The 52,036-nt window shown below is 38.9% G+C and overlaps 1 protein-coding gene, 1 non-coding gene and 1 pseudogene across 2 annotated transcripts; all 3 read right to left on the minus strand.

Annotated features, from left to right (window-relative positions):
• Positions 1–7,354: 7,354 nt before the first annotated feature.
• LOC110573421 (non-histone chromosomal protein HMG-17-like) lies at positions 7,355–7,621 on the minus strand. The gene has a single exon (XM_044911820.1). It carries the CDS (start codon positions 7,619–7,621, stop codon positions 7,355–7,357), a length of 267 nt encoding a protein of 88 aa, XP_044767755.1.
• A 22,129-nt stretch (positions 7,622–29,750) lies between these two features.
• On the minus strand, positions 29,751–30,255 carry LOC123323411 (annotated as a pseudogene).
• A 151-nt stretch (positions 30,256–30,406) lies between these two features.
• LOC123323480 lies at positions 30,407–30,515 on the minus strand. The gene has a single exon (XR_006539423.1). It is a non-coding gene; the product is annotated as a U6 spliceosomal RNA (small nuclear RNA).
• Between the last annotated feature and the right edge of the window lie 21,521 nt (positions 30,516–52,036).

Genomic DNA, 52,036 nt, shown 5'->3' on the forward strand with positions numbered 1-52,036 from the left:
AAAAAAAAAAAAAAAAAAAAAAAAAAGAAAGAAAGGAAGAAAGGAAGAACGGAAGAAAGGAAGAAAGGAAGAAAGAAAGTTACCAGATAGGCCTGAAGTCAGGAAGACCAGTTAGGAGGAAATGCCATTACCGTAGTTAGGAAGCCATGAGAGCCTGACCTGGGGTGGTGACTGGGGAGGGCTTAGAATAACAAGATGTTGAGGAGATAGAGGTTTTATTTGGTGGCTCATTGGCTACAAGGGTGAGGGAGAGAGAGAAGGAGAACCTGATTTGGGTCAGAGGTCAGAGTGCAGAGGGCAGGTCCTCTTGGTGAGTTGCTGCAAAGAGGCAGCATTTCCGCTGTCCAGGATGGCTCTTGCTCTCCACATCAAGGAAGTGTCTTTGACAAGGTTCTAGAAGCAGAACCTGAGACAGGGATTTCTTGGGCGAGGGATTTCTTGGGCGAGGGTTCTCAGGAGAATGAGAGGGAGGGAAGACGGATGGAACAGGGGAAAATGTGAAGAAAAGTGGTGGTCTCACCTGGAGACTGGCGTCAGCTGGATCCCACAAGGAGCTTTGCAGCTTGACTGCACCACACAGTCGCACCTTGAGGCAGAGGGGGCCTGCCTTTCGTGCTTCCCAGCCAGTCAGTTGTCAGCTTTGGGGTAAGGTGTCACCTTCCTTGCCAGATGGCTCCATTTGGCCAAGAGCAATTCTCTGGAGAAAAGAGAGGCTGTGAGCTTTCAGCCACCACCATTCCTAGCAGCTAGGGAACAGGGGTACTGGCCTGGGAAAGGGGATTTGGATGAGGCAGCACCAGTGTTCATTATAAGGGTCAGGGTTATGATCAGTGTGTTCAACACCTTTCACAAGTCAGGGAACCATGGCAACTGCACTTCTGCTCGGTATGCTTCTGATCATCATAGAATATTTCTTTAGGTTGCAGGCTCTGATAAAAACTGTGTTTAGAAGTTCATCTTGTCTTCTTAAAGGATCTTAGAGTATGGCATTGTGCACATGCAGACGGCTGAAATGTAGGCTGGCGGTGAGTCTGTGGAGCCTTTTGGCTTGCTGACAAGAAGAGAGAGAAAGAGAGGGAGGGAGAAAGCATCCATAGAACAGACAGCACACAAAGATATGCATTACGTCATATTTACTGAAGAACTTTCCTCCTCATAATTTATGTGCCTCTCAAAAGACCCAGCAAGGGCTATTTATTTCATCTCTAGCTCTGTGATCTGTTCCATGCACACTGGGTTTGATTGAGATTAGACAAATCACTGTTTTCTTTGAAACGGGAAACGTCTGAAGCAATCTCTGAACATGGTGCATGATAAATTTAACTTTTCGCATAGGTACTGTTTCCTTCTTTAAAGTCAATAGAAATGATTAAACAAGAATAACTCATAATTCAAAATAAATACGTACACACATACCAAATCTGTAGATGAATGGTTAGGGTGCCTGCCACCAGAAATCTCCCACTTCCCTTTTATTATTAGAAGCAAACACAAAACTGAATCAACACCATCAAGGGTTTGCCCACTTGGAAAGGATATTGCATTCCAGAGAGGTCCAAAGGTTACACTACTCATGACGATTGTATATTGTTTTCTCTCAAGTTCATGGGAAAATAGTAGTTGTTATTTTCTGCCTCCATGCCAGCTTTTCTGCACTCAGAGTCCTTCTAGAAGGGAGAAGCACCCTTGTTTTGTGCATTTTGTAAATGACGCTCTTTGGCCACTCTTCAGGAAGCCATCCTACTGGACTGAGCTTGTCTGTTTATCGTCATGGTTCTACTTTATTCTGTTATAGCCATCTAAGACATCCTCAGGTTCAGAAGGAGAGAAGATACTCATGAAAACCACTCACAGACAATCACCATTTCCATACTGGACAGATAGCCGTATAAGAATGAGCTGCCGGCAACCTCTTCGACCTCAGCCGTAGCAACTTCTTCCTAGACACATTGCCAAAGGCAAGGGAAGCAAGGGCAAAAATGAACTACTGGGACTTTATCAAGAGAAAAAGCTTCTGCACAGCGAAGGAAACAGTCCACAAAACCAAAAGACAACTGACAGAATGGGAAAAGATATTTGCAAATGATATATCAGATAAAGGGCTAGTATCCAAAATCTATAAACTACTTATCAAACTCAACACCCAAAGAACAAATAATCCAATCAAGAAATGGGTAGAAGACATGAACAGACATTTCTGCAAAGAAGACATCCAAATGGCCAACAGACACACGAAAAAGTGTTCAGCATCGCTCGGCATCAGGGAAATCCAAATCAAAACCTCAATGAGATACCACTTCACACCAGTCAGAATGGCTAAAATTAACAAGTCAGAAAACGACAGATGTTGGTGGGGATGTGGAGAAAGGGGGACCCTCTTACACTGTTGGTGGGAATGCAAGCTGGTGCAACCACTCTGGAAAACAGTATGGAGGTTCCTCAAAAAGTTGAAAAGAGAGCTACTGTACGACCCAGCAATTGCACTACTGGGTATTTACCCTAAAGATACAAATGTAGTGATCCGAAGGGGCACGTGCACCCCAATGTTTATAACAGCAATGTCCACAATAGCTAAACTATGGAAAGAGCCAAGATATCCATCAACAGATGAATGGATAAAGAAGATGTGGTATATATATACAATGGAATATTATGCAGCCATCAAAAAACCCCCGAAATCTTGCCATTTGCAATGACATGGATGGAACTAGAGGGTATTATGCTAAGTGAAATAAGTCAATCAGAGAAAGACAAGTATCATATGATCTCACTGATATGAGGAATTCTTAATCTCAGGAAACAAACTGAGGGTTGCTGGAGTGGTGGGGGTGGGAGGGATGGGGTGGCTGAGTGATAGACATTGGGGAGGGAATGTGCTATGGTGAGTGCTGTGAATTATGTAAGACTGATGAATCACAAACCTGTACCTCTGAAACAAATAATACATTATATGTAATAAAAAAAATAAAAAGAAGAAGATAATAGGAAGGGAAAAATGAAGGGGGAGAATCAGAGGGGGAGACAAAACATGCGAGACTATGGACTCTGAGAAACAAACTGAGGGTTCTAGAGGGGAGGGGGATGGGGGGATGGGTTAGCCTGGTGATGGGTATTAAAGAGGGCACGTACTGAATGGAGCACTGGGTGTTATATGCAAACAATGAATCATGGAACACTACATCAAAAACTAATGATGTAATGTATGGTGACTAACATAACATAATAAAATAAAATTAAAAAAGAAAAATGAGCTGCCGGAGGGCAGAGGTTATGTTTTGACCAGATGACAATAAATAAATGGTTTCCAAATATGTGTTAGATGTCTTTGCATTGGGAGTGAGCTAATTGAGTCCTAAAGATTAAATGCTAGTGGGGTTTCTCACTTTTGTCAAGATTAATGCTCAAGATGAACATGTTCTGTATTTATTTATTTATTTATTTATTTATTTTAAATATTTTATTTATTCATTTGAGAGACAGAGAATGAGAGAGAGAGAGAGAGTGTACAACATGGGGGGAGGGTCAGAGAGAGAAGCAGACTCCCTGCCGAGCAGGGAGCCCCATGCAGGACCCAATCCCGGGACTCCAGGATCATGACCCGAGCTGAAGGTGGCTGCCCCACCGACTGAGCCACCCAGGCGCCCTGTTCTGTATATATTTAAAATGAGAAAACCTCGGGGGTGCCCGGGTGGCTCAGTGGGTTAAGCGTCTGCCTTCAGCTCAGGTCATGATTCCAGAGTCCCAGGATTGAGTTCCATGTCGTTCTCCATGCTCAGTGGGGAGTCTGCTTCTCCCTCTGCCTCTTCCCCTCTCATTCTCTCTCTCTCTCGCTCGCTCACTGTCTCTCTCTCAAAGAAATAAAATCTTTAAAAAAATGAAAAACACTCAACTTTTCTCATCTGATGTATGATGAAAAGAGGGAGATTCAAGAAACCCTGACTTGTAGTGGCAGGAGATTTTGGGCAAGCCTTTGAGACTCAGTTTCTGGATCTCTAGAGTGATAATATTTGTTAGACCTGTCACCCAGCATTGCTCCTTACATCTAAGGAGATATAAATGGAACGGAACTTTGTAAACTCCTGAGTGATGTTCACATACTGGAAACTAGGGGACATTAAAGTATTATACACTTAAAATGTCTTCTTTTATTCCATGACATAGGAAATATATACTCATAACAAAAATATAGGAAAATTTTTAAAAGGGAAAAACAGTTATAGGATTTAATAGGTTATTAGTTATCATTGGGGGTTGAATGGGAGCCCTCCAAAAGAGACATGTGAGTTTTAGCCCCCCCACCGCCCCCAGCCCCAGTACTTGTGAACATTACCTTCTTTGGAAAGAGGGTCTTTGCAGATATGATTAAGTTACGGATCTTGAGATGAGAGCATCCTGGATTAACTGGGTAGGCCCTAAATCCAAAAAGAAGTGCCCTTATTAGAAGAGGAGAAACACAGAGGACAAATGTGGAGGAAGGCCATGTGAAAATAGAAACAGAGATTGGAGTGATGTGTCCACAGCCAAGGAATGCCAAGGAATGCTGGCGGCCAACCAGAGGCTGGAAGAGGCAAGGAAGGAGTCTTCTCCTGACACCTTCATTTCAGACTCCTGGCCTCCAGAACTGTGAAAGAACACATTTCTTTTTTCTTTTTTGGGGGGTGGGGGGCGCGGAGCAGAGGGAAAGAGAGAGAATCTTTTTTGTTTGTTTGTTTGTTTTGAGAGAGAGAATCTTAAGCAGGCTCCACACCCAGCACAAAGCTCGGGGCTCGATCCCAGGACCCAGAGATCATGACCTGAGCAAAAATGAAGAGTCGGAAGCTTAACTGACTGAGCCCCCCAGGTGCCCCAAGAGAGAATACATTTCTATTGTCATAAGCCACCTAGTTTGCGGTAATTTGTTATGGGCATCCTCCAAAACTAACAGAGATGCTCACCATAAAGAAAGCCCAATGAATTTCCTCAGGTCAGAGAATGGGCAGAGTTTTGAAAAGACAAGGGAAGCCTGGGGTTGGCAATCTTCAGTGCATGCCTTATCTTGTATTAAGGAAAGACTTTTGGCATGGAATTAAGCAGGTGAGCAATTCCTCTTAAAGTGGAACATGGGGATAAAAGAAGAAAGGGATTAGGAATGGAAACAAGGGATAGAGGGCAAAAAACACCTAATCGATCCAGAATGTAGACCTCCTTTGGCTCACACTTCGTCTGTTCTTTATTTTTTGACTCTACATTTAGTTGTGTTTAGACATTTTTAAAATTTAGATTCAATTAGCCAACATAGAGTACATCAGCAGCTGTGTTTAAACATTTTAATAAAAGATTTTAACATAATAAAAAAAGAGATTGATTTTTATCAAGCCAAGTTGGAAAAATTTCATTGTTTAATCTGGGTGAGTCTTGGCAAAGGAAGTCTTTGGCTAACTGAGCAACTTTAATGGGGTACCTGGCACCTGAAGCTTAACCACTTGGAGCCCAAATTTATAATATGGATTTTCCATGTCCTGGGACCCACCTCTTCCCCAGAAGGTGATTTAAAAGAAGTCCTGCCCAAGGCAGAAGTCACCTTAATTTAAAGTCTGCCTGGTTCCTATCTTGTCAATCCCCAGCCCCCTTAATTTTCTTCTTTTCTACTCACTTGGTACATTTCTATAGTTGTTTGGTTGTTAAAAAGAATAATAAGCACCAGTTACCTCTAGGCATTTATGATTTCGCAGATATTGTTTGATTCTTGTGATGATCTTGGGAAGTACCTATTACCATCCTTGTTTTATACATGAGGAAACCAAGGAGCTATGATAACATTGAAAGTAGTTTGGTAAGTGGGAGTCAAGTAGATTTCTGGCTCCATATTCAGAAATAAGCTGTATGACATTGTTTTATTTTGTTTTGTTTTAAACTGTATCCAGCCTTACTAAAGATACTTTTCAGGGCACATGGGTGCTGCAGTCAGTTGAGAGTCTGACTCTTGGTTTTGGCTCAGGTCGTGATCTCAGGGTCATGAGATCAAGCCCCACATCGGGCTCCCTGCTCAGTGCTGAGTCTGCTTGAGATTCTCTCTCTCCCTCTGTCAGTCCTGCTCGTGCTTTTTTTTTTCTCTCTCTCTAAAATAAATAAATAAATCTTTAAAAAAATAAAGATACTTTATATAAACAATCACAGTATTTCAGGCAGGACATGGGTAGACAATTGTTAACTATAACTATACAACAACTTTCAAACTCCCTTCTTCAATGGGCTATCAAAACCAGAAAGCCACTATAAAACCCAGTGAAGTCTTCATTTGACCCTCTGAACAGGGAAAGTTTAGAGTGAGGGTTGACAGTTGACATTTAGCATGTTGTTTAACAACTTTTCACAAGCTGACCCTGACTTTCTGGAAATGAAATGAAGATGGCAGAATTACCAACCCGAAGATCCACAAGCTACAGAAGGAACTCTTTTGAGGGATGTCATCTCCATGGTGACACTGTAAGGTCCAGATTGCCGGACATACTGGGAACCACGTCTTGGGGTCAGGTTCCAACAGGTCTCTGGGTTTAAGGCAGTCAAGTCTATGTTGAAGGCAGAGAGGGAGGAGAGGACATAAACAATGAGTTTTAGTCTTTCCACACCACCAAGGCATTTTTGCCAAGGTGGCTCAGTGTGTCAACATCAAGGAATTCCTCCTCTTGGAAACCAAGAGGAAGTTTCTCAAAACTAGAAGGGAAAGGTTTTTTTCCCCTTGTTTTTTTTTTTTTTTTTAAGATTTTATTTATTTATCTGAAAGAGAGTGATCGAGAGAGCAGAGCAGGGGTAGGGGCAGGGGCAGAGGGAGAGGAAGCAGACTCTTTGCTGAGCAGGGAGCCCGATGCGGGGCTCGATCCCAGGACCCTGGGATCATGGCCCGAGCTGAAGGCAGACGCTTCACCGACTGAGCCACCCAGGTGTCCCAGTGTTTTTCCCCTTTTATCAATCTAGCTTCGGAGATACTCTGTTAGTGACAATATGCCCCTCCCCCAAAACAGCAGTGAAACACTGTGTGTGTTAACACAGCTTAAAAAAAAAAAAAAAGTAAGACAAAATTCTGCGTTTTTATAAAACTTGATTAAAAAAATAGTGTTTCAGGGGCGCCTGGGTGGCTCAGTCGTTAAGCGTCTGCCTTCAGCTCAGGTCACGATCCCAGGGTCCCGGGATCGAGCCCCGCATGGGGCTCCCTGCTCCGCGGGAAGCCTGCTTCTCCCTCTCCCGCTCCCCCTGCTTGTGTTCCCTCTCTCGCTGTGTCTCTCTCTGTCAAACAAAGAAATAAAAGCTTTTAAAAAAATAGTGTTTCAAACTGTGCGGTCACCAGAAGCACACAGTTATCAAAAATGCACATGCTTCACTTGGCATGTCCAGCACCTTCAACTTCCTGTGCCTGGTCTGTTGGGGCATCTCGGCTTTCTTCGGTGTTACTCCCACCCTTGCCAGCACCAGCTTTCCTCCTTTTGCCCTTTGGGTACCTTCTTTCCCTTCTTGGCTTTTTAGGCTTGGGCTCTGGCTTTGGAGGAGCAGGATTAGCAGATACCCTTGCAGATCTTCTCTGTGGCTCAGGCTTCACCTTGGCTTTTTCTCCTTTAGCATCCCCTTCAACCTTTCTCTTGGGCATGGTGGCCACGGCGGCGGGACGTAGGCGAGGGACGCTGGGATGCAGTGATGCATGGGCTTTGGCTGGTCCAGGGGTCATTCTCGCCTTTTCTTCACACTGCTTGTAAGCTGTGTGACCTGGGCCAGATAAGGCACCCTAAGCCTCAGTGCTCTCATAGGTAAAATGGGATACTACTCCATTTTCTTGTGTTCTAAGGAGTGCTTTATTTTTCTTATTTTTTTAAGGATTTTATTTATTTACTTGTCAGAGAGAAAGAGAAAGCACAAGCAGGGAGAGTGGCAGGTAGAGCGAGAAGCAGACTCCCCGCTGAGCAAAGATCCCAATGCAGGACTGGATCCCAGGACCCCGGGATCATAACCTGAGATGAAGGCAGACGTTTAACTGACTGAGCCTCCCAGGCGTCCCTATGAAGTTGCTATTAACCTGATGACGTCTTCTCATTGACAGCATTTGATAATTGAGAGATTGAGTCATTCCCTTCCAGGTTCTTATAAAGATTAAAGATTGTGTATGTAAGTGCTTGATACAGAGTCAGAGCTCAAGAAATGTTATTACATTTCAGTAACTTGGTCATAGGCTGTATTAGTAGTGAGTAAGAAAGCCAAGATTGGAACCAAGTTTGTAACCATAGTTACGGAGCTCCTTCTCTATTAGCCTTAAATTCTAGCCCCAAATAGTGAGGGAACTAGCTCATTATATTTGCTGTGAGTCGGTCCCCCATGTCATGGCCCAGACTCCTTGATTCTTGTAATTCTGTCTGCTCTTCCTAATTCCTACTATGTTCACCAGGTATAAATCATGTCAAACCCATCATTTTAAAATTGAAATTGTAATCCTTAAATCAATGCACACAAGACTTTTATAACTGTTATTTGTTACATTAAGTTGTTATGTTATCTTTTGGAGACTGAGCTTCTGGGATAATAGGAATGAGGTGAAGCATCAAATAGGCTAATAGGCAAATAGAAAGATAAATCTTAAAATTGTTGAAATGAAGTGAAGTCTTTAGCCGGCTCCAATGCTTTCTGCTTTGTGCTTCTCCTCTTTCTCCCAGAGGGAATCAACGATCCCTCACTGTATTAGTGATTGGTGTCAGTGCTCCCCTAACCACTGGAAGTGACTCTGAGCTGGGGAGGGGAGTGTGGCCAAGGATCTCAACCACAAAGTTGGTGTAGTGGATGATGATGATGATGATTGATGATAATGATGCTTTTCCTGCCCAGCATCCAATCCTTCTCCTTTTCCATTGCAGAAACTCTGTCCTCCCTCCATCCCTGTGATTTGTTGGAGGTAGGATTCATCCTCGGTGTGGTTGAGAAACCTGGGCCAGGACAATCAGCACATTTTATCCCTTTGGCCACAATATTTGGTTCAGGGATGAGTAAATCACTGAACATTTTTTGCTTAATCTAGTGTGAGTTTTAACTTTGTAATACTTTCAATGGAAAAAGTCCATCTTCACTAATATAATTGGAAATAAAGACCAGTTGGCAACTGGGGACACCCCTAATAGCCACAGGCTTACGTGGGAACTAAACCCTTAACGAGGAGTTGATGAGAATAGTTTTTCAGGGTCCCCTGGCACCATCAAGGAAGAGGCTTGCTCTGACGGACCAACCCCGGTGTAAAATCAGCCAGGCAGATATTTTCACTAGCCCTGAAGTTATCCTCATACCACAAATCAATAACCTTTTTTAAATCACACAGTTCCCTCTTCTTGAATTTCGTGTTTGTCAACTAATCATTTGGACTTAATTTAGCCTTTTTTCTCTGGGAAGGGAGTACATACAGCAGGTGAACCCGTACTGTGGGAAGTGTTCGGTAGGTAGTGCAAATAAATAAACTCATGGGTCTCGTTTGTAAGCAAACCTCCTGTGAATTCGATTATCATGAGTCAGTCCAATTAGCGAGCTCAACCTCAGATAATTTAACACATTTGAATTTCTGAACCTGCCAATTTGAAAATCATCACATCCCAAACAGAAATGATTAGTGGCAAGTAAAGAATCACCTTAAAGATGAGCTAAAAATACCAAATCTTTAAATTACCTATTTGTTGTTTTCTCGTGAGGGTGGAGTGGAGTTCGTGTTCTTTGAAATCTATTTCACTCATCTAAGAGCCTGGATGCATCGCATTGGCAGTCAGTGAGGGTTTGGGGGCTGATGGACTTGCCTGCTTTTTCCCAAGACCTCAGCCACCAGACTTCACGATCCTTTGTGTGGTTGCTTAGATGTTAGCTATGAGAAGCTATGACAGCCCTGGTCAGATGTTCTAAAATGTTACTTGACAAAGTGATTCAGTCTTTCAGAAAGTTTATATCCATGACTTTTGTCTAGAACAGTGAAGTTCTAGAGCAAGGGGTGGAAAAATCGAATGTCCAATTTATTTTACAATATGGCTTCCTGCAGCATCTTCAGATAAAGAATGACATTTAGAGAAGATTTCTCTTCATTAAGAAGACTTGATATTCCTATGTGAATTGCAAATATTAAACTATTAATAGACTTGCTAGGATTTTTGTTTGTTAAGTACAACAAATGCTGAATATCTGCTATGTACATGGCATGGGTTAAGTAAATGTTCTTTTTTACACAATCTAAGTGAAAGATACTGTCAACTAATTTCCTAATCATTTCATAAGCCAGATAAAGGTACTTACCATAAAGGTTGTAATGTTTTTTAAATGTCAGAGCAGTAACTGAACAATTATAAGAGTTAGGGCACATTTTATTATTAATTTGTCACTCTTACTGTGACATTAACTTCCTTCCTCCAAATTGCTCATTTGACATTTTTCCAATCCAGACTGTGTTAGGAGCTTCACAATGGACATTGACTTACTTTTCTTCTTCCTTTTTTACAATGTATTTTTTTTAAAAAAAAACCAACTTCCTTGTCATGAAAAAAATTTCAAATGACATAAAAGCAAATGTTCCCTTTTATTCATACCCAATCTTACCCCCTTTCCAGAAGTTAACTGTTTATTGTCTCTACTTCCAGCCACTTCTGTATGCATTTATGAAAAAATATGTGCATAGATCAGTATATGGTTTTATTTTTGGTGTGTGTGTTTGTAAATTGGATCATAGTGTATATATTGCTTTGCAACTTGCCTTTTTCACTTAATGGGGATATTATGGATCTCTTCGTACCAGTACATGTAGATTTATTCATACAATCGTTCAACAAATATCTATTGAGCACTACTGTGGATTTTATTTTTTTATGTTTTTAAAAGATTTTATTTATTTATTTGAGAGAGAGAGCGAGAGAGAGAGAGAGCACAGAGGGAGAGGAAGAAGCAGGCTCCCCGCTGAGCAGGGAGCCCGATGCGGGGCTCGATCCCAGTACCCTGAGATCATGACCTGAGCTGAAGGCAGATGCTTAATGGACTGAGCCACCCAGGTGCCCCTACTGTGGATTTTATTTTTGTTCAGCAAATATTCCCTCTTCTTTCCCCAGCTTCTCGGGGGAGGAGTATATTTCCCTATCCCACTGATGTGGAGCTTGCTCATATGACTTGCATAGGCCAATGGAATATGGTTGGTGGAAGTGACAGTGCACCAGATCCTACCAGAAGCTTTTAGAGGCATTGCAAGTTCTGTTAGCCTTTTTGGGCTCCTGCTGAAAGAATAGTATGTCCCCCATGTTCTTCAGCCTGGTCCCTGCTACAGGAAGACACATGAGCAGACCTGAACCCGACCCACAGCCTGGAATGGAGTTGTTATAGGTGACTATAGAACGGTGAGCAATAAATAAACATTTGTTGCTCTAAGCCATTGGGATATTGGGATTTTTGTGACTCAGCATGATCATAGCAAAGCTGACCAATACAAATACTTGCTATTTGCCAGGCATTGTTCTAGATGCTGGGAAAGCAACAAAAATCCCTGTCTGCGTGGATTTTACATTGAAAATCAGGATAGTACTCCATGGAACAGTTGTACCGTAGTAAAGTATTCTCTCTTTTTCAGCCTCAGAGGCCTTTTGTAGAAAATGCTTAACATGCAATGTCTGTGTGTCTTCAAATCTTCTGCCCCCTCCATCCCTTCCTTCCTATTACTACTGCCATCTGTTCACTTTTCCCCTCTTCATCTTCTACCTTGACTGTGGAAAAACCCATTGGTTCTCCTCTTAGTTCTGCCCACCCTCAGATGTCCCATGCGTTATGACAGATGCGACTTCTATCCATGACCTTGCCTCATGCAAAATGCAGTGACCCCTTTTCCTTCTTTACAAAATGCAAAGTCTGGCTTTCACTGTCTACCCGCTCTCAGCTTTCCAACTTCATCCTTTCCTTAGTCCTGCATTCTCATGTCTTGCCAGATCAGCCTGCTTGCTGCCCAGAGCACACTTCCTCTAGTGAACTTCACCCAGAATTTTCCTTTCAGGACCAAGTTACTCACTCCCCCAGCTGCTGGGAGTGTTGGTGGATGCTGGCTTTCATATGAGTCCCTCTCTGAGGATTGCTCTTGGATGGAGAGGACCACCTCACACAAGATTCACATTCCCTTCCCAGGGACAGCCTACATCCAATGACTGGTTCAAAGGGGGTCTATAAAGATCTATCCCCCTTGTCTCAAGGCAACTCTGAAAAGTCATTCCAGCTTCAGAACAATTCATGAAATTGGCTAAGGCCTTTTTTGTGACTGTATAGTAGCCCAACACCCTCCTTTGCTTAATCCTATTTCCCTCACTCCCCCACAGGGGTTGATCTCAATGACTCCATAATACATTTTCTGAATGCTAAACTCTATCTCAGAGTCTGCTTCCTGGGGAAAGTGACATAAAACACAACCTGTAGGTCCTTAGGCCTCCTTTCCCATACCTTGGGACCCTTGGCCATGCTGTTTCTTCCACCCAGAACACCCCTCCTCTAATCTGCTGGTTAAAACTCTACCCATACTTCATGGCCTCCCCCAAACATCACCCATTCCTTAAATTTATCCCTGATTCTTCAACCCAGAAGTCCTTGCTCTCCCTTCAAACCCCCCATCAGCAATATTCTTTTCATGCTTCTGTTATGATGCTATGGGGGCTGGCAGGTTGTAAGGGAAGAGCTTGGACTTTGGAGTCTAGCAGACTGGTACTCCTCCCCTGACTAGTCAGGTGACCATGGACTCCTCAGTTTTTCTCATCAATAAAATAAGAAAAAAAAAAGGCTACTTTGTAGGATTAATAAGAGCATTAAGTGACACAACACAGGTAAAACACGCAGATAGTGCATAAGAGGTGCCCAAGTTCAAGATCCTGCCAACACTCCTTTCTTCTTCCCTTTATTATATCTTGTATCTTTGTTGATTACACCAGTCATTTGTGGACTTGTCTCATTTGCTGATAGGCTTGGTAAGGACTGGAATATGTCTTCTTATTTTTGTATTCACGCACTGCTTAGCACAAAGAGCTCAATAAATGTCGTTGAACTGAATGCCACTTCTGGGCAAAATCTTCTAGTTTGCTTTTGGAACCAAGAATTTCTATGTTGTAGCCCATAATTCATAAATTTGTCACACAAGGGAGTCCAGAATGTCTATTTATGGGATCTCAGTAGGAACTGTACCCCAGCAGTACTAAAGTGCTCCATGCCTTTGTTCGTGCTGCCTCTCTTTTTAGAATGTTCTTCCCCTCCTTTGTTGGGTTAACTTCCACTCATCTCAGAACGGGGTGCCTGGGTGGCTCAGTCATTTAAGCATCTGCCTTTGGCTCAGGTCATGATCCCAGGGTCCTGGGATTGAGTTCCGCATTGGGCTCAGCGGGGAGTCTGCTTCTCCCTCTGCCCTCTCCCCCTGCTTGTGCTCTCTCTCTCTCTCTATCAAATAAATAAATACAATTTTAAAAAATAAAATAAAATAGGGATACCTGGGTGGCTCAGTCGGTTAAGCATCTGCCTTCAGCTCAGGTAATGATCCCGGGTCCTGGGATCGAGCACCCCCTCGGACTCCCTGCTCAGCAGAAAGCCTGCTTCTCCCTCTGGGCCTCATCCCACTCATGCTCTCTCTCTCACTCGCTCGCTCTCTCTCAAATAAATAAAATCTTAAAATAAAATAAAACAAAAACTAAATAAACTTGCAATAAATAGGTCACTTAAATCTTTGGAGTCCCTTTTCATCTGACTGGCTGGCTGTTTTGCAAAATGAGCAGATATATAATGCTTTTCTGGCCTGCTGTTTCCCAACTAGCAGGTTGGGACACTTTGGTGGGTCATGAAGGTGTTCTTAATGTGTCACAATATCCTTGATTTCCTCATTCTCTGTTACCAATTTCTGACTGGCAGGGTAGGATTAGTGGTATTGGGGTAGAAAGAGGAGGTGGGACAACACTAGAGGCCACATGTTTGGGGTGGGGGTGTCTAGAGAGCCAGATCAACAAAGGGCTGGACAGGATGCGGCAGGAGGATGCAGCAGAAGGCAGCCCACCCTGCCTCATCTCTGTGTCCTGTTTTACACAAGGTTGATGAACAGAGAGATTTTAAGTGACTGCAAATGAAAATGTGCCCCGTAGGTGCCCATGCAAAGGGCACTCACATCTTCCAACTCTCATGATTGCAAATGATGGAGGCTCACCTGGCACCACATTAGGCAAAATGGGGGATATACTGGTTCATGTAGAAAACTCTGGGACAGGCAGAGATGCCCCTGGCTTCTGGGAGGAACAGGGATAGGGGCTATTGCCCCACTAGGGTAGGGAGTGCTGGTTTCTCTGTGTCAGCTTTCCTCTTTCAGACAGGCTTTTCCACAAGACTGGACCACAGATGACACAGCTGCCAGCTCTCATCTTCTCCACGTTTCACTCACCCAAGTCACAAAACAAGTATCTATGGAGCACCTATTACATTGCCAGCCATTATTCTAGATGCCGGAAGAGCAGGGAAAGAAAAACAAGAAAGAAAACTTTTTTATATTCTGGGGGATGAAATTCAGGTGGTATACAAAAGTAAAAGGCAGTATTTTATAATATATGAGAAAGTAATAAATGCTATGGAAGAAAAAGATCAAGTGTAGAAGGGGGATCGGGAATGCTGGGGTGGGGGTAGGAGTGAATGTCGCGATTTAAATAGTCAGGGAAGGCCTTACTAAGGAGATGACATTGGAGCAAAGATCTGAAGGAAGAGGAGGGGTGAGCCATGCAAGTAACAAGCGAGAGAGAACTGCAGGTGCAAAGAACATTAGGTAGGCGTGGGTGGGCATGTGCGAAGAACATTTGTAAGGCCACTGAGACCAAATTGTGCAAGCAAGGGGAAAGGTAGTAGGAGACGAGGCCAAGGTGGTAAGGCAGATTACATGGGGCTTTGTGGGTCATAGTAAAGACTGACAGAGTATGAGACGGGCAACCACCAGAGGGTTTTGCAAGGAGGAACGACATTATTTGATTTCCATTTGGCTCTGTCTTATATTGAGAATGAACAGTAGAGAGGCAAGGGTAGAAGGAGGGAGACCAGTTGCCTGTTACAATAATCCAGGTGAGATATGATGGGGGTTTGGACCAGGTTTGCTCTCTGAGAGGGACTGCTACTGTTTCCCAAGCTCCAATGCAAAGGGGAATGAAGGCTATGAGGTCATGGGGTCACATGGTCACAAGTATGGCTGGTTGTCCCAATGGGAGCACTTGGGTGGAATGGGAGAAGGAGCACTTTCTCTTAAACGTGGAGAGCTGTTTCTAGAAGAAGGGAAAAGTGGGAGGAAAGCACTTCAAACACTGTTTACTCAAGGTGGCTTTAAAAAAGAATATAGGGGAAAGGAAGGAAAAATAAAATAAGATAAAAACAGAGAGGGAGGCAAACCATAAGAGACTCAACTATAGGGAACAAACTAAGGGTTGCTGGAGGGGAAGTGGGTGGGGGTATGGGGTAACTGGGTGATGGGCATTAAGGAGGGCACTTGATGGAATGAGCACTGGGTGTTATATGCAACTGATGAATCACTAAACTCTATCCCTGAAACTAATAATACACTATATGTTAAATAATTGAATTTAAATAAAAAATTTTAAAAAATAAATAAATAAACAAACAAATAAAAATTTAGAGGCATTCTCCTGCCTTTGTCTCTGTGTTTGAATAGCCCTGGGAAAAATTCTCTGCCTATAACTCACACAATATACTCCGCTACATCCATGGACTCGTCCGCAGAAAACAGAGCTAAGGTTTTCATGAAGAATCGAACCATGAGATTTCATCCTGACACTGTGTCTTTTAAAGTACTTGTCTTCCTGCTCAGAGAAGTTTTCTTTGTTGAAATATAGCTTACTCGACTTCTTATTTACTGTCACAACAAATGACCTAAATGGTTTCATATGTGTGCATCTGGTTTTCTTAAAAACTACCTCTTTAGAGCACCATCCCGATTCTCTGAAAAGAGAGAATACATTACAAACATTGTATTATTTATGTAATCTTTGCTTCTGAGTGACTCTTGAAAATGCTGGGTAGAAATTTAGGAATCTAAAGAGTTATAAAATAGGCTCTTCCAATATTGCTGTTACAATTACAGTGAAAGATTCTAAACACGGAAGTGGTCTCCCTTTCACTTGTCTTGAGTGGTCTTTTGTATTTAACTATGATACAAACTCATTGAGTGGTCCTTGAGCAGTGGGCTCTTCCCTCTCACTTTTTTTTTTTCACGGAAATATAATATGATGAGATTTGCAGCCATTTCAGACGATATTCAGTACTGAAGTACTGAGTGCTTGCGTACTGAAGTACGCAATTTTAATGTTTGCTCTCTCATCTCAACTTTTATTATTATTATTATTGTTATTATTATTATTTAAAGAAAGAGTGAGAGAGAGCACGAGCAGGGAAGAGGAGAAGCAGACTCCCCACTGAGCAGGGAGCCCAACGTAGGACTCGATTCCAGGACTCTGGGATCATGACCCCAGCCAAAGGCCGATGCCCAACCAACTGAGCCACCCAGACGCCCCCATCTCAACTTCTATTATTATTATTTTTTTTAAAGATGTATTTATTTATTTTAGAGGGAGAGAGGCAGGAAGGGACAGAGAGCATTCCAAGGAGACTTTGAGCTGAACACGGAGCCTGATGATGCCTGGCTTGACCCCACAACCCCGAGACCACAACCTGAGCCAAAACCAAGAGTCAAGCACCCAAACCACTGCACCCCCCAGGCACCCCCCAACTTTTATTATATTTAATACTCTTGGTTTATAATTTAATGTTATCTTGTAACCTGGAAGGAGAAGCTGAATATTTCTTTCTTCTTCATTTACAAGCTTATCTATGGCCTTTCTAGAATGAGAAGTTTAGACTTTGTCTCTCTTGTATATTCTCTGAGGTACACCCAGATGGGAATAATTCTTTTTAGGGCACCATTCTGTTCACTGCTGATTCTATGGTCTACATCTTCTGACAGCCACAAACAAAAGAAGGTATGCAATCAATTCGTAAGGTATAAAGAACAATGTGACAAGTACATGCCAATGTAACTTAATAAGTGCTACTGGATCCCCTGTATATCCTTCTCCTGACAGATCCCTTTCCATGATTCCAGAGGCCACTCCTATCCTGAATTAATCTTTATTTACTTTTTCTATTTTATTATGTTGTTTACTTTCTTAATTGAGTATGGATTATTTTGTACATAAAAAAATGTACAAAATAAGGTAACAAACACCCATGTATCTCCATCTAGCTGAAGTAATAGACTATTACCAAGACCACTCAAGTTTCTATATTCCTCTTTGATCTTAGAAACCACATCCTCCAGCTCTTTTCTAAATTTTGTGCTTGTCATATCCTTGTTTGTCTCTATAGGCTTTCTACATTTTTATGTAGCACTAAATAATGCATTCTTCAGTTTGATATTTTAAACTTCATGCAAGTGGTGTAATATTATGTATATTGATCTGTGACTTGCTTTTTGTGATCAGCATTATATGTGTGGGAGTCTAGGGCAATGGGGACCAATTATCCTGGCTGTGTCCTGCACAACTGTGGGGGAGCTATTTGCTTTGAGGTCCAGGCAAATGGTACAGCACACGACTTGCTTGACTGTACATGATGGCTGTGATAAATTGTGTTTCCAAAGATGGCCACAAAAATCTTTCCCATCCCACAGGCTCTTTTGCCTGAGATGTGATCTCATCATGCCGTCATCAACAAGCGAGTCTGTTTCGCCTCCCCTTAGATCTGGGCTGGCCCTCTGAGTTATTTTGACTCATAGAATGTACCAGAAGCAATGCCAGGTGACTAACAGGGTTAGGAATTAAGAGATCGATACTTTCTGCCTCCACTATGTGGAATGCTTCCTCTTAGAAGCCAGCTACCATGTAAGAAATCTGATTACTGCAAGAGCACTGTGTTGTGAGGATGTCCCAGGTAACCAAATAGTAAGACAGAGTCCATTCAGAGGAGCATTTGGGTGCCAGGCACATAATGAAGGAAGCCTTATTGGACCATCTAGTTCCGCCTAGTTACCAATCGAATGCAGCTGAGTGAATGACCCCAGCAGATATGATGTGGAGCAGAAATGGCCAGCTAAGCCCAAACCAAATTCCTGTCTCAGAGTATCATGAGCAAATGAAATGAAACTAGAATGGCCCTTCAGAACATTCATGGTTGTCCTGAGTTGGGCTGACCAGTCATTAGATGTGGCCATCCCAGTAAGGAAGGTGACCTTGTACCAGCCAGTTCTCTGAAGCTGAGGCAGTCCCTGAAGGGTTTGACAGCTGAAGGCCAACGACTGACAGCACCTCCGGCAGCTGGAGTCACAAGTCCTTCCTTGAAGGGAGTCTTGGAAGTGCATCACGGTGTCCACAAATACTGTATTGTATGTGATTATTTATTTAACTCTATTCCTATTGATGGATATTCAGATTCCTAAAATCATTAGACATTCTCTTGTGTTTTCTGTTTTTTAAGATTGTATTTATTTATTTGAGAGAGAGTGAGTGAGCGAGAGAGAGAACATGAGCCAGGGGAGGGGCAGAAGGAGAGGGAGAAGCATGTGGGGCTCAATCCTGGGACTCCAGGATCATGACCTGAGCCGAAGGCAGACGCTCAACCAACTGAGCCACCCAGGCACCCCTTCTCTTGTGTTTTCTAGCTATATTAAAGTTTTGCTGCTCATATTTAATTCCTGCATGAACCTGGAAGTGATTTTTTTGTTATGAGGTAAACATCCATTTTCTTCATACAGAGATACTTGATATATGACAGAGGCATCACTGCAAACTAAATTGTTTATATGAAGAAAATGGATGTTGATTGTGTTAACTGTGTTCTGTTGGCTCATTTGTCCATCTCTGAGCTAATGTCATAGTGCCTTAATTACTATAAATTTATTTAAGACTTAGAGCAGTGTTCCCTCAACACTGTCATTCTTTTTCAGGAATGTCTGAGCTATTCTTGACTTGGCTCTACCGTATAAATTTTAAATCAATTTGTCAAATTCCACACACACCCAAAATCTATCATAAATTATTTGTTTTGTCCTGTTTTCTTTGAAAATGGCTTTATTTTAGAAGTGGTGTGTATCCCACTGTAATTTGAGAAACACTGAATTGAGAGATATGCTAGCTACTTGTAGTGGGTTGAATGGTGTCTATCCCTACCACGCCCCCCCCCAAAAAAGATATGTCCGTATTTTATTTTATTTTAATTTTTTTATTTTTAGTTTTTATTTTTTTGATACGTCCATATTTTAATCCCTGGAACCTGTGAATATGACCTTATTTGGATATGATGTCTTTGCAGATATAATTAAGGATTTGAGATAAGGAGATATCCTAGGTTATCCAGGTGGGCCCTATTTCCAGTGTTAAGTATCCTTATAAGAGAAAGGCAAAAGAGAAGAGGAGGAAGAAAAGTGTCCACAAAGGCAGAGATTGGAGTCATGTGGCCCAAGCCAAAGGAATACCTACAGCCACCAGAAACTGGAAGAGATAAGGAATGGATTGTCCCTTGGAGCCTCCAGAGGGAGTACAGCCCTGCTGACACCTTGATTTCAGACTTCTGAATTTGAGAGAATAAATTTCTGTTGTTTGAAGTCAACCAGTTTGTGTAATTTGTTACAGTGGCCACAGAAAACTAACACACCACTCATTCTTTATTTTCCTTAAGCTCTTCTCCTGTATTGTTAGATCTCTAGAAGGCAACAAGCCAGGGGCATATTATTACCCATATAAATGTAAATAAATATAAAAAAGCACTCGCTGAATTGAAGCCAGATAGTATGTCCCAGAATTTTCTAGAAAGTCTATAAAAGAAATGGCCACATGAAAAAAATGTCTGCATCTTCTGCAAGCCAGCTGTGGTCATTCCCAGGAGAAGGTCAAAGCAAAACATTCCTGTGGGTGAGGTGAGTGTCCTCAGTCAATCCAAGCAACAAAGCATGGAGTGGAGAGCCGGAAATTCATAACTTCTGGTCTAGACTAGCCAAACACAAAGAAAATTCGTCAGGTTCACTCACAAATGCTGTTCACAGGTTAAAAAGATGGGGCAAAGGCAGTGGGCATCTTGGTAATGGCATCCCTCAACATTTCTATCACATGAGTCACCTGTTCCAATTTGGGCTGGTTGCATATGTCTGTTGATGCACAGTTGTCATCCCAGATATCCCTTCACTGTCTACCTGGGGATTGTCTTTGTGTTTTCCTTCTTGGATCTCCTATTTCCCGTGTCTCATATCTTTTTTGTCTTGATTTGGCCATCTCCTTTTGGTGAGCACTTCCCCCAGTAGCTTCTTGGGAAACTGTGCTCGGAGAATAAGTATTTTGAGACCTTGCATATCTACAAATACCTTTACTTATCTACTCTAAAATGGTAGTTTAGCCAGGTACAGAATTTTAGATCGGAAATAATTTTCTTTCAGAATTTTGAAGCATCACTCCATTGTTTTCTTGATTCCATTCTGCTAAGGATAAAGCCATTCTGATATCTGATCCTTTGTACAAAACCTATTTTTTTTCTGTTCTAGAAGCTTCCATTAGTTCCCATTGTTCTAAAGTTACCTTGATGTAGGTCTGTTTTCTTCAATTGTGCTTTGTTTTAAGTAGGCCTTTTTATCTGACAATTCATGTCCTTGAGTTTGGAGAAATTTTCTTTAATTCTTTCAGTGATGATTTTCTCACCCCTGCTTTCAATATTCTTTCTTTCTGTAACTCATATTTTCCAGATGTCATACCTCTTGGTCTGGTTCTTTCATTTTCTTACATTTCTTTCCTGACCATTATTCCTTTTTTGTCTTTCCATGTCACTACTGAGTGTTTCATTTCTGCTACCATCTTACCATGTTTTTAATTTCCTAGAGCTTGTTCTTGTTTTCTATTTTAATAATAGAATTGTGTTCTTGTTTCATAGATGCAATATCTTCTGTGATTGCTTTTAATATATTAATGATAATTATTTTTAAAGTTTTCTTTTCCTTGCAGATTATATTTCCTTCAGGTTGCTTTCATCCCTTTGTGTTTACTGGTCTGTTTGCTTTGGACTCTATCTTCCATATTAGCGCTTTTCCTATGATGTTTGTCAGACCTTTTCCTATGTTAGCGCTTTTCCTATGATGTTGTTAGGATTAAAAAGTTGATTGAAAGCTCTGACCCCATGAATGGAACTTGTTGACTTTGAGTTTTACCGTTGAGTGATCTGAGTGCATCATCTGGGAGGTAATCCCTAAGGTCAGTATCTTTAAGTCTTTCTTCATAGATTGGCTGAATTCCCCAGAGGGAATTAGAGGAGGATGGTCTAATTGGAGGGTAAAGGTTTAGCTGTCAGAATTTTGTGACTCAACTGGAGAGGAAGACCTGGGGGAGCAGTGGGGTTGAATCTCAGTATTTAACATTTAGGGATTTGGTCACATACTTCTTGGGTTTGTAGTAAGGTACTTCTGTCTTCCAATGTACCTACTGTCTGCGGTGCAGAGACTTCCTGTTGACTTGTATAGAGAATAAACCTCCATGTTTCTTTCAGTTTGGGGAGGAACTGTTGTTTTAGTTTTCAGTAAAGTTTCATAACTTTCTCTATAAATGTCATGTATATCTTTATTAGATTTATTTCTATATAACTTTTTGCTATTATTAGTGGTATATTTTGAAACATGTTTTCTATCTATTGCTGTAGTATAGAAATTAATTTAATTTAATTTAACTTTAAAGATTTATTTATTTATTTGAGAGAGAGAGATAGTGAGAGAGAGCAGGAGCTTGGGGTGGAGGGGGGAGGAGAGGGAGAAGCAGGCTCCCGGCTGAGCAGGGAGCCTGATGTGGCGCCCTGGGATCATGATTTGAGCCAAAGGCAGACACTTTAACTGACTGAGCCACCCAGGTGCCCCTAAATGAAATAAATTTTAGATCTCTCCATTTTAACCAACCATCCTCAACTATTCTATTAATTCTAATTATTTGTCAACTAATCCCCTTGGGTTTTCTTAGTTAGCAATCAATTACTTTTCAAATAATGATCATTTTTCCCCCTTTTCAATCTTTATAACCTACAAAGTTTATAAATTCCCTTTCTCATTTTACTTAACAGATAGGACCTCTGGTTTGGTGTTGAAATGAGGTGGTAATAGTCCTTGAGTTATGTCTGATCTGATTTTAAAGGTAAACTTCTCATGTTTCAAATTTAGGTATTAGGTGGGTTTTTAGTTTTGGGTAAATAATTTTATTAAGTTATCTTCTAATCCTAGATCATTAGGCAATTTTATTCCAAATAGGTATTGAATTACATTGAATGCTTTCCCTTCATCTATTAAGATAATTATTTTTCTCTCTTAATCAGTGAATAAAAATAATGGATTTTCTAATATTAAACTAACTTTGCTTTCCTGGGATAAGCATAGCCTAGTTGTGATGTTTATCTCTTCGGTTCATTGGTGGTTTAGTTTGCATACAATTTGTTTAGGGTTTTTAAATCTGTGTTGGTGAGTGAAATTATGCTGTCTGTAGTATGCCTTTCTTGTACTCATATCTGTGTTTGCTATCAAGGTTGTACTAGCCTCATAACATTGGAGAGCTGGAGAGTTTCTTTTCTATTTCTGTTCCCCGGAAGAATTTTCATAATTTTGGAATGAAATGTTTTTTGAATTCTTGGTAGAACTTGACTACAAAACCAGCTGAGCCTGGTGTTTTTACCTCTTGATTTGTCTGCCAGTATTTATAGGACTACTCAAGATTTCTGTTTTTCCTTGAGTCAGTTTAGGTTGGTCATATTTCCTAGGAGTTTTGCCATTTTGTATCAGTTATCAATTTATTGATATTAAGTGTTTCATAGTATTATCTTTTCAATTAAGCCAACTTTTGACTTTGTTGATCCTCTTTGTTGTTTGCCTTCTCTTTTATCACTTAGCTTTATTATTTCTTTTTTTCTATTTTCTTTGAGTTTATCCCATTTTTCTTTTTATATTCAGTGCTTCTTATATTCAATGCTTAGCTCATTACTTCTCATTTCATGTTATTTCACGATTTTAAAAAACTTCTTATTTTGAGATAATTATAGATTCACAGGAAGTTATAAAAATAGTACAGAAAGGTCCTCTGTACACTTTACCCAATTTCTCCCAGTGATCACATCTTTGGTAACCACAGTATAATATCAAAATCAGGAAACTTTCACTGCTACAGTTTTTGTGTATAGTTTTATGCCATTTGATCACATGTATTGATTTGTGTAACCACCATCAGTCAAGATACAGAACTATTCTGTCACTAACCAGATCTCTACCTCCTAGACTTTTTAGTTTGTTTGCTTTGTTTGTTTGTTTTGTTTTGATTTTTATTGATGTATAATTGACATACATTATATTAGTTTCAGGTGTGCAACATAATGACTCGACATTTACATATTTCAAGATGATCACTACGATAAGTCTAGTTAACATCTGTCACCATATATACAGATTTTTTTTTTTGTGGTGAGAACTTTTAAGATTTACTCTCTTAGCAATTTTTAAATATGCAATACAGTGTTATTAACTCTAGTTGCCATGCTATACATTACATCCCTGTGACTTATTTATTTCATAACTGCTCCCCTTCACCCATTTCCTCTATCTCCCAACATCCATGCTGCTGGTGACCACTAATCTATTGTATGTATCTATGAGCTTAGGGTTTTTCTGTTTTTGTTTTTAGATTCCACTTATAAGTGAGATCAAATGGTATTTGTCTTTCTCTGCCTGACTTATTTCACTTAGCATAATGCCCTTAAGGTCCATCCATGTTGTTGCAAATGGCAAGATTTTATTCTTTTTTATGGCTAGATAATATTCCATTGTATATATATACCACAATTTCTTTATCCATTCACCAGTCAGTAGACACTTAGGTTGTTTCCATATCTTGGCTATTGTAAATAATGCTGCAATGAATGTGGGGGTGTATATATCTTTTTGAATTTGTGTTCTTATTTTCTTTGGATAAATACCCAGAAATGGAATTGCCAGCTCATATGGTAGATCTATTTTTAATTTTTTGAGGAACTTCCATACTGTTTTCCACAGTGGCTGCACCAATTTACATTCCCACCAACAGCATACAAAGGTTGCATTTTCTCCACATCCTCATCAACAAGTGGTATTTCTTGTGTTTTTGGCAATAGCCATTCTGACAGGTGTGAGGTGAGTGTCATTGGGATTTCGGTTTACATTTCCCTGATGATTAGTGATGCTGTGTTGGCCATCTGTGTGTCTTCTTTAGAAAAATGCCTATTCAGATCCTCTTGCCCATTTTTTAATCAAATTGTTTGGTATTTTGCTATTGAGTTGTCTGAGTTCTTCATATATTTTGGATATTAGCCCCTTATCAGTTATATGATTTGCAAATATTTTGTTCCATTCAGCAGGTTACCTTTTAATTTTCTTGATGGTTTCCTTTGCTGTGCAGAAGGTTTTTAGTTTGATATAGCCCCCCCCCCCATTTATATTTCTTTGTTGTCTTTGCTTTTGGTGTCAAATAAAAAACATCATTGTTAAGACCAGTGTCAAGGAGCTTACTGCCTATGTTTTCTTCTGGTTTTATGGTTTCAGATCTTATATTCAAATATTTAATCTAGTTTAAGTTAATTTTTGTGTACAGTGTAAGATAGAGGTCCAGTTTCATTCTTTTGCATGTGAATGTCCAGTTTTCCCAATACCACTTATTGAAGGGACTGTCCTTTTGCTATTGTACATTCTTGCATCCTTTGTTGTAAATTAATTGACCATATATGCATGGGTTTGTTTCTGGGCTCTCAGTTCTGTTTCATTGATCCATATATCTGTTTTTATGTCAAAACCACACTGTTTTGATTATGATAGCTTTGTACTATAGCTTGAAATCAGGGAGTGTGATGCCCCCTGGCTTGTTCTTTCTCAAGATTGCTTTGACTATTCAGGGTTTTTTGTGGTTCTATATAAATTTTCGGATTGTTTGTTCAATCTGTGTGAAAAATGCCATTGGAAGTTTGGTAGAGATTGTATTGAATCTGTAGATTGCTTTGGGTAGTATGGAATTTTAACAATATTAATTCTTCCAATCCATGAGCACAGAATATCTTTCCATTTATTTGTGACTTCTATTTCTTTCATCAGTGTCTTATACTTTGCTGTGTATCTTGCCTGCCAGTCTTTTATGGTCATACTCACTTCCCTCCAATCCACCATTGTTAACTCCTGGTAGCTACAAGTCTGTCCACCATTTCTATAATATTATCATTTTGAGAATATTATATAAATGGACTCATACAGTATGTCACCCTCAAAACTGACCTTTTTCACTTGGCATAATGCCCTTGAGATCCGTTCAAACTGTTGTGTGTATCGATAGTTTGTTCTTTTAATGGCTAAGGGGTATTCCAAGGTATCGATGTACCACAGTTTTGTTTTTTGTTTTTTAACAATTTATCTATTAAGGGATGTTTTAGTTGGTTGCAGTTTTGACTATTACAAATAAAGCTGCTATGAACATTTGTGTACACATTTTTTAAAAAGATTTATTTATTTATTTTAGAGGTGGGGAGGGGCAGAGGGAGAGGAAGAGGGAAAATCCTCAAGCAGACTCCCTGCTGAGCACAGAGACTGACACAGGGCTCAATCCCAGGACCCCGAGATCATGACCTGAGCCGAAATCAAGAGTTGGCCGCTTAACAGACTGAGCCATCCAGGCGCTCCTTGTGTACACATTTTTGTGTAGACATAAGTTCTCATTTCTCTGAGATAGATGCCCAGGAGTGCTTTTGCTGGATGATAAGGAAAGTATGTGTTTAGTTTTTTTTAAAGAAATTGCCAAACTATTTTCCAGAATGGCTGTAACATTTTACATTCTCACTAGCAATGTTTAGAGATACAGGTTCTCCACATCTTTGCCAGCATTTGATATTGTCTTTTTTGTTTGTTTATTTATGTTTTAGTTTTTCTAATAGCAGTGCTTGTCTTATGGCTAGTGATGTTGAATGTGTTTATTTGTCATCTGTACATCCTCTTTAGTGAAATGTCACTTCATTTCTTTTCCCTATTTCCTAAGTGGATTGTTTGCTTTTTACCATTAAATTATGAGAATTCTATATGTATTCGAGATACAAGTCCATTGTTAGATATGTTTCATAAATATTTTCTCCAGGTATATAGCTTATTTTTCCATTCTTTTAACAGAGTCTGTCACAGAGTTTTAAATGTTGATGAAGTCCAATTTAATGACTTTTTTCTTTTATTGACTTATTTTTTAATTTTTTTTTTTACTTTTTTCTTTTATGAACTGTGCTTTTGGTTTCATGTTTGCCTAGCCTTAAACCCAAAGATTCCCCCATGTTTTCTTCTAAAGTTTTATGGTTTTGTCTTTTGCATTTAAATATATCATTGATTTTGAGTGAATTTCTATATAATGTATGAGGTTTAGGCCGAGGTTCATTTTATGGGTTGATTGTCTATGGATATTCAATTGCTTTAGCACCATTTATTAAAAAGATTATCTTTCCTCCATCGAATTGTTTTTGCATCTTGTCAAAAATCAGCTGGTCTTGTTTATCAGTTTATCTATTTCTGGGTTCTCTATTCTGTTTCATTGATTCATGTGTATTTTCCTCTGTCCATATTATACTGTCTTCATTACTGTAGCAATATAATAATAATTGGATGGAGTGCTCCTTTCCAATTTTCTATTTCCTAATTCTATTTCAAAATTCTTTTAGCTGTTCTAGTTCCATGACCTTTCCAAATACATTTTAGAAAATTTTGTTTATATCCACAAAACGTCTTACTGGGATATTGATAAGAATTGCATGAAACCTGTGTATCAGTTTGGGGAGAAATGAAACCTTTATTATGTTGAGTTTTCCAATCCATGGATATGCTATGTCTCTCCATTTATTTAAATATTTTATTTCTTTCATCAGCGTTTTGTAGTTTTTAACATATATGTATAGGACATATTTTGTTATATTTATACCTAAGTGTTTCTCTTTTTTTTGAGTGGTTTAATGGTATTATGTTTTTCATTTTGCTGTCCATGTGTTCGTTGGTAGTACATAGAAATACTATTGATTTTTATATGTTGATCTTATATTCTATGACCTTGCTAAATTCATGTATTAGTTCTAGGAGTTTTTATGTAAATTTCTTGGCATTTTCTATGTAGACCATCATGTCAACTGAAAATAGGGATGCTTTGATTTCTTCCTTCTTGATCTGAATCAGGTTTTTATTGCCTGATTGTTCTGACTAGGATTTCAGTATTATGCTGAATAAAAGCAAAAAGAGCAGATATCTTTGCCTTGTCCTGGATCTTAAGAGGAAATTATTGTCTTTCACCATTGTGTTTCTTGTCAGCGATAGGATTTTTGAAGGCATTCTTTATCAAATTGAGGAAGCAACTCTTTATTCCTAATTTTCTAAGCATTTTTATCATGAATGTTTGTTGAACGTTTTTTCCATTACTTTTATTGAGATAAAATTCATGTAACAAAGAATTAATTATTTAAACCATTTTAAAGTGTACAATTCAGTGTTCTTTAGTATATTCACAATGCTGTGTAACTATCACCACCATCCAATTCCAGAACGCTCTTAATACCTCAAATAGAAATCCATACACATTCAGCAGTCACTCTCCATTCCGCCTTCCCCTCAGCCCCTGGCAACCACTGATCTGCTTTCTGTCTCTATAGATTTATCTATTATGGATGTTTCATAGAAATGGATTCATACAAGATGTGACCTTTGTGTCTGGCTTCTTTCACTTAGTATAATGTTTTCAATTTCATTCATGTTGTAGCATGTGTCAATCCTTCATTCCTTTTCATGACTGAATAATTTTCCATTGTATGGATATACCAAAGTTTGTGTATTCATTCACCAGTTGATGGACATTTGAGTTGTTTCCACTTTTTGGCTATTATGAATAGTACTGTTATGAACACTCATGTACAAGTTTTTACGTGAACATATGTTTTTACTTCTCTTGGGTATGTATCTAGGAATGGAACTGCTGGGTCATGCCGTAACTCTATGTTCAGAAACAGGCTGAGTTTTGAGATAGGCAAGATAAAGGTAAACCTTGTGAGCTGATCTTCCAAGGACCTACCAGATGAGTCAAAGCAATTAATTACAATTCTTTGTAAATGAGGTCTGTTTTGCTCCCCTCCACCCCAGTACCAGGAAGGTGGGGTGTTATTTTCAAGGCTACCACTGGGCTTGGGATGGGGGATGGAGCCAAGATCTGTGAAAATTCCATAAAGCCACTTTTCTTACTGAGATTTGGCTTGATTTTTGTTTGTTTTCTGTTTTTGTTTTTGTTTTTGATTAAGCACTCTCCTTGTCACTATAAGCTTTTAGTTAGTTTCCAGAGTTCTGAAAATGTTGCTTTTGCCAGGTTTTTAATTGCTTTTATGGAAGGACAGATTTTTGAAATTGCTCTCTTCACCATCTTTGCTGATATCCTCCTTGAATGATAAATTTTGTCAAGTGCTTTTTCTGCATCAATTGACATGATCATATTACTTTTCTTCTCTAGACCATTAATATGGTGGTTTACATAGATTGATTTTCAGATATGGAACCAGCTTTGCATCTCTGGAATCAATCCTCTTCATCCCTGATGTGTCATTATTTTTGTATGTTGCTCAATTCTATGTGATAATACTTTGTTAAGTACTTTTATGCCTACATTCATGAGAGCTATTTGTCTGCAGTTTTCTTTTTTTGGACTATCTGTCTGATTTTGGTATCAAAATAAGCTCAGAATTGTTCTCCTTTCTAATTTTTGGAAAAGATTTTACAAATTTGAGGTTCTTTTTCAAATATTTGATAGACTTCACCTAGAATTCATGTTTGGTAGAATTTATGTGAGCCTGGGGGTTATTTTCTTGGGAGTTTTAAAGTTACAAACTTCTATAGTAGTTATAAGGCTACTCAAATTGGGTGAGTTGTGGTACCTCGTGCTTTTTGAAAAATTGCTCCATTTCATCTAATTCATCAAATTTATGTGTAGAGTTGTTCACACCATTTCCTTATTATCCTTTTGATGTTTGCAAGGTCTGTAGTGATAGCCTGTGTTTCATTTCTGATAGTAGCAATTTGTGCCTTCTCTCTTTTGTTGTTTTTCAGCCTTCTAGAGACTTGTCACTTTTGCTGCTCTTTTCAAAGAATCAGCGCCTTGTTTTATGGATTTTCTATATTGTTTTTCTGCTTTCAATTTTATTGATTTCTGCTCTTATTGTTGTTGTTTCTTTCCTTTTGCTTCCTTTGGGCTTATTTTGTGCTCCTTTATGAAGTTTCTTAATACTAGGTGACTGGAGATTTTTCCTTTTTTTAATGTAAGCATTTAATGGTAAAAATTTCCCTCTCAGCACTAGTTTAGCAGCATCTCATAAATTTTGATATGCTAGATTCTAATTTTCATCTAATTCAATGTATTTCTTATTTTCTTTGAAATTTCCTCTTTGATTCATGGATTATTTAGAAGTATGTGTTTTTTTTTTGTTTTCAAATGCTTGGATATTTTCTGTTATCTTTCGGTTACTGGTTTCTAGTTTGAGTCTTTTGTAATCAGAGAACACACTCTTATTTCCATTATTTTCATTTTGTTGAAATTTGTTTTATGGTCCAGAATACAAACTATCTTGTTCTATGTTCCATAGATACTGTGTTATTTTGTGTGGTGTAGCAAAATGTTTATATTTGGAATTAGCGAGCTGGACTCAGTTTAGATGATCCCGATTTTGTTGGCAATATCCAAAGTATCATAGTTAGAGGCAAGTTGAACATATGCCTTTTTCTCTTTATCAGGCCTGATCAGGATGTTGACCTTGGCCACCTCAATGTCTTAGAGCTTCTTCACAGCCTGTTTGATTTGGTGTTTATTGGCCCCGACATCCACAATGAACACAGTGTGCTGTTGTCTTCTATCTTCTTCATGGCTGACTCTGTGGTCAGGGGCAAGTTGATGATGGCATAATAGTCAAACTTGTTTCTTCTGCAGGTACACTTCTAGAGATATATTGGCTGCTTTTAGAACCAGAGTGGCTTGGGCCACGAAAAGTTGAGTGATGTGTGACTATCCTCCTTTTCCTCCTCCTTCTCCTCCTCCTTCTTCTTTTCTTCTTTTTGTGACTCTGGATATCTTTCAGTACAGCTTTCTTGGCCTTCAAAACCTTGGCTTTGGGGCTTTGGGAGGGGCCAGGGGCTTCCTTCTTCACTTTCAGTGCCATCTTTGTGCCATGGACACTTTAAAAGAATGTGTATTCTGCTGTTATTGGGTGGAATGTTATATAAATGTTACTTAAATCCTGTTGGTTGATGGTGTGTTAAGTTCTTATACATCCTTGTTGATTGCCTAGACGTTTTATCAGTTGTTTATAGAGGGGTGTTGAAGTCTCCAACTGTAATTGCATGTCATACTTGTGCAGGGGCCATGCTAATCTTCTCTGTATCATTCCAATTTTAGTATATGTGCTGCTGAAGTGATCACTCTCCAACTGTAATTGTATTAATTTTTGCTTCACATATTTTGCAGCTTTGTTGGTTTATGCATACCAATTTAGGATTGCTATGTCTTCTTGGTAGACCGACTCCTTAATCATTCTCTAAAATTCCTCTCAGTCCAAGGTAATTTTTTTTTGTTTTTGCTCTGAGGACTATTTTGTCTGTTAAAAATATAGCCACTCCTGCTTTCTTCTAATTGATGTTTGTATAGTATAGATACTTCTATTCTTTTAATTTCAACCTACCTATATGGTATTTGAAATGAGTTTCATGGTTGCATTATATGTTTGAATCTACTCTGTAAATCTTTGCCTTTCAATTGGTGTAATTAGACCATTTACATTTAATGTAAATAATGATATGTTAAGGCTTAGGTTTGCCATTTAAATTTCTGTTTTCTGTGGCTTGTTTGTTTCTGTTTCTTTTAGCTATCTTCCTGTGGCTTACTTGAACATATTTTAGAACTCATTTTGATTTATTTGTAGTATTTTAAAAAAATCTTTAGTAGCTTTTCCAAAAAATTATAAAAATAATACATGTTCATTATAAAAAATTCAAATAATACCTGAAGTAAGAAGTAAAGATAACGCCATTCTGAAGAGGTACAAAATAAAATAAGGTATCATTTTTCAAACTACAAGATTGGCAAGATTAAAAGAATGATGAAGCGATGATGGTTGTGGAAAACCAATTAACAGTGGCTACTTAGAGAGCAGGTAAAGGGGAAACATAAATACAAACTTAAAAAAAATTATTAAAAGGAATGATAATATCCAGCACTGCTAAGCATGTAAGCCAGGGTTTTTCAACCTCAGCACTATTGACATAATTCTTTGTTCTGAGGGACTGTACTGTGTGTTGTAAGATGTTTCACAGCATCTCTGGTCTGTTACACTAGATACCAGTAGCATCTCTAACCCTGTCCCCCTCTGGCCCTATAGTATTTTTTGAGTAGATCTCTTTCTACAGAGTTTTAATGGTTGCCCTAAGTGTTACATACTTAGACATACATGAGTTATCACATGCTACTAATGGCTATGTTTTACCAGTTTGAATGAAGTGTATATATCTTATCTCCTCATAAATTCCTTTCCTTGCTCCCATTTGTAATCATCTTAAATATTTCCTCTACACACATGGAAAACCATATCACATAATGTTATCATTTTTATTTTTGCTTCAGAAGTAAAAATTTGAAAAACTCAAGAGAACGAAAGTATTTTGTTTACCTATATTTTTACTATTTCCCTTATTTTTTTCCTTGCTAATGTTTTCAAATTCCTTTTTTTTTTTAATCATTCCTGTTCTTTTTCAAGAATTTCCATTAGCTATTCTTTTAGAGTAAGTCTGCTGGTGATAAATTCTCTTAGCTTTTCTTTATTTGAGAATATCTTGATTTCTCCTTCATTCCTAAGGAGTATTTTAACTGGTTATAGAATTCTAGGTTGACAGTTCTTTTCTTGTAGCACTTGAAAATTTTTGTATCATTTTCTTATGGCCTACACAATTTCTGATAAAAAATCCACTGCCAAAAAAAAAAAAAAAATCCACTGCCATTTGAATTGTTTTCCCTATAGATAAGGCATTATTTTTCTTTCATTGATTTCAAGATTTTTCTTTATTTTTAGTTTCTAGAATTTTGATTATCATGTGCTGTGGCATGGATTTCTTGGAGTTTATTTTGTGTGGAATTCATTATGCTTTTTTTAATCTGTAGGTTTATGCCTTTTGCCAAATTTGGGGAAATTTTAGCCATGATTTTTTCAAATACTTTTTCTTTTCCTTTTCTTTTTTTTAAGATTTTATTTAATTATTTGACAGAGAGAGACAGCAAGAAAGGGAACACAAGCAGGGGGAGGGGAGAGGGAGAAGCTGGGATCATGACTCAAGCTAAAGGCAGATGCTTAATGACCTAGCCACCCAGGCGCCCCTCAAATACTTTTTCAATCCTACATTTTTCCTCTTCTCCTCATGACTCTAAAGACGTGAATGTTAGATCTTTTGTTATAGTTCTACAGTTCCCTGAGGCTCTATGTATTTTCCCCAGGTTTTTTTTTTTCCTTTCCTTTGTTTAGATTGGGTAATTCTTATTGTTCTTTCTGTTCATCAATTCTCTTTTCTGTCCCCTCCATTCTGATGTTCAGCTTATCAAATGAGATTTTTAAATTTTTTTTAATTTGGTTATTGTATTTTTCAGTTCCAATGTTTCCGTTTGATTCTTCTTTTTATCTTCTATTTCTTTATTGACACTTTCTAATTTTTTGCTTAACCTTTCTATTTTTTTTTTCATTTGTTTTAATCATGTTCATAATTGTTTCTTGAAGGATTTTTGAAATGGCTACTTTAAAATCCTTGTCAGATAATTCTAGTTCACTTCTTGGTACCTCATTGCTGGCATCTGTTGATCATCTTTTCTTATTCAAGTTGAGATTTCCCTGGCTGTTGGTGTGATTAGTGATTTTAGACTGTAGCCTGAACATTTTTAGTATTATGTTATGACACACTAGATCTTACTTAATTCTTGTTTTAGTAGACTTTCTCTGACACCATGCTTTCAGGAGAATATGGACATAACCTCTTTCCTGCCAGATTGTAAGCAGAAGTCCAGATGTCCCCCTCAGCCTCTGTTGACACCCTGGGGTTGGAAGTGGCATTTTGTTGCCACCAGGTGGTGGTGAAAGTCATGACTCTCTACTAGGCCTCCTTTGACACCATTCCAGCGGGGAGCGGGCAAGGTTCCTTATTACCACCAGGTGGGAGTGGAAGTCTTGGTTCCCCATGTGATTTCCACTGACACTATGGGAAATACCTCATTATTGTCTGGCTGGGATGAAAGTCTAACCACTTGGTCTTCCATTATACCACCCTGGCAGGGCAGGTGAGTCACTTCATTAAAGCCTGGCAAGGGTGGATGTCTACTCTCTCCCCTTGGCCTTTTGTGGTGTGTAGAGTGGTAGGGCCATAATTTTTTCCAGGGTGTTTGGATGGAATAGAGTGGTTGTTGTCCAAAAGTTTTCTGTCTTGCTAGGTTTCCCCTTTTCTGGTCCTACAGCTAGAAAGAGCAAACTTTCTTAGGGACTTTTTTTTTTTTTTTTCTGTGTCTACTGGTGTTTCTGTGTTACCAGCATCTTTGGCCCCCAGTATGAGATATATAAAGCAAAAAGAATGCCCAGGAAGCTCATTACTGTGTCATTCCTTGGGTCCCCAGGTTCCTAAGTATTCCCCATTTCAAAGTCATATTTTTTTATATATAGTATCCAGGCTATACTTTGTGGGAGAAATAGGGGGAAGTGTGTCTGTTCTTTTTTTTATCAGGACTAGAAATGTCTATTTAACAATATTAAATATGTAACATTTTCATTGTTTTTCAGTTTAATTACTTTCTAATTTTCATATGGTTTTTTTTTTCTTTTACCAATGAGTTCTTAATTTCCAAATACATGGAATATACTTTTTTGGTTGTTTTACTAAACCTATTTGCTTGTGGGTGAGGAAGTTGTTTAAAGGAATGTGCTTCAGTTTTTCTCCTATAAAGTGGAGGTAATAATAGTTCTACTCTCATAGGTTGTGAAGATTAAATGAATATGTCCATGAACTTTTATAAGAAATCATAAGTGTGTTCCCCTCACCACTTTTTTCCTGATCCTTCTTCCATATAATTTCCTGGATTAAGATGCTGGGTTTTAAAAAAAAATAAAATAAAAGCCTTATTGAAATATAATTACTATACCATGCAAATCACCTACTTAAAGTGTACAATTCAATAGATTTTAGCATATTCACAGAGTTGTGCCAACATCACACAATCAATTTTAAAACACTTTCATCATCTGCCCGCAAAACCCATTAGCAGTACTTCCCTTCCCTTCCTGGTATCTATTAATCTACTTTATGTTTCTATGTGTTTGCCTATCCTGGACATTTCACATACACAGAATCATACAATATGTAGTCTTTTGTGATGGGCTTCTTTCACTTAGCATTATACTTTCAGGGTTCATCCATGCTGTACTGTGTATTAGTACTTCTTTCAAATTACCAAATGATGTTCCATTGTATGGTTATACCACATTTTATTTATCCATTCATCAGTTTATGGACATTTGGGTTGCTTCCACTTTTGAGCTATTATGAATAATGGTGCTGTGAATATTCATGTACAAGTTTTTGTGTGGACATATGTTTTCATTTATCTTGGGTAAATTCCTAAGGGTGGAATTGCTGGGTCTTGTGGTAACTCTGTGTTTAAATTTTTGAGGAACTGCCAAACTTTTCCATGGCAGCTGCATCATTTTACATTCCCATCAATAATATATGAGGGTTCCAATGTCTTCTCATCCTCACCAACACTTGTATTTTGTCTTTTTCATTAGAACCATCCTAGTGGGTATGAAATGTGATCTCATTTTGGTTTTGAGTTTTATTTCTCTGATGGTTAATCATGTTGAGCATCTTTTCATGTGTTTATTGGCCATTTGTATATTTTCTTTGGAGGAATGTTTATTGAAGTCTCTTGCCGTTTAAAAAAGTTAGGGTATTTATCTTTTGTTGTAGTTGTTAAATTGTAAGAGTTCTTTATGTATTCTGAATACAAAATCTTTATTAAAGATATGATTTGCAGATCTTTTCTCCCATTCTGTTTGGTTGCTTTTTCACTTTCTCAGTAGTGTCCTTTGATACACAAGTTTTTAATTTTGATGAAGACTCATTTATCTATTTTTCCTTTTGTTGCTTTTGCTTTTGGTGTCTTGTCTAAGAATCCATTGCCAAATCTAAGGTCATGAAAGAATTACTCTTGCATTTTCATCTAAGAGTTTTATAGTTTTAGCTATTAAATTTAGGTCTATGATCCATTTTGAGTTAATTTTTGTATATGGTAAGAGTAGGGGTGCAATTTAACTCTTTTGCATGTGGGTATCCAGTTGTTTCAGCACCATTTATTGAAAAGAATATTCTTTCCAATTGAATTGTCCTGGCACCCTTATCAAAAATCAATTCACAGTAAATGTAAATGTTTATTTCCAACTCTTAATTCCATGGGTCTATCCTTCTGTTAGTACCACATTGTCTTGATTACTGTAGCTTTGCAGCAAATATTGAAACTGGGAAGTTTGAGTCCACAAACTTTGGTCTTCTTTTTAAAGATTGTTCTTTTTAAAGATTTTTAAAAGACTCTTCTTTTAAAAAATTGTAGTGGCTATTCTGAGTCTCTTGAATTCCCATATGAATTTTAGGATCAGCCTGTCAATCTCTGCAAAGAAGTCAGCTAGAATTTTGATGGGGATCACACAGAGGCTGTAGAGCAATTTCAGGGACTATTTTCATCTTAACAATATTAAGTCTTCTGATACATGAACACAAGATGCCTTTCCATTAGTCAAATCTTCTTTAATTTCTTCCAGTGGCGTTTTATAGTTTTCAGTGTACAAGTTGTATACTTTTTTTGTTAAATATATTCTTAAGTATTTCGTTCATGTTGATGTTGTTGTTTAAGGTGTTCTCTTGAGCCATAAGAATGAGGGCCATATCCTAGGAATGGCAGACCAAAAGCTGGAAGGAGTCAAGGCCCCCTACACACTTGAGTACCCAGAGCTCTGTACTTCCTACAAAGAGGTGAGAGAAATTATGAGGGAAAAGAAAGATGTCTGTCTTGTCCAAACTTTTGTTATTTTGGGTGAGCTGTCACTCACAGGTGAACTCATTTTAATAAATCTAACCTATGATGCCAATCACTCATTTATTCACTCATTCAACAATTATCTATTGAACATATAAAATGTCATAACATTATGCTAGGTCCTGAATGAGATGAAAAAGACATTTAAATTCTAGCTATTTAAGAACCTCTCAGTGAAACATACACACTAATAAAAACTTTTAAGCATTGACAAAGTGTCATTTGTCCATTCAAATGAATAGCACAGACCAGGATTGTCTCAGCAAGTCAGAGAACACAAGGGAGAAATTAGAAAGAGGAGAGAGATCCCTGAGGACTGGAGTCTTAGAGGATGATTTGAGGAAGGAGTCTTGAGCTGGAAAAAGCAGTGGAATTTCAACAAGCAGAAGAGGCAGGTGCTTGAGTATTTCAGATAGAACTTTTGGTGAGAAAGAGCAATGTTAACACAGCCTAGAAATGGGAGCAAGGATGGCAGAAAAATTGAGGGGACAGTGGAAAAGGAGGCCAGGGCCCAATGAGAGGACCATAAATGCCCAACTGAGCAGTCTGTGATCAAGGTGAGGACCCTTCAGTAGTGCGAGCTAGATTGATTTGATTTAGTGGCATCGGGCGTGGAGTGCAAAGCAGTAAGTGGATGCATTGTCTATAGAGAATTTAAAAACAATGTTAAAGCTGACAAGAATTCATCTGCTTTTTATTTTCACCTTGCACTGATCATTCTAAACAATGTCAGTGAAAAAATACTCCCCCTGCTCCCCCAAAATCTTGTGTTGGTCTAGGGCAGCACTGTCCAAAAGAAGTAAAATGCAAGCCACATATGTTATTTTAAATTTCCCAGTAGGCACATTAAAAAGTAAAAAGAAATGGGTAAAATTAATTTTAATAATATATTACATCTAACTCAATATATCTAAAATATTACCATTCCAACATGTAATCAATATAAAAATTATTAAATGTTTTGTATAATTTTTTTTCATGCTAAAAGTCTGGAATTTGGTGTATATTTTCCACTTACAGCACATGTCCGTTTGGACTAGCTACATTGCAAGTGCTGACTAGTCACATATGGCTAATGGCTACTACATTGAACAGAGCTTGTTTAAGGTCTAAATAAAAGCTGTGGTTATGGTTATGTTGTAATAATAAGTTAAAAGCCTCAAATTAGCATGATTTTATTACTTACAATTTTTTTTTTTTTTTTTTAGAGAAAGAGAGAGAGGGGGAGAGAACAAGCAGGGGGGAGGGGAAAAGGGAGAGGGAGAAGCAAACTCCTCACTGAGCAGGGACCCAGATGAGGGGCTCAATCCCAAGACCCCGAGATCATGCCCTGAGCTGAAGGCAGACGCTTAACCGATTGAGCCACCCAGGCACCCCTTATTACTTACAATTTAATAAACATTGTATTCTACATGGAAGTCAGTTTGGAGAACACCCAGTTATGTGGTCAGCCCCTAAAACCTGTGGATTCAGGTGTATGTATTTGTATGGAGAGTAAGTTTTTCCCCCCTACTTAATAAAGTTTATTAGAAAAAAATAAAGTTACATGACAAGTATAAACTTTAACAATAATTATCTGTTAACATAACAATTAAGTATATGAGGGTAAGCTTATCCTGACCTATCAAGCATGTATGTCTGTCATCTTTATATTCATATAAGACACTAGTATTTTGTTGTTCCTTTTGATTTGGCTTATTATTCTATTTCAGTAATTTCAGTACCTCCCTTTTAAAATTCTCTCCTTCTACTTGTTTTTTTTTCTAATTCCTTGACTTACTTTTCAGCCTTTCACTTTTTCCTTTTTTCCCAGCTTTATTGAGATATAACATTGTGTAAGTTTAAGGTGTACAACGTGTTGCAAATCAATCAACATGACACACCACATTAATAAAACAAAGGATAAAAACCATATGATCCTCTCAATAGTTGCAGAAAAGGCATTTGACAAAATACCGAATCCATTCCTGATAGAAACCCTCAATAAAGTAGGGATAGATGGAATGAACATACTTCAACATCATAAAAGCCATATATGAAGAACCCACAGCTAGTATCATCCTCAACGGGGAAAAACTGAGAGCTTTTCCTCTACAGTCGGGAACAAAACAGCGATGGCCACTGTCACCACTGCTGCATAGTACTGGAAGCCTTAGCCTCAGCGATCAGATAACAAAAAGAAATAAAAGGCATCTGAATCAGCAAGGAAGAAGTTAAACTTCCACTCTTTGCAAATGACATGATAGTCTACGTAGAAAACCCAAAAGACTCCACCAAAACATTGCTAGAACTGAAAAATGAATTCAGCAAAGTTCCAGGATATAAAATCAACATACAGAAATTTGTTGTATTTCTATACACCAATAATGAAGCAACAGAAAAATAAATCAAGGAATTGATCCCATTTACTATTGTGCCAAAAACCATAAGATACCTAGGAATAAACCTAAGCAAAGAGGTAAAAGATCTGTACTCTGAAAACTATAGAACATTTATGAAGAAAATTGAAGAGGACACAAAGAAATGGAAAAATATTCCATGCTCTTGGATTGGAGGAACAAACATTGTTAAAATGTCTATACTACCCAAAGCAACCTACACATTTAATGCAATCCCTATCAAAATATCACCAACATTTTTTATAGAGCTAAAACATACAATCTTAAAATTTGTATGGAACCGCAAAAGACCCTGAATAGCCAAAGCAATCCTGAAAAAGAAAAGCAAAGCTGGAGGCATCATGATTCCAGACTTCAAGCTATTTACAAAGCTGTAGTCATCAAGACATATGGTACTAGCACAGAAACAGACACATAGATCAATGGAACAGAACAAAGAACCCAGAAATGGACCCTCAACTCTATGGTCAACTAATCTTCGACAAAACAGGAAAAAATATGCAATGGAAAAAAGACAGTCTCTTCAGCAAATGATGTTAGGAAAACTGGACAACCACATACAGAAGAATGTAGCTGGACCACTTTCTTACACCATACACACAAAAAAATTCAAACTGGATGAAAGAAACAAATGTGAGATAGGAATCCATCAAAATCCTAAAGGAGAACACGGGCAGCAACCTCTTTGATCTCAGCCGGAGCAACTTCTTACCAGACACGTTGCCAGAGGCAAGGGAAACAAAAGCGAAAATGAACTATAGGGACTTCATCAAGATAAAAAGTTTCTGCACAGCAAAGGAAACAATCAACAAAACTAAAAGGCAGCCTATGGAATAGAAGAAGATATTTGCAAGTGACATGTCTGATAATAATAGGTTCGTATCCAAAATCTATAAAGAACTTATCAAACTCAACACCCAAAAACCAAATAATCCAGTTAAGAAATGGGCAGAAGACATGAATAGACATTTTTCTGAAGAAGACATCCAGATGGCTAACAGACACATGAAAAGATGCTCAGCATCACTCATCATCAAGGAAATGCAAATCAAAACCAGGATGAGATATCACCTCACACCTGTCTGAATGGTTAAAGTTAACAACACAAGAAACAACAGGTGTTGGTGAGGATGCAGAGAAAGGGGAACCTCTTGCACTGTTGGGAATGGAAGCTGGTGCAGCCACTCTGGAAAACAGTATGGAGGTTCCTCAAAAAGTTAAAAGTAGAACTACCCTATGATCCAGCAATTGCACTACTAGGTATTTACCCAAAAGATATAAAAATACTGATTCGAAGTTGTACATGCACCCCGATGTTTATAGCAGCATTATCAACAATAGCCAACCTGTGGAAAGAGTCCACATGTCTATCGACTGATGAATGGATAAAAAAGATGTGGAATATATATACAATGGAATATTACTCAGCCATCAAAAAGAATGAAATCTTGCCATTTGCAACGACATGGATAGAACTAGAATGTATTATGCTAAGCGAAATAAGTCAGTCAGAGAAAGATAAATACCATATGATTTCACTGACATATGGAATTCAAGAGACAAAAGAGATGAACATATTGGGGGGCGGGGAATGAGAAAAACCTAAACATTCTCTTCTGGACCTTCATTAAGAGATGAAAGGACTCCTGGAGTACAGTAAAGAAGATGGGATTTATAGAGAATCTGGGTTTGAAACTTGCCTTTTTTTTAAATTGAATTCCTTGATAGTTTCAATAAACCAGGATTTTATATGAAGTGAAAAAAAAGGTATACAGGGTGTTGATTTGATGCATTTATAGGTTGCAAAATGATTACCATCATAGCATTAGCTACCACCTCCATCCTGTCACATAGTTACCATTCCTTCCTGGAAGTGAGAACATTTAAGATTTACTCTCTTAGCTTCAAGTATAAAATACAGTATTAGTAGTTAAAACCACCATGCTGTACATTAGATTGCCAGAACTTTTAATCTAATAACTGGAAGTTTGTACCCTTTGCCCAATATCTCTCAATTCCCCCCACCCCCCGGCACCTGGTAACCACCATTCCACTCTCAGCTTCTCTGAGTTCACCTTTTTTAGATTCAACATATAAGTGAGATCCTACAGTATTTGTCTTTTTCTGTCTGACTGGAGAATAAGTTTGTAATGGTTCATAATTATTAGAGATGTTTTAGGCACAGTTTGTCTCTAATTCCTGTGGTAATGCATATTCCTAAGATTAAATAGTTGATTAGAAACAAGCAATGATAGAAGGGCCTGGGTGGTGCAGTTGGTTAACTGTCCGACTCTTGGTTTCAGCTCAGGTCATGATCTCAGGGTCATGAGACCAGGCCCCATGTGGGACTTGGCACTCAGCATGGAGTCTGCTTAGGTTTCTTTCTCCCTCTCCCTCGGCCCCTCCCCCCGCTCTCTCACTCTCTCTCAAAATAAATAAATAAATCTTTAAAAAAAGGAAAAAGAAATAGGCAATGATAGCACAGTGATTACGAACCAGAAGATGAGATGGTTCAAATCTATCATTCTAGGTTTATCACTTGGAATTTGTTTTTTTTAATGAATTTAAAAAAATTTTTATTTTATTATGTTATGTCACCATACAATTAGTTTTTGATGTAGTGTTCCATGATTCATTGTTTTTGTATAACACCCAGTGCTCCATGCAGTACGTGCCCTCCTTAATACCCATCACCAGGCTAACCCATCCCCCCACCCCCCTCCCCTCTGAAACCCTCAGTTTGTTTCTCAGAGTCCATAGTCTCTCATGGTTCATCTCCCCCTCCGATTCCCCCCCCCTCATTTTTCCCTTCCTTCTCCTAATGTCCTCCATGCTATTCCTTATGTTCCACAAATACATGAGACCAGATGATAATTGACTTTCTCTGCTTGACTTATTTCACTTAGCATAATCTCCTCCAGTCCCATCCATGTTGATGTAAAAGTTGGGTATTCATCCTCTCTGATGGCTGAGTAATATTCCATTGTATATATGGACCACATCTTCTTTCTCCATTCATCTGTTGAAGGGCATTCGGCTCTTTCCACAGTTTGGCTATTGCGGACATTGCTGCTAGGAACATTGGGGTGCATATGGCCTTTCTTTTCACTACATCTGTGTCATTGGCGTAAATACCCAAGAGTGCAATTGCTGGGTCATAGGGTAGCTCTATTTTTAAATTTTTGAGGAACCTCCACACTGTTTTCCAAAGTGGCTCTACCAACTTACATTCCCACCAACAGTGCAAGAGGGTTCCCCTTTCTCCACAACCTCTCCAACATCTGTTGTTTCTTTCCCTGTCCATTTTTGCCATTCTAACTGGTGTAAGGTGGTATCTCAATGTGGTTGTGATTTGGATTTCCCTGATGGCTAATGATGATGAACATTTTTTCATATGTCTGAAGGCCATTTGTATGTCTTCCTCAGAGAAGTGTCTTTTCATATCTTCTGCCCACTTTTTGACTTGGTTATTTGTTTTTTGGGTGTTGAGTTTGAGAAGTTCTTTATTGATTTTGGATACCAGCCCTTTATCTATAGTGTCATTTGCAAATATCTTCTCCCATTCTGTGGGTTGCCTCTTTGTTTTGTTGACTGTTTCCTTTGCTGTGCAGAAGCTTTTAATCTTGATGAAGTCCCAAAAGTTCATTTTTGCTTTTGTTTCACTTGCCGTTGGAGATGTATCTTGAAAGAAGTTGCTGTGGCTGATGTCAAAGAGGTTACTGCCTATGTTCTCCTCTAGGATTTTGATGGATTCCTGTCTCCCATTGAGGTCTTTCATCCATTTTGAGTTTATCTTCATGTATGGTGTTAGAGAATGGTCGAGTTTCATTCTTCTGTATATAGCTGTCCAATTTTCCCAACACCATTTATTGAAGAGACTGTCTTTTATCCATTGCATATTATTTCCTGCTTTGTCGAAGATTATTTGACCATAGAGTTGAGGGTCCACATCTGGGCTCTCTATTCTGTTCCATTGATCTATGTGTCTGTTTTTGTGCCAGTACCATGCTGTCTTGGTGATCACAGCTTTGTAATATAGCTTGAAATCGGGCATTGTGATGCCCCCAGCTTTGTTTTTCTTTTTCAACATTTCCTTGGCGATTCGGGGTCTTTTCTGATTCCATACAAATTTTAGGATTGTTTGTTCCAGCACTTTGAAAAATGTCATTGGAATTTTGATTGGGATGGCAGCATAGACATTTTAACAATGTTATTCTTCCAATCCATGAGCATGGAATGTTTTTCCATCTTTTTGTGTCTTCTTCAATTTCTTTCATGAATGTTCTGTAGTTCCTAGAGTATAGATCCTTCACCTCTTTGGTTAGGTTTATTCCGAGGTATCTTATGGCTTTTGGTGCTATTGTAAATGAAATAGTTTCTCTAATTTCTCTTTCTACAGTTGCATTGTTAGTGTATGAGAAAGCAACTGATTTCTGTGCATTGATTTTGTATCCTGCTGCATTACTGAATTGCTGTATGAGTTCTAGTAACTTGGGGGTGGAGTCTTTTGGATTTTCCACATATCTGCGAATAGAGAGAGTTTGACTTCTTCTTTGCCGATCTGAATACGTTTTATTTCTTTTTGTTGTCCGATTGCTGTTGCTAGGACTTCTAGTACTATCTTGAACAATAGTGGCAAGAGTGGGCATCCTTGTCGTGTTCCTGATCTTAAGGGGAAAGGCTCTCAGCTTTTCCCCATTGAGGACAATATTTGTTGTGGGTTTTTCATAGATGGATTTTATGAACTTGAGGAATGTTCCTTCTATCCCTATATTCTGAAGAGTTGTAATCAGGAAAGGATGCTGTATTTTGTCAAATGCTTTTTCTGCATCAATTGAGAGGACCATATGGTTCTTCTCCTCTTATTAATGTGTTCTATCACATTGATTGATTTTCAAATGTTGAACCACCCTTGCATCCCGGGGATAAATCCCACTTGGTCATGGTGGATGATCCTTTTAATGTATTGTTGGATCCTATTAGCTAGGATTTTGTTGAGAATTTTGGAATCCATATTCATCAGGGATATCAGTCTGAAATTCTCCTTTTTGATGGGGTCTTTGCCTGGTTTGGGGATTAAGGTAATGCTGGCCTCATAGAATGAGTCTGGAAGCTTTCCTTCTATTTTTTGAAACAGCTTCAGTAGAATAGGTATTATTTCTTCTTTGAATGTTTGGTAGAATTCCCCAGAGAATCCATCAGGCCCTGGACTTCTGTTTTTTGGGAGGTTTTTGATCACTGCTTCAATCTCGTTACTGGTTATTGGCCTATTCAGGTTGTCAAATTTTTTTTACAATTTTATTTATTTATTTGATAGAAAGAGAAAGAAAGAGAGAGCACAAGCAAGGGAAGTGGCAGGCAGAGGCAGAGGGAGAAGCAGACTCTCTGCTGAGCAGGGAGCCCAATGCAGGGCTTGATCCCAGAACCCTGGGATCATGACCTGAGCTGAAAGCAGGTGCTTAACTGACTGAACCTCTGGAGTTTGTTTTTAAAATTAAAACAGTGAAGCAAAGTGCAAACTGTGATATTTAATACATTTTGCTGGTAAGTGAAAATATTAATCCCTACATGAAATATTTTAGTTATTTGAGCAATATTGTTAAAATTGAACTGTATTCTTTTCAATCATTAGTTGTTCATTTTAAAATTAAGAAAAGACTCAAGAAAATCATAACGTATTTTCTCATAGAGAGAAGGATATACTAAAAAAAGATCTACTCTAGCTGTCAGGTTCAGTAGATAGGTAGGTGTCTTCACCTGGGTTCGCCAGAGAAACAAAATAGGATGTATATATTTATTTATTTATTTATTTATTTATTTATTTATTTATTTATTTATTATAAGGAATTGCATTACGTGATTATGGAGGCTAAGAAGTCCCAAGATCTGCTGTTGGCAAGCTGGAGACCCAGAAATGCCAGTGGTATGGTTTCAGTCGGAGTCCCAAGGCCTGAGAACTAGGAGAGCTGGTGGTGTGGTTCCAGTCTGAGTCTAAGTTTGAAGACAGCAGAAGACTGATACACCAGCTGGAAGACAGGCAGAGAGAGAATTCTCCTTACTCAACCTATTGTTCAATTCAGACCTTCATTGGATTAGATGTGGCCCCACTCACATTAGGGAGGGCAATCTGCTTTACTCAGTCTACCAAGTGAAATGCTAATCTCATCCAGAAATATCTTCAAAGACACACCCAAAAGAACGCTTAACCAAGTATCTGGGCACCCAGGGGCTCAGTCAAATTAATACATCAAATTAACCATCAGAAGTGTAGGTCACTGGTTTGACCAGAGAACATTTCTTTACACATTCCTTCTTTCCACACATACTCTTTTTTTATGATTATTATAAACAATACTGTGACCTCCACCCACACACTTTAAAGGAGTTCAAATCATCAGCTATGTCCAAGTTAGCAGGGAATAGTTCTTGTGATTGCCTCCTAAAGCAAAACGCCCATAGCCTCTGAGAACATTACTCTTGGTGAACTCATCCTTAGCCACTGCAATTGTGAAAACACTCATTCATACATAAAGAGAAGACTTCATCAGAGCAAAGGAATGCACTTTGGTGCCCTACAGAAAATGTCCTGTCTTGGTGCAAATGTGTTCAAGTAAATAATTGTAGCCTAGAGAATTCTTGTACTGAAGCTAGACAACAGAGAAAGAAATTCAGCCATTTGTAAATTCTGTGACTTGAAGGACAAATACCATTTTGTGAATCAGAAGTTTGATGTAAGACATTTTAATTATGTGACCATGGCTATTTTATAGGATAAATCTTTCAGCCTAACACCAAAGAGTATATAAAACTACTATAACATGGTTAGTTTATAGGATGGGTGTCACTCTTATACTGTATCTATATTAATATGGAGAAGGTCCTGCTGTATGCCTGGCTGAATAAACATATTCCCTCTGGAGCGTACAGAGTGAAGCCCATATGCTTCCTTGAGGAATTTCCTTCCCATTTATGAATATTTCTTGGCTCTCAATGAACGACACAGGCTCCGTTTTGTTTGTGTATGTATCTGACCTTACTAGTTTCTTTTTCTCTTTTTTTCATTTAGTTTTCTTGCTCCATCATTTATTGTAGTCATATATGTTTATCTCGAGTGGCATTTATTACAGTCTCTAACTTACAGATCTTTATATAGATCTTTCTCAAAATCGTTGAAACCATAAAAGCATCAGAATGTAGGTACTCATATCAAACTATATATCTTTATTTTTTATTCCTAGGCAGATAGACTTCCAAACGATTTTAGATGACAGGTTAGTATCTGAAATGATTAATCTACCCATTCTTTCACACATAGCTATTTGTATGAAACACAGTCTTTAAATAGACACGTTATCAATAGGCACAACCCTTAAAAGCATGAAGAAGTCATTGCAAAGTGACTCCCTTTTTTGGATCTGTGATCCTATGATCTTTCAGACACCACTCTCCTCATCCAGAAAAAAATTGTTCACTTGCAAAGGCCCTTGGGCATAACATGACATTTACAATACATAGAGTGTGCATTTTATGTTTATTTCTCATGTATTTCCTTTGGTTAAAAACTAATATGCAATATTCAACATCCAAATAAATGATTTGACATATTTTATACAGCACATGTTCAAGTAATTAATTTTCCAATGGAAATGTCATACCATTTAACTCATAGTTATGAGCCAAATATTTGTGCAGTAGTTTGTAATGAATATATGCATAATCACAGATTGCCCTATTTTCTTTGTACTCAAATGTAATTTAAAGGGACAGAATCAGGGTGTAACAGTCTTCTCATTACTTAAAGCCTGATGCATATTAGGTTCTCGATATCTCCTTGTTGGATGAATAAATAAATGACCATTTTGGCAGATTTTATCAAGTCTTATGAGTTTAGGTTTTTGGTTAGTCTTATTGGAGTTTTATTACTAATGACTAACACAATTAACTGCACGTGATAGGTTTTGAAAATACTTGGTTGACAAAAGTGCAGCAAAGATAATTATTGATCTATATGAGCAAAAAATGCTGTAGAAACCAACTTGTATGCATCAAGTAGGGAATACCCGTAGCAGATTATTTCCAGTAGCAGGTAACAGAATTAAGGCTCAAACTGGCTTAAAAATAAGGACATCTATCAACATTCCCAAAAGTAATGCAAGCTCGAGGCACCATTTGAGCAGGGCCCTTCTTTCTTTCTTTCAGTTCTCTTGGCTCTGCCTTCCTTCATGTGTTTGTTTGTTTGTTTATTGTCCTCGGTCTGACTTCCTTCATGGTCGCAAAGTGGCTGCCAGTGCCAGCATGCTCATATCCAGTGGGAGAGAGCAAGAAAGCATCTCCCCCAACCATGGCCTATAAGTGCTTTCCTACAGTGCGTTTGGGTGGCCTAACGTCTTCTGGGAACAGTTGCTTTGGGAAGGCCTTCCACTGATTGCCCTTAAACCTGGGTTTCTGAACCAATCACTGACAAAAATGGTATGATCACCTTGAATAGCTGAGAGTAATCACGACCTATTCCTGAAGCTGAGGAAGGGGCTGGAGTCTCCTGAGGCAATTGGGCTCTGTGGAGATGAGGAGGATGCTTGAACAGAATTGGGTTCTGTTCAGAAGGAAGAAGAGGGAAACAGATACTGTGTATGCAAATAACAGTGTCTATTCCAATATGGCACTTCTTTTAGAAATTATTATTATTGGGCGCCTGGGTGGCTCAGTTGGTTAAGCGACTGCCTTCGGCTCAGGTCATGATCCTGGAGTCCCGGGATTGAGTCCCGCATCGGGCTCCCTGCTCGGCAAGGAGCCTGCTTCTCCCTCTGACCCTCCCCCCTCTCATGTACTCTCTCTCATTCTCGCTCTCTCAAATAAATAAATAAATCTTTAAAAAAAAAAAAGAAATTATTATTATTATATTTCTTTAGAGGTTTTTTTTTTTAATTAAAGGCTATATTTTTCTACAGCTGTTTTAGGTTCACAGCAAAATTGAGAGGAAGGTGCAGATATTCCCAATATACCAACTGCCCCTACACATGCATAGTCACCTCCACTAAACATTCCCTACCGGAGTGATACATTTGTTACAGTTGATGAACCTACATTGATGCATCATTATCACTCAAAGTTCATACTTTACATTAGAGTTCATTCGTGGTGTTGTACATTCTATGGGTTTGGACAAATATATAATAACAGGTATCCATCCTGATAGCATCATACAGAAGATTTTCACTGCCCTAAAAATTCTCTGTGCTCTACCTCTTCATCTCAACCCCTGGAACACCACCCTTTCCCAAAAAGGAATTGAAGTAGTCAAAGACAAGTATTCCTATATCTCCACAAAAATGGGGATTGATTCTCTCCTAAAGATACACTCATCAGGGGCGCCTGGGTGGCTCAGTCGTTGGGCGTCTGCCTTCGGCTCAGGTCATGAGCCCAGGATCCTGGGATCGAGCCCCACATCGGGTTCCCTGCTCAGCGGGGAGCCTGCTTCTCCCTCTCCCACTCCTCCTGCTTGTGTTCCCTCTCTTGCTGTGTCTTTCTCTGTCAAATAAATAAATAAAATCTTAAAAAAAAAAAGATACACTCATCAGGGGTGCCTCGGTGGCTCAACTGGTTAAGTGTCTGCTGTTGGCTCAGGTCATGATCCCAGGATCCTGGGATCAAGCCCTGCTTGGGCTCCCTGCTCAGTGGGGAGCCTGCTTCTCCCTCTACTCACCACTCAGGATCTCTCTCGCTATCTCTGTCTCTCTCTCTCAAATAAATAAATAAATAATCATTAAAAAAAAAGATACACTCATCAGTGAACTAAGGAAATGAGGACAGAATGGGAAAATGTAGTCAGTTCTTGTCAAGTTTTTATTCTTTCTTTTTAAATTCACTTTCTTCTTGATTGGTATGTATCAAAGACCCCATCATGCTTTAGTTCTTTTTACCTGCTACCTATTCTCTTACTTTCTCTTCTTAAGAGTGATCAGCTTCTTTGTATCATCTCTCGAAAAAACAAGTCTAAGAATCACCAAAATAAACCCTTTATCACTTCCTGTAGGTTTTGCACCTTCTTCAGCTAAACTGGATCTGGGAAAAAAAAAAAAGGAAGTCCCATCATCCCCGTCGATGTTTATTGAAAATACTGTGTGCTTGTCAGTTGCATTCTGTAGGGATCTCAGTTCTCCCACAGTTATTTAACTTTTTCTGAAATTACTTAGATTAATAAAGGTTAGAAAACCTTGTGCCTGGTTTAAGAAGCAAGGGAGTGGTAGGGCGCCTGGGTGGGTCAGTCAGTTGAGCCTCAGACTCTTGGTTTCAGCTCAGGTCATGATCTCATGGGTCTTAGGATGAGCCCCATGTCAGGCTCTGCGCTCAGCACAGAGTCTGCTTGGGATTCTTTCCCTCTTCCTTTCCCTCCCCCTCTGCACTCACACATGCTCTCTCGCTCTCAAATAAATAAATAAATCTTACAAAAAAACAACAACAACAAGGGAGTTGTGGGTCATCAGCCCACCGGAGGGCAGGCTAACAGGGTTCTGGTCACTTGAACAAAGGGACAGAAAGCAAGTGAGAGATCTGCTGAACCAAAGAGAGGGACTTTGGGAAGAAAACAAAGCAGGCTTCCAGGATCCATTCACTTTCCGTGCAACCCAGTATAAGCATTTGGGTGACCATGCTAGACAAATAGCTACAGCCTGTGGTTCTCTGGAAGAATTATTGCCTTTTCTTTAAGGTCCTGCTTTATGTAACTGTCAGAATCAAACATTAAGGAAGGCAGAATCTCTTATATGGAAAGAAGAGGAGTGCTTTCCTTTTAAATTGTTTTTAACTCCTCCATCTTTTTCCATGCATATGCTCTATAAAACATTTCCTATGAAAAACGGGGCCATGACTTTTGCATCCTGCCCTTTTCACATTTAAATATTTCCCTGTGGTATTGGTTTTCAGGAAAATGATTTTATTTATTTATTTATTTAAAAGGATTTTGTTTATTTATTTTCGAGAGAGAGCATGAGCAGTGGGGAGAGGCAGAAGCAGGCTCCCCGCTGAGCAGGGAGCCCGAGGCTCCCTGGGCTCAATCCCAGGATTCTGGGATCATGATCTGAGCCAAAGGCAGATGCTTAACCAACTGAGCCACCCAGGTGCCCTCAGAAAGATTATTTTATTTTATTTCATTTTTTTAAAGATTTTATTTTATTTATTTGAGAGAGAGAGAGCACAAGAGGGGGTAGGGTCAGAGGGAGAAGCAGACTCCCCGCTGAGCAGGGAGCCTGATGGGGGACTTGATCTGGGGACTCCAAGATCATGACCTGAGCCGAAGGCAGTCACTTAACCAACTGAGCCACCCAGGCACCCCAGAAAAATGATTTTAAATAGTGATGTTATAAGCCATGCAATGTAAGTACCACAGTTAATAATTACCTCCTTTTTAAAATTCTTTAAAACATTTCTTTTAAAACGGAGATATCATTTACAGTTTGTGAAATGCTTAGATCTAAAGCGTACAGTTTGATGAGTTTTGACTAATGTAAAACACACCCTTATCAAGGTAAGGAATGTTTCCGTCATCCCCAAAGTGCCCTTAGGCTTCTTTCCATTCAATAACCTGTCTCCCCACAATGGCTGTTCCGATGGCTATCACCACAGATTTGTTTTGCCTATTACTGAACTTCATCTAAGTGGAATTATACAGTACATACTCCATTATGTCTGGCTTCCTTTTTACTCAATTATTTTGAGATTCACCCATGATGTGTGTTTATCAGTAGTTGGTTCTTCATTATTGCTAGTAGTATTCCATTGTACGGATATATCACAATCTGTTTGCTCACAGTTGATGGATATTTGGGTTGTTTCCAATTTGGGTCTATTAGGAATCCTACCGCCCCAAACATTTTTTTTTTTTAAATCCATTTTAGAGGGAGTGAGAAATGGTAAGAAATGATAAATTGGTCAGTGATTCTTTCTTTTTCTTAAAAGACAAAGAGAAGCAGGGGATGCAGTTGAAAGACTGGGAAGGGAAGGGTAATAAAAAAATGAAACAAAAGGGGCTTTTGAGAAAGATAGTTCTGGGGGAAATTCATTTACAAAGCAAAAAGATAAGAATTAAAATGGACAAGGATAAGAAGAAACAGTAAATAAACAAACGAATGAAGGAGGGAATGGAAAGAAAAAAAAGAAGAAACGCCTGTGAAAATCAGAATAAGTAAAAAGAATTAGAACCACGAAACTTCTGTTTTTAGTCATGGTCTTTGAGGACTCGTGAAACCAAGACAAACTTTTGAGCTTCTTCCACACGGGCTTTGGCCCCTCACACGGTTCCTGATGCTCTAATGGTTTTACACGAACGCTTTCTACAGGCAACCTTCTTTCCCTTGCCTGCCAGACAGAAGAGCGTTCAAAGCGGCTTTGATCAGGGCAGCACACTCAGGGCAGTCTGTAAGGGAGGAAGCCAGGAGGCTTTTTAATTTAAAAATAAGTGCTGCTTTGTCTCCCATGTTTCCTTAATTGAGGCAGAAGCTGAATCTAGGACACAGCCTGGTGGGAGACTGGCTACGGCGCGGTCACACGGAGACCAGACTCGCAGCGAGAACGGTTTGGTGAGCTGCAGAGTGGCGGAATGACACGCACGTGTGTGAGTGCGTGTGTGCGTGCGCGCGTGTGTGTGTGTGTCTGTACAGTTACAGGGAAGTCTCCTCAGCTGTCAGGCCTGTCAGATTAAGATGTCTGCATGGGCTACAAGGGAGGGAAATAACGGAATCCACATTGGGGCGCCTGGGTGGCTCAGTCGTTGGGCATCTGCTTTGGGCTCAGGTCATGGTCCCAGGGTCCTGGGATCGAGCCCCGCATCGGGCTCCCTGCTCGGTGGGAAGCCTGCTTCTCCCTCTCCCACTCCCCCTGCTTGTGTTCCCTCTCTCGCTGTGTCTCTCTCTGTCAAATAAATAAATAAAATCTTTAAAAAAAAAAAAAAAACGGAATCCACATTAGCTGTATTATTTGATTTTTTTATTATTATGTTATGTTAATCACCATACATTACATCATTAGTTTTTGATGTAGTGATCCATGATTCATTGTCTGCGTATAACACCCAGTGCTCCATTCAGTACGTGCCCTCTTTAACACCCATCACCAGGCTAACCCATTCCCCCACCCCCCTCCCCTCTAGAACCCTCAGTTTGTTTTTCAGAGTCCATCGTCTCTCCTGGTTCGTCTCCCCTGTATTATTTGATTTTTGTGGACGTGTTGCAGAAGGATTGCAACGCCTTCAACCAGGGATCGAGGAAAGAAAGCCTAAGATGGCTGGAATTGTTTTTGTCTTAGAGAGATTGTGCAGGCCTGAGAGTTGAAACTTCCTTTTGTACTGTGATGTTGCTGACATTTTTTTTTTTGACGATTTTATTTATTTATTTATTTGAGAGAGAGAGAGAGAGAGAGAGCGCATGAGCAGGGGGA

The sequence above is a fragment of the Neomonachus schauinslandi genome, chromosome X (assembly GCF_002201575.2).
Source record: "Neomonachus schauinslandi chromosome X, ASM220157v2, whole genome shotgun sequence".
Lineage (NCBI taxonomy): Eukaryota > Metazoa > Chordata > Mammalia > Carnivora > Phocidae > Neomonachus > Neomonachus schauinslandi.

Excerpts from the sequence above, each read along its gene's own strand:
- LOC110573421 (XM_044911820.1), bottom strand. The coding sequence starts at position 7,621 with ATGCCCAAGAGAAAGGTTGAAGGGGATGCTAAAGGAGAAAAAGCCAAG.